Source organism: Coregonus lavaretus (genome assembly GCF_964263955.1).
Source record: "Coregonus lavaretus genome assembly, chromosome: 9".
Classification (NCBI taxonomy): Eukaryota; Metazoa; Chordata; class Actinopteri; order Salmoniformes; family Salmonidae; genus Coregonus; species Coregonus lavaretus.
The window spans coordinates 20,602,221-20,674,309 of NC_139996.1; the positions used below are offsets into that span (position 1 = coordinate 20,602,221).

General features: G+C 45.9%; 1 protein-coding gene and 1 pseudogene across 2 annotated transcripts; both read right to left on the minus strand.

Moving 5' to 3' along the window:
• Positions 1 to 3,426: 3,426 nt before the first annotated feature.
• LOC311135289 (ammonium transporter Rh type C 1-like) lies at positions 3,427 to 43,649 on the minus strand (annotated as a pseudogene). Its single transcript has 7 exons — positions 43,455 to 43,649; positions 43,190 to 43,356; positions 13,799 to 13,936; positions 13,479 to 13,615; positions 13,114 to 13,218; positions 12,835 to 12,982; positions 3,427 to 3,492 (listed from the first exon to the last, which is right to left on the minus strand). The product of its transcript is annotated as an ammonium transporter Rh type C 1-like (transcript).
• Positions 43,650 to 49,853: 6,204 nt separating this feature from the next.
• On the minus strand, positions 49,854 to 71,067 carry LOC311135035 (ammonium transporter Rh type C 1-like; the record flags this gene model as incomplete). Its single annotated transcript, XM_084168894.1, has 11 exons — positions 49,854 to 50,588; positions 51,235 to 51,302; positions 51,712 to 51,785; positions 51,987 to 52,111; positions 52,373 to 52,509; positions 52,693 to 52,830; positions 52,992 to 53,158; positions 53,251 to 53,398; positions 54,730 to 54,880; positions 63,782 to 63,974; positions 70,845 to 71,067. 11 exons carry the CDS (start codon positions 71,065 to 71,067, stop codon positions 50,543 to 50,545), a joined length of 1,470 nt encoding a protein of 489 aa, XP_084025020.1. The 3' UTR covers positions 49,854 to 50,542.
• Between the last annotated feature and the right edge of the window lie 1,022 nt (positions 71,068 to 72,089).

A 72,089-nucleotide genomic window follows, 5' to 3' on the forward strand; every position in this document is an offset into this window, starting at 1 on the left:
CAGGTGTATACTTCAACAGCAAAGTTTGATAAGACAGAAGTTTATGAAGTAGGACCTTGTAAAAAAAAAAAAAGGAGTAATGTAGAGATCTACGGTCTTTAGCGAAGTCCAGCCAACCTTTTGATACAGGATGTAGTGATGAGTATCAAAACTGTCACCTGTAACAAAACAAAGGGCACTAAGGTAGATGGCATCCAAAGGTTTAAGAGTAATAGCAGCTGCACTTTAATAAATAATATCACCGTAATCAAGAACAGATTAAAAGGTTGACTGAATAATTTGCTTCCTACTGCTTAGAGAAAGGCACAATCTGTTTCTGTAGAAAAAGCCAACTTTAATCTTAGCTTCTTAACCAGCTCATCTATATGTTTTTTAAACGTCAAATTTATATCAATCCAAATGCCGTAGCATTTACACTACCGGTCAAAAGTTTTAGAACACCTACTCATTCAAGGGATTTTCTTTATTTTTACTATTTTCTACATTGTAGAATAATAGTGAAGACATCAAAACTATGAAATAACACATATGGAATCATGTAGTAACCAAAAACGTGTTAAACAAATCAAAATATATTTTATATTTGAGATTCTTCAAATAGCCACCCATGATATGTGTTATTTCATAGTTTTGATATCTTCACTATTATTACACAATGTTGAAAATAGTACAAATAAAGAAAAACCCTTGAATGAGTAGGTGTTCTAAAACTTTTGACTGGTAGTGTACATGCGGGAACATTTATTGTAGAACCATCTAATGAGTGAACATGTAGTTCATCTGAAACATTCTTTAGAGAGTTTGAAAACTACATGTACAGTGAGGGAAAAAAGTATTTGATCCCTTGCTGATTTTGTACGTTTGCCCACTGACAAAGACACTCCTCTTTGCAGATCTTCTCCAAGTCATTAAGGTTTCGAGGCTGACGTTTGGCAACTTGAACCTTCAGCTCCCTCCACAGATTTTCTATGGGATTAAGGTCTGGAGACTGGCTAGGCCACTCCAGGACCTTAATGTGCTTCTTCTTGAGCCACTCATTTGTTGCCTTGGCTGTGTGTTTTGGGTCATTGTCATGCTGGAATACACATCCACGACCCATTTTCAATGCCCTGGCTGAGGGAAGGAGGTTCTCACCCAAGATTTGACGGTACATGGCCCCGTCCATCGTCCCTTTGATGCGGTGAAGTTGTACTGTCCTCTTAGCAGAAAAACACCCCCAAAGCATAATGTTTCCACCTCCATGTTTGACGGTGGGGATGGTGTTCTTGGGGTCATAAGCAGCATTCCTCCTCCTCCAAACACGGTGAGTTGAGTTGATGCCAAAGAGCTCGATTTTGGTCTCATCTGACCACAACACTTTCACCCAGTTCTCCTCTGAATCATTCAGATGTTCATTGGCAAACTTCAGACGACCCTGTATATGTGCTTTCTTGAGCAGGGGGACCTTGCGGGCGCTGCAGGATTTCAGTCCTTCACGGCGTAGTGTGTTACCAATTGTTTTCTTTGTGACTATGGTCCCAGCTGCCTTGAGATCATTGACAAGATTCTCCCGTGTAGTTCTGGGCTGATTCCTCACCGTTCTCATGATCATTACAATTCCACGAGGTGAGATCTTGCATGGAGCCCCAGGCCGAGGGAGATTGACAGTTATTTTGTGTTTCTTCCATTTGCGAATAATCGCACCAACTGTTGTCACCTTCTCACCAAGCTGCTTGGCTATGGTCTTGTAGCCCATTCCAGCCTTGTGAAGGTCTACAATCTTGTCCCTGACATCCTTGGAGAGCTCTTTGGTCTTGGCCATGGTGGAGAGTTTGGAATCTGATTGATTGATTGCTTCTGTGGACAGGTGTCTTTTATACAGGTAACAAGCTGAGATTAGGAGCACTCCCTTTAAGAGTGTGCTCCTAATCTCAGCTCGTTACCTGTATAAAAGACACCTGGGAGCCAGAAATCTTTCTGATTGAGAGGGGGTCAAATACTTATTTCCCTCATTAAAATGCAAATCATTTTATAACATTTTTGACATGCGTTTTTCTGGATTGTTTTGTTGTTATTCTGTCTCTCACTGTTCAAATAAACCTACCATTAAAATTATAGACTGATAATTTCTTTGTCAGTGGGCAAACATACAAAATCAGCAGGGGATCAAATACTTTTTTCCCTCACTGTATTTCGTTTTGCCAATATTAAGCACGTTTTAAATCAGCAAGGGATTCCTGCATAGCTATAAAATCCAGTTTACGTGTGGTTACAGTGTGATTTCATTAAAGCAAGTAGTAAAAATGTACTATTAACTCCATGAACAGAACAGTATACAGAGTGGTGAGGAGGAGAGGACTGGTTTCAGTCCAGCAGGAGTCAGTGTAGGATAGGACCATCAGTTGAAAGTGTAGGTGGGAGATGACATCAGGCTCTAGCGTCAGTTCTGACTCTGTTCCAAAGAGAAATTTGATTCCATTCTGTGAAAGACAAAGGTTGTAACCTTAATGTAACCTTCATGTGTGAAACTGATACAGCCCCTAAACACATATTTACAGTGCTGAACGTCAACCATTTAAAATTATTTAAACGTCAACCATCGAATTCAAGTAAATATATAGGCTACACAGCCTCTCCAATGTGGTTTCATCATATCAAGGCCTGACCCAGCCAGCCAGTTTATTCATAAATTCTGACCAGTACACTCTTTCTATTTTCTAATTGCTTCACTTAAATGGAATTGAAAGTTGGTTCCTGTTCTTTTTTAAATATTGTTTTACATCAAATAGATTGATACCTCCTAAATAGGCAAAATCCTTCTCTCACACACAGCAAATGCTTTATGTTTTCAGGCCAAGCGCAACAGCTACTGTATTTCAAGGTCACTTTCAGAAAGCTCCCGTCCAGAGCTATGGAACACCGCTATAAACACAGAACAGATGACCTTAAAGAGAGAGCACATAGCCTATCCAATACACACACACACACACACATTTGGTATACCATACACCCACACAGTTCGGGGGGGGGGCCACAAGCTTGTGTAGAATTGCAGGAAATGAGCTGTTTTCCTAAAAAAGGGCCTTGCTGGGACCTTGAGGGGGGGCCTCACGAAAATGTGGTAAGTCACTGCACACACACGCACACATACACGCCTTTCCAATTCAGCATTTCAAAAACTCGGAAAGAACAAGGCAAGGGTGATGGTGCCATGCTGTCTCCACTCATTTGAGGCAATCGTTACCGTATTGTGTAGGCCCAAACATGGATTGTTTGCACTAGCGGAGGGCATACACTGCATATAGCACAGTGGTCTGCTACCATCTTGAGGATACTTGATATAACACATCTTATGAGTACAAAGGCATTTCTCATGTCTTACCATGAGGTGTAAGAAATGAAAGCCTTACAATCCAATCTCCATGATCACACTGTTGCACAAATCTGCTACTTACACGGCATGTGGTTGATGTACTCCACGGTAGGTGGATTGTTCTCTTCATCCTCAGGTAACTGAGGGCAGAAATCATCATCATCATCATCATCATAGAAACATTTTTATTACAACTTCCAATAGCATGTAAAAGAAGAGGTAAACAGTTTCCACTGCCATACCCTTCCTCAGCCACTTCAAACCAAAGACCATTTAGACATAACAATAAGTAACCCTTCTTGGACTGGAAACAAGCTAATAGCTACTGTAATTACTGGTGATGACCATTCCATGTAGGACGTGACAGTATGAGGGAAACACTTGTTTCTCAGTGACAGGGGTGACAAAAACATACACTTCCCTTTAACAATGACACAAATCAATAAAAACAAAAGGTGTACAATTATCTTTATTCAAAGTTTCTCAACTAAAAAAAGCTAAGAAATCACCTTCAGAAAATGTGTTCCAAAATGACTTCACTGTCTTCATGATATTATTGCATTTAGTTTTTAATGGTTTAGTACAGTATCTCACATCCCGGTAGATCTCATCATCGAAGCAGATGTCATCAGGAGCATCCCCCCAGATAGGTAACTAGTCGGTTCCGTAACAGTTAGTTTTGGTTGTGAATCTTTAGTTGGGCATGCCTGTTTGTAGTTTCCTTTTTGTATATATTTGTTTCCTTCACCACCTGAACATAATAATCCGCTTGGGCTCGCCGACCCAAAGTCAAGACAGAGCTGACCCTGGACCTAAGGTTATGTTGCTATCTCCCTGGGCACATTTACATCAACACCTGGTCGCCTACGCTTACTTCTCACGTTTATGCACAAATTCATTCAGGTTACAGAACCATTAGGCAAGCCTAGAGCCCCTAGACTTAGCGAGTAGAGTGTTAACAGTAGGCTGTCTAGTCGGTTCCGTAACAGTACAAATATCCATATTTGTGGTATATAACTTAAATTCTTTAAAACAAATCACAGTTTTTTAAACATAAAGATACTTCAAATACACAACTGAGTGACATACAGTTGCCTTCACATTCTCAATGTAAAAGTTCTCAATGTTTTCAACAAAGCAGAAGACATGCTAAATGAAATCATAGATAGAATAACTTTATTTTTCCTGTGAGGGAACTTCTTGTTTGGAGTGGTTCAAAAAACATAAACATAGTATCCAACAGACAAACACACACACAATAGCAGATTATTGTAGACCTACTAGACGACAATAATAGTCTCATTAAACACTTCTAGTGATGAGGTTGTACAAATGGGTATATTTAATAAAATGCTTTATTACATTTACATTTTAGTCATTTAGCAGACGCTCTTATCCAGAGCGACTTACAGTTAGTGAGTGCATACATTATTTTTTTATTTTTTTCACATAACGTACATATTAGAATCTACCAGAAATAAAATAAAGTATTTTAAACAAACAGCTTACATGTGGTTACAATGTGATTTCATTAAACAAAGATAACAAGTATCAGTATTTCTTGGGAGTTCTTGTTGTGATTCCATCTAAAGTGGTACAAATTACTATAAATTCCATGAACAGAACAGTATAGAGTGGTGAGGAGGAGATGACTGGTTTCTGTCCAGCAGGAGTAAGTGTAGGATGGGACCATCAGTTGGGAGTGTAGGAAGGATATGACATCAGGCACTAGCGTCAGTTCTACCTATTCCAAAGAGAAATTTGATTCCGTTCTGTGAATGACAAAGATTACCTTAAGGTTACAACCTTTATGAGTGAAACTGATACAGCCACTAAACACATATTTAAACGTCAACCATCGAATTCAAGTAAATATATAGGCTACACAGCTTCTCCAACATGGTTTCATTATGTCAAGGCCTGACTATTCATAAATTCAGACCAGTACACTCTTTCTATTTTTAAAATTACTTCACTTAAACGGAATTGAAAGTTGGTTCCTGTTCTTTTTCTATATTGTTTTACATCAAATAGACAGATACCTCCTAAATTGTCAAAACCCTCCTCTCACACACAGCAAATTCTTTTAATTTTCAGGCCAAGCACAACAACTACGGTATAACTTCAAGGTCGCTTTCAGAAAGCACCCGTCCAGAGCTATGGACCATCCATATCAACACAGAAAAAATACATTTAGAGAGAGCACATAGCCTATCCAACACACACATACACACTCACACACACACACTGGCGTACCACACACCCTGCAGCCTCCCCCCAAAAAATATAGCATATGAACACGTCATAAGCCATGGCTGAATGTTTAGAATTACAGGAAATTTGCTTTGAAACAGCAACATTTTATCTCAGCCTCATGGCAAAATGTGTAGAATTGCAGGAAACAGCAACATAGTTTTGAAAAAAAAATTTGGTTGGGGAGGTGATATGGAATGGATTAGGTAGTCTCAGGAGCATACAGTAAGTAGACACAACATACTACACTTCCACACTCCATCCCCAGGGTGGCAGCAGCAACAACCAGGTCCAGGTGCCGTGCTGCCAAGCCTTGATAGCGACAGGTGCTGCCAATTAAGGGGATCAGGGAGTGTTGGCGCCGGTTCTATGGAAACATAGGCAGGACCACTCCTGTGGGAGAGGTATGGGGGATGATTAAGAGGATGAGTGGGGTCAGAAGAGGTTGGGATCTCCTTGTGCTGAAAAGTGGGGAGATTGTTGCAGTGAGAGATATGGAGAAGGCAGCGATGTTAGCCCAGGCATTTGTGAAGCTGCACAGCTCAAATAATCTGACAGAAGAGGGACAGCGTGGGAGAGAGCGTGTCAGAGAAGAACATCCGGGGGTCCTGGATCAGAGCGAGATGGTGTGGGATGCATTGAATGCACCTTTTACGTTGACTGAGATGAAGAGAGCATTAGCTAAAGCTGGGGTAGCATCTCCTGGGAAGGATGAGATGTGTTACATCATGATGGCTCACCTCAGAAATGATTGGGCCTTTACAATAAGGTGTGGCAGGAAGGGAAACTGCCTGGAAGTTGGAAGCAGGCTGTAGTGGTGTCGATACAGAAACCAGGGAAAGACCCTACTAGTCCTTCAAGCTATAGTCCGATAGCACTGACATATCATGCATGTATTTTTACTTTAGTTTATTTAGTAAATATTTTCTTAACCAACATTGCAGTTTTAAGAAAATAGAGTTAAGGGCTTGTAAGTAAGCATTTCACGGTAAGGTCTACACCTGTTGTATTCGGAAACATCCGACTGGGAGGTGTGATCATTGTCAGGAGGAGATGGAGACAATGGAACGCATTCTATTTCAGTGCCAGAAATATGGTTGGGAAAGGGAGCGATTGTTATTATATTTGAGGAGCTGACGGAATCTTCTGGGGGTGTAGTATTTAATTATGTATTTTGTTTGCTTAGGGAGACGAGAATATTGGGTAGGATTTAGACCTTCCCTGACTCTGGTCCACACTCCAGTCCAGTTGGTGGCGGTAATGCACCTTAAAGTTGGTTGCCAACCGCCATAAAAAATCCACAGAATAATTAATTAAGGGGACCATCAGTCAAAATACCAGCTTGCAGAGCCATGAGGCTGCTGGTTTGGTTAGTGGCTATGTGTAGCAGGTGATTCGGACGGACTCAGGCGCAGGAGGTGTGAATCACAGAGTATGGTTTATTCGTCCAATACAGCAGTTAGCAGCAATGCGTAAACCAAATACAGTGCGTACTGGGAAAATAAAAACACACGGGTGAATATCCCGACGATAAAAGTACATAATGCTCAACCGAGCCAGCGACACCTCCACATGGAAACAATAACACACAAAGACATGAGGAGCAGAGGGAATACTTATACAGAGACTGATGAGGGGATATGAATCAGGTGTGTGTGAAAAACAAGACAAAACAAATGGAATGATGAAAAGAGGAGCGGCAGTGGCTAGAAGGCCGGTGACGACGAACGCCGAAGCCTGCCCGAACAAGGAGAGGAGGCAGCTTCGGAGGAAGTCGTGACAGTACCCCCCCCTTGAAGCGCAGCTCCAGCAGCGCGCCGACACCGGCCTCGGGAACAGCCAGGAGGACGTGGAGCAGGGCGATCCGGAATGGCGACGGTGGAAATCCCGCAACAGGGAGGGATCGAGGACATCCTTCGCCGGGACCCAGCACTGCTCCTCCGGACCGTACCCCTCCCACTCCACGAGGTACTGAAGGCCCCCCACCCGACACCTCAAATCCAGAATGGAACGGACAGAGTACGCCAGGGCCCCCTTGATGTCCAGAGGGGGCGGAGGGACCTCCCGCACCTCAGACTCCTGGAGCGGACCAGCCACCACCGGCCTGAGGAGAGACACGTGAAACGAGGGGTTAATACGGTAATCAGGAGGGAGCAGCAACCTATACGTAACCTTGTTCACTCTCCTCAGGACTTTGAACGGCCCCACAAACCGTGGCCTCAGCTTCCGGCAGGGCAGGTGGAGGGGCAGGTTTCGGGTCTAGAGCCAGACCCGATGACCCGGTACAAAGAGCGGGGCCTCACTGCGGTGGCGGTCAGCATTGGCCTTCTGGTGACGCACGGCGCGCTGGAGGTGGACGTGGGCGACATTCCACGTCTCCTCCGTGTGCCGAAACCAGTCGGCCACCGCAGGAGCTTCAGTCTGGCTCTAATGCCACGGTGCCAGGACCGGCTAATACCCTAAAACACATTGAAATGGTGACAGGTTAGTGGAGGAGTGGGGGAGAGAGTTCTGAGCATATTCGGCCCATGGCAAGAACACCGACCACTCCCACGGCCAGTACTGGCAATAGGACTGCAGGAACCTACCCACATCCTGATTCACCTGTTCTACCTGCCCATTAGATTCGGGGTGAAACCCAGAGGTAAGGCTGACCGAGACCCCCAGATGTTCCATGAACGCCTTCCAGACCCTAGACGTAAACTGGGGACCCCGGTCAGACACTATGTCCTCTGGCACCGCGTAGTGTCAGAAGACATGAGTAAACAGGGCTTCTGCAGTTTGCAGGGCCGTGGGGAGACCGGGCAGAAGAAGGAGGCGGCAGGCTTTAGAGAAGCGATCCACAACGACCAGGATGGTGGTGTTACCCTGAGAGAGGGGAAGATCAGTTAGGAAAATCGATCGATAAATGGGACCATGGCCGTTGTGGAACTGGTAAGGGATGTAACTTACCCGCTGGAAGGTGCCTAGGTGCCTTACTCTGGGCGCACACCGAGCAGGAGGAGACATACACCCTCACGTCCTTAGCCAAGGCAGGCCACCAGTACTTCCCGGTCAGGCAGCGCACTGTACGGACGATGCCTGGGTGAAGAGAGGAGGGAGACGTGTGTGCCCAATAGATAAGATGATCACAGACACTAGACTGCATGTACCAAAGCCCAGCTGGGCACTGAGGTGGAGATGGCTCTGTGCGTAACGCCCGCTCTATGTCCGCGTCCACCGTCCATGTGCCTCAATGTGTTGTCAATGTGCCTCTCCTCTGTGTCGTACAGCCATGACAGTGCGTCTGCCTTCACGTTCTTAATGTACGCTAAAAAAAGTATTTGATCCCTTGCTGATTTTGTACGTTTTCCCACTGACAAAGAAATGATCAGTCTATAATTTTAATGGTAGGTTTATTTAAACAGTGAGAGACAGAATAACAACAAAACAATCCAGAAAAACGCATGTCAAAAATGTTATAAATTGATTTGCATTTTAATGAGGGAAATAAGTATTTGACCCCCTCTCAATCAGAAAGATTTCTGGCTCCCAGGTGTCTTTTATACAGGTAACGAGCTGAGATTAGGAGCACACTCTTAAAGGGAGTGCTCCTAATCTCAGCTTGTTACCTGTATAAAAGACACCTGTCCACAGAAGCAATCAATCAATCAGATTCCAAACTCTCCACCATGTCCAAGACCAAAGAGCTCTCCAAGGATGTCAGGGACAAGATTGTAGACCTACACAAGGCTGGAATGGGCTACAAGACCATCGCCAAGCAGCTTGGTGAGAAAGTGACAACAGTTGGTGCGATTATTCGCAAATGGAAGAAACACAAAAGAACAGTCAATCTCCCTCGGCCTGGGGTTCCATGCAAGATCTCACCTCGTGGAGTTGCAATGATCATGAGAACGGTGAGGAATCAGCCCAGAACTACACGGGAGGATCTTGTCAATGATCTCAAGGTAGCTGGGACCATAGTCACCAAGAAAATAATTGGTAACACACCACGCCGTGAAGGACTGAAATCATGCAGCACCCGCAAGGTCCCCCTGCTCAAGAAAGCACATATACAGGGCCGTCTGAAGTTTGCCAATGAACATCTGAATGATTCAGAGGAGAACTAGGTGAAAGTGTTGTGGTCAGATGAAACCGAAATCGAGCTCTTTGGCATCAACTCAACTCGCCGTGTTTGGAGGAGGAGGAATGCTGCCTATGACCCCAAGAACACCATCCCCACCGTCAAACATGGAGGTGGAAACATTATGCTTTGGGGTGTTTTTCTGCTAAGGGGACAGGACAACTTCACTGCATCAAAGGGACGATGGACGGGGCCATGTACCGTCAAATCTTGGGTGATGGCCTCCTTCCCTCAGCCAGGGAATTGAAAATGGGTCGTGGATGGGTATTCCAGCATGACAATGACCCAAAACACACGGCCAAGGCAACAAAGGAGTGGCTTAAGAAGAAGCACATTAAGGTCCTGGAGTGGCCTAGCCAGTCTCTAGACCTTAATCCCATAGAAAATCTGTGGAGGGAGCTGAAGGTTCAAGTTGCCAAACCTCAGCCTCGAAACCTTAATGATTTGGAGAAGATCTGCAAAGAGGAGTGGAACAAAAATCCCTCCTGAGATGTGTGCAAATCTGGTGGCCAACTACAAGAAACGTCTGACCTCTGTGATTGCCAACAAGGGTTTTGCCACCAAGTACTAAGTCATGTTTTGCAGAGGGGTCAAATACTTATTTCCCTCATTAAAATGCAAATCAATTTATAACATTTTTGACATGCGTTTTTCTAGATTTTTCTCTCACTGTTCAAATAAACCTACCATTAAAAGTATAGACTGATCATGTTTTTGTCAGTGGGCAAACGTACAAAATCAGCAGGGGATCAAATACTTTTTTCCCTCACTGTACATGACTCCTGGGAGGCACAGCGTCTAACCGGAGGTATATCGCGCAATCCCATCGCCCGATGGGGTGATAATTTGGTCGCCTGCATTCTGGAAAAAGTGTGCGCCAAATCAAGGTATTCGGGGGGGATGCGCACGGTGGAAACATTGTCTAGACTTTCCACTGTGGTCGCACCAACGGAAACAGCTAGACACCAACCCTGACACTCTCGCGACCACCCCGTGAGAACCCTCTGCGGCCATTAAAAGGTGGGGTCGTGTAGTGCTAGCCAGGGAAGGCCCAACACAACAGGGAAATCAGGGGACTCAAGAATATGAAAGGTGATTTGCTCCTTAAGGGTCTCCTGTGTAATCATAGTGACTGGTGCTGTAACCTCCCTAACAAAACCTTACCCTAATGGTCGACTGTCAAGTGCTTTGATGGGCAATGGAATGGACAGGGGAACCAATGTAATATGTAGACTAAGAGCTAAATACCTGTCCATAAAGTTCCCAGCTTCGCCTGAATCTACTAGCGCCTTACACTGGTGACCTACCGTGTAATCAGGGAAGTGGACGTGGATGGTTAACTGTGCAGCAGAGGGCTCTGAACGAATGTGGATTTGTACTCCCTGGGGTGACGTGAGAGTGCCCTGTCTGCCGCCTCCAGAACCAGAAGAACTCTGACGACATCGTGCAGCAGAATGTCCTCTTCTGCGACAAGAGTGACACTGGATCTGTCGTCCTCTGTTCTTCTGGACCGCTGCACCACCCAGCTCCATCGGAACGTGAGCCGGGGTGAGGGAGGGGGGGGGGGGGGTGAAACGGGCAGGCCCCTTCCAGGACGTCCTCTCGAAGCCAGCAGGTTGTCCAACCAGTTGGTCGAAGGTCAGAGTGGTATCCCCGCAGGCTAGCTTCCTTCGGACATCCTCATGCAGGCTGCATCGGAATTGGTCGATGAGGCACCGCTCGTTCCATCCGGTCCCAGCCGCTAGAGTTCTAAACTCCAGGGCAAAGTCTTGCGTGGTCCTTGTCCCCTGCCTCAGATGGTACAGACGCTCGCCCGCCTCTCTTCCTTCGGGGGGATGATCAAAGACTGCCCGGAAGAGGCTAGCGAACTCTCTGTAGTTGTCCAACACATCTCCTCCTTCACTCCAGACCGCGTTGACCCACTCCAGGGCTTTCCCCGAGAGGCAGGAGACGAGGGCGGACACCTTCTCCCGATCCGATGGAGCAGGGTTGATGGTGTTGAAATAGAGGTCCAGCTGCAGGAGGAAACCCTGGCAGCGGGCAGCTGTCCCATCGTATTCCCTCGGTCGAGAAAGGTGAATACCACTGGGTGCTGGTATGTGGATGGCTGGATCCGGTCGCTCAGCTGGTTCCGCAGGGTCGGGTCCTCTCCTCTCCAGGCGCTGGAAGGCCTGGAGAACCCAATCCATCGCTTCGCCCAAGCTGGCTAATATATTGGAATGCTCCCAGACCCGCTCAAAGACTCCAGGCATATTCCCCGCTCCTGCTGATGTGTTATTCTGTAGCGGGTGATTCGGACGGAGTCAGGCGCTGGAGGTGTGAATCACAGAATATGGTTTATTCGTCCAATACAGCAGTTAGCAGCAATGCGTAAACCAAATACAGTGCGCCTTCAATGCGTACTGGGAAAACAAAAACACACAGGTGAATATCCCGGCGATAAAAGTACATCATGCTCAACCAAGCTAGCGACACCTCCACATGGAATCAATAACACACAAAGACATGGGGAGCAGAGGGAATACTTATACAGAGACTGATGAGGGGATATGAACCAGGTGTGTGTGAAAAACAAGACAAAACGAAAAGAGGAGCGGCAGTGGCTAGAAGGCCGGTGACAAATGCCGAAGCCTGCCCGAACAAGGAGAGGAGGCAGCTTCGGAGGAAGTCGTGACACTATGAGGCCTTTCGTTTTGTATCTTTAGCTTGGTAATGCCTGTTTGTAGTTTTGTATATATTTGTTTCAGTCACCATCTGAACATAACTTCCAACAGCATGTAAAAGAAGAGGTAAACATAGTTTCCACTGCCATATCCTTCCTCAGCCTCTTCAAACCAAAGACCATTTAGACATAACAATATCAACCCTCCTTGGACTGGATACAAGTTAATAACTAAATACTGGTATTGACCATTCCATGTAGGACGTGACAGTACGAGGGAAACACTGTTTTTTAGGTGACAGGGGTGACAAAAACATACAAATCCCTTTAACAATGACACAAATCAATTAAAACAAAAGGTGTACAATTATTTTGATTAAAATTCTCTCAACTAAAAAAAGCTAAGAAATCACCTTCAGAAAGATAGTTCCAAAATGACTTCACAGTCTTCATGATATTAATGCATTTAGTCTTTAATGGTTTAGTACAGTATCTCAAATCCCAGTAGATCTCATCTTGAAAGCAAATGTCATCAGGAGCATCCCCCCAGATAGGTAACCTCAGGATACAGCCTAGGTACAAACACAACATCCTCTTCTCACCAACATTGAGTACACGATTGAGTACATGTAGCAATTATTCAAAAACACCACCACAGCCACACAATACTACAATATAACAGTAACTTGGCAGCTATCTTGTAACCTGTTCTCATTAAAACACGCATGCACGCACACACACACACAGAGCCCTGCTGCCTGGTGTCCTCCCTGCCGGGTCGGCACCATGTCTTTCCATTCCCCCGTAAAGTCAAACGTGTTTATCAACCTATTTAAAAACAAGATTGTTACTCTATATCAGTAAGTCAAAGGAAAATATCACATTTGGAAGCGGCAACAACTGAGCAGACTTTCTTTTTATTGCCGCAGTATTCTTGTTGCCCAGCTGCTGTGCCACTACTGCATGTGCATAATAATGACATTAGATGAGTTCATCACGTTAAAGCTGCCAATTAGGCCTAAAACTGGTGCAGATTGAAATAATAACAGGCCATTGGTTGGGCATACGGTTGTAACGTGTGAACTCACCCCTCCTTGCCATAGACCACTTCACTGGCGGCTGTAGCAGTGATGGCGCCCACGATGCCCCCTATGACCCCAGGCATGGCGTGGAGGTTGTGGATGCCACACGTGTCATGGATCTTCAGATACTTCTCCATGAACGGCTGAGGGGACAGAGACACATAGCTAGCTACATGCCCACTAATCAAATAGGAGTTGCCTAGTCATAAGCAACTTACTTGTCACTACTGTACTAGCCTTCACTGCATTCAGTAAGCACATTTTGTGAAATGTTGCAGATCAAAAACTCATGAATAAAACTGATGTGACTCCATATTCTACATTACCGTGATGTAGATATAGCCCAGGGTGGAGATGATGCCACAGCAGAACCCTACGATCTGAGACCCATAAGGCATTAGCATGAACTCTGCTGCCATTCCCACGGCAACGCCCCCAGCCAGTGTGGCGTTCTGGATGTGAACCTGGAACACAGGAACAGAAATTGGCCAGTGGCTTGAGTGGAGATAATGAGGAAGTGGGTATGACCATACTCCAATGACCATAGGAGTTGGCAGGACAGCACAAACAGATCTGGAACCAGGCTAATGTACAGTACCAGTGAAAAGTTTGGACACACCTACTCATTCCAGGGGTTCTTTATTTTTTACTATTTTCTACATTGTAGAATAATAGTGAAGACATCAAAACTATGAAATAACACATATGGAATCATGTACATTTTTACATTTACATTTTGGTCATTTAGCAGACGCTCTTAACCAGAGCGACTTACAGGAGCAATTAGGGTTAAGTGCCTTGCTCAAGGGCACATTTACGTCATTTAGCAGACACTCTTATCCAGAGCGACTCACAAATTGGTGCATTTGCCCTATAGCCAGTGGGATAACCACTTTACAATTTTTTTTTGGGGGGGGGGGTAGAAGGATTACTTTATCCTATCCCAGGTATTCCTTAAAGAGGTGGGGTTTCAAATGTCTCCGGAAGGTGGTGAGTGACTCCGCTGTCCTGGCGTCGTGAGGGAGCTTGTTCCACCATTGGGGTGCCAGAGCAGCGAACAGTTTTGACTGGGCTGAGCGGGAACTATGCTTCCGCAGAGGAAGGGGAGCCAGCAGGCCAGAGGTGGATGAACGCAATGCCCTCGTTTGGGTGTAGGGACTGATCAGAGCCCGAAGGTACAGAGGTGCCGTTCCCCTCGCTGCTCCATAGGCAAGCACCATGGTCTTGTAACGGATGCGAGCTTCAACTGGAAGCCAGTGGAGTGTGCGGAGGAGGGGGGTGACGTGAGAGAACTTGGGAAGGTTGAACACCAGACGGGCTGCGGCATTCTGGATGAGTTGTAGGGGTTTAATGGCACAGGCAGGGAGGCCAGCCAACAGCGAGTTGCAGTAATCCAGACGGGAGATGACAAGTGCCTGGATTAGGACCTGTGCCGCTTCCTGTGTAAGGCAGGGTCGTACTCTCCGAATGTTGTAGAGCATGAACCTGCAGGAGCGGGTCACCGCCTTGATGTTAGCGGAGAACGACAGGGTGTTGTCCAGGGTCACGCCAAGGCTCTTCGCACTCTGGGAGGAGGACACAACGGAGTTGTCAACCGTGATGGCGAGATCATGGAACGGGCAGTCCTTCCCCGGGAGGAAGAGCAGCTCCGTCTTGCCAGGGTTCAGCTTGAGGTGGTGATCCGTCATCCATACTGATATGTCTGCCAGACATGCAGAGATGCGATTCGCCACCTGGTTATCAGAAGGGGGAAAGGAGAAGATTAGTTGTGTATCGTCAGCGTAGCAATGATAGGAGAGGCCATGTGAGGATATGACAGAGCCAAGTGACTTGGTGTATAGGGAGAAAAGGAGAGGGCCTAGAACTGAGCCCTGGGGAACACCAGTGGTGAGAGCACGTGGTGCGGAGACAGCTTCTCGCCACGCCACTTGGTAGGAGCGACCGGTCAGGTAGGACGCAATCCAGGAGTGAGCCGCGCCGGAGATGCCCAGCTCGGAGAGGGTGGAGAGGAGGATCTGATGGTTCACAGTATCAAAGGCAGCAGACAGGTCTAGAAGGACAAGAGCAGAGGAGAGAGAGTTAGCTTTAGCAGTGCGGAGAGCCTCCGTGACACAGAGAAGAGCAGTCTCAGTTGAATGACCAGTCCTGAAACCTGACTGGTTTGGATCAAGAAGGTCATTCTGAGAGAGATAGCAAGAGAGTTGGCCAAAGACGGCACGCTCAATAGTTTTGGAAAGAAAAGAAAGAAGGGATACTGGTCTGTAGTTGTTGACATCAGTGGGATCGAGTGTTGGTTTTTTGAGAAGGGGAGCAACTCTCGCTCTCTTGAAGACGGAAGGGACATGGCCAGCGGTCAAGGATGAGTTGATCAGCGAGGTGAGGTAGGGGAGAAGGTCACCGGAGATGGTCTGGAGAAGAGAGGAGGGGATGGGGTCAAGCGGGCAGGTTGTTGGGCGGCCTGCAGTCACAAGTCGCAGGATTTTATCTGGAGAGAGAGGGGAGAAAGAAGTCAAAGCATAGGGTAGGGCAGTGTGAGTAGGACCAGCAGTGTCATTAGACTTAACAAACGAGGATCGGATGTCGTCAACCTTCTTTTCAAAGTGGTTGACGAAGTCATCCACAGAGAGAGAGGAGGGGGGGGGGGGGGGGGGGAGGATTCAGGAGGGAGGAAAATGTGGCAAAGATCTTCCTAGGGTTAGAGGCAGATGCTTGGAATTTAGAGTGGTAGAAAGTGGCCTTAGCAGCAGAAACAGATGAAGAAAATGTAGAGAGGAGGGAGTGAAAAGATGCCAGGTCGGCAGGGAGTTTAGTTTTCTTCCATTTCCGCTCCGCTGCCCGGAGCTCTGTTCTGTGAGCTCGCAATGAGTCATCAAGCGACGGAGCTGGAGGGGAGGACCGAGCCGGCCGGGAGGATAGGGGACACAGAGAGTCAAAGGATGCAGAAAGGGAGGAGAGGAGGGTTGAGGAGGCAGAATCAGGAGATTGGAGGGAGAAGGATTGAGCAGAGGGAAGAGATGATAGGATGGAAGAGGAGAGAGCAGTGGGAGAGAGAGAGCGAAGGTTGCGGCGGCGCATTACCATCTGTGTAGGGGCAGAGTGAGTAGTGTTGGAGGAGAGCGAGAGAGAAAAGGAAACAAAGTAGTGGTCGGAGACATGGAGGGGAGTTGAAGTGAGATTAGTAGAAGAGCAGCATCTAGTAAAGATGAGGTCAAGCGTATTGCCTGCCTTGTGAGTAGGGGGGGACGGTGAGAGGGTCAGGTCAAAAGAGGAGAGGAGTGGAAAGAAGGAGGCAGAGAGAAATGAGTCAAATGTGGACATAGGGAGGTTGAAATCCCCCAAAACTGTGAGGGGTGAGCCATCCTCAGGAAAGGAACTTATCAAGGCGTCAAGCTCATTGATGAACTCTCCAAGGGAACCTGGAGGGCGATAGATGACAAGGATATTAAGCTTAAATGGGCTAGTGACTGTGACAGCATGGAATTCAAATGAGGAGATAGACAGGTGGGTTAGGGGAAAAATTGAGAATGTCCACTTGGGAGAGATGAGGATTCCTGTACCACCACCCCTCTGACCAGATGCTCTCGGGGTATGCGAGAACACATGGTCAGACGAGGAGAGAGCAGTAGGAGTAGCAGTGTTTTCAGTGGTAATCCATGTTTCCGTCAGCGCCAGGAAGTCGAGGGACTGGAGGTTAGCATAGGCGGGGATGAAGTCAGCTTTGTTGGCAGCAGAACGGCAGTTCCAGAGGCTGCCTGAGACCTGGAACTCCAGGTGTGGGGTGCGTGCAGGGACCACCAGGTTAGAGAGGCAGCAGCCACGCGGTGTGAGGCGTTTGTGTAGCCTGTGCAGAGAGGAGAGAACAGGGATAGGCAGAGGCATAGTTGACAGGCTGTAGCAAATGGCTACAATAATGCAGAGGAGATCGGAATGAAATGAACTAAACATCTGGGAGAGGAGAGAGCAGGGCCTCCCTCACCAAAACTTCCACCTCAGAAACTATAATTGTTTCACTGAACCACCCGAACAAAAACTCTCCCAACTTCCACCTTTAGAAATCAGAATTGTTGTGAACCACAGCGGTCCAATGTTTAAAGGAATAGACTCAACCCACTTTATTCAGCTAGCTAACTATGACACCATAGCTAACTAGCATGCTAGCATCCAATAACACACAGTTTAGCACCAACACTTGGTCACAACAAACCACCAATAGTGTGTTAACACACTAAGCAGATAATTCGTGTCCGTGTCTAGTTCCTTTCATAACGCAGCAATAATTAAACGATGGCTAGCTTAGCACAAATATATTGTATTTAGCTGCCACAGTACAGCACACAATGGCTACTGTGTTGACTCTGTTCGAAAAACAGCTAGCTAGCTACCTTCGTGCTACACCCGGCACCGCCGAAGACAATGCCAACCTACAGTAACTACCCACAACAGCCCACGATGCCTAACTATGACACCATAGCTAACTAGCATGCTAGCATCCAATAACACACAGTTTAGCACCAATACTTGGTTACAACAAACTACCAATAGTGTGTTAACACACTAAACAGATCATTCGTGTCCGTGTCTAGTTCCTTTCATAACGCAGCAATAATTAGACGTTGGCTAGCTAGCACAAGTATATTGTATTTAGCTACTACAGTACAGTTAGCTGGTCGTGTTGGCTAGCTAGCAATGGCTACTGTGTTGACTTTGTTTGAAGAACGGCTAGCTAGCTAGCTTCGTGCTACACCCGGCACTGCCGAAAAACAATGCTAACCTACAGTAACTACTCACAACAGCCCACGATGCCTAACTATGACGCCATAGCTAACTAGCATGCTAGCATCCAATAACACACAGTTTAGCACCAATACTTGGTTACAACAAACTACCAGTAGTGTGTTAACACACTAAACAGATAATTCGTGTCCGTGTCTAGTTCCTTTCATAACGCAGCAAAAATTAAACGTTGGCTAGCTGGCACATTAACATTGGAAACAACTCTCCACCGTTGCTAAACGTTACCGGTAGCTACCCGCTAGCTAGCTAGCCTCGTGCTTCGCCGGGCTCCGCCGTAAACAATACTTACCTACAATAATTACCTACGGAAACCTACAATAACTACCTAAATAACTACCTAAATAAACTACCTACAATACCTAACTACAACTACCTACCTACGATCTAAATACATGGTTTAAGCTTTACTCAACACCATAAGAGAAGCCAAGCTTACCTCCTGCTTAGAGGACTGTCTGGGACAAAGAAGTGTAAAACAAATCTAAATATATTTTAGAAGTTAGATTCTTCACAGTAGCCACCCATTGCCTTAATTACAGCTTTGCACACTCTTGGCATTCTCTCAATCAGCTTCATGAGGTAGTCACCTGAAATGCATTTCAATTAACAGGTGTGCCTTGTTAAAAGTTAATTTGTGGAATTTCTTTCCTTCTTAATGAGTTTGAGCCAATCAGTTGTGTTGTGACAAGGTAGGGGTGGTATACAGAAGATAGCCCTATTTGGTAAAAGACCAAGTCCATATTATGGCAAGAACAGCTCAAATAAGCAAAGAGAAATGACAGTCCATCATTACTTGAACGTTTCTTCAAATGCAGTCGCAAAAACCATCAAGCGCTATGATGAAACTGGCTCTCATGAGGACCGCCACAGGAAAGGAAGACCCAGAGTTACCTCCGCTGCAGAGGATAAATTACCTCAGATTGCAGCCCAAATAAATGCTTCACAGAGTTCAAGTAACAGACAAATCTCAACATCAACTGTTCAGAGGAGACTGCGTGAATCAGGCCTTCATGGTCGAATTACTGCAAAGAAACCACTACTAAAGGACACCAATAATAAGAAGAGACTTGCTTGGGCCAAGAAACCCGAGCAATGGACATTAGACCAGTGGAAATATGTCCTTTGGTCTGATGAGTCCAAATTGGAGATTTTTGGTTCCAACCACCGTGTCTTTGTGAGACGCAGAGCAGGTGAACGGATGATATCCGCATGTGTGGTTTCCACCATGAAACATGGAGGAGGAGGTGCGATGGTGTGGGGGTGCTTTACTGGTGACACTGTCTGTGATTTATTTAGAATTCAAGGCACACTTAACCAGCATGGCTACCACATCATTCTGCAGCAATATGCCATCCCATCTAGTTTGCGCTTAGTGGGACTATCATTTGATTTTCAACAGGACAATGACCCAAAACAAACCTCCAGGATGTGTAAAGGCTATTTGACCAAGCAGGAGAGTGATGGAGTGCTGCATCAGATGACTTGGCCTCCACAATCACCCGACCTCAACCCAATTGAGATGGTTTGGGATGAGATGGACCACAGAGTGTGTCACGGATTCTGCCGAGGCTGCTCCTCCTCCTTGCTCGGGCAGGCTTCGGCGTTCGTCGTCCCCGGAGTACTAGCTACCACCGTTAGATATTTCGATGTTTGATTGGTTTGGTCTGTCTGTTGCACCTGTGTCCGTTTGTGTCTGATTATGTGTCCTATAAGTTTCCGGCTTTGTGTTTGTGAGTTTGTGTGTTATTTTCCGCCTGTCCGTTGGTGTCACCTGTGCAGTACTCTGGACTTTGTTTATTGTGACGCACTGTGTTTGCGTTGTCGCTCGCCTCCTTGTTTGAGGTCCTTTATTTTGTTTTGTTTATACAGTTCAGTAAAGTCTTGTTTGACTGAGCCCATGCGTCCTGCGTCTGACTCCTCAACCACATCCACATCAACACTGACAGAATAACACACCTTATGGAGTCAGCAGGAGCAGCGGCGGCACCCAAGTCGCTGGAGGAACGGATCAGCGATCAAGACACCATGATCCGGCAACTTGGGGTCGCCATGAACGAGGTGTCCAACACTCTGCGCCGTTTGGTCACCGGAGAGGTGCCCACACCTTCGCACACCTTACCATCACCATCGGCCAGTCCTCCTCTCCCAGCACCGGAACCCAGTGGCATTCGGCTCTCGCTCCCGAGGGCATATGATGGTTCCGCAGCCGGGTGTCAGGGGTTCCTCCTGCAGGTGGAACTCTACCTGGCCACCATACACCCGGCGCCCTCGGGATACGAAAGCGTCTCCGCCCTCATCTACTGTCTCTCCGGCAAGGCGTTGGAGTGGGCCAACGCCGAATGGAGGGGAATAGACGCCGCCACCATCACCTACGCGGAGTTCTCCCGCCGCTTCAGGACAGTGTTCGATCATCCACCTGAGGGGAAGGCGGCGGGGGAGCGTCTGTTCCACCTCCGACAGGGGAAGAGGAGTGCACAGGAGTTCGCCCTGGAGTTCGGAGGTGCTGGCGCTAGGGAGAGGAGGAGAGAGAACCCGAGGGGGGCCGTCCCCTGCACCAACTGTGGCCGTGGAGGGCACACTGCGGCTAGGTGCTGGGGAGGGTCTTCTGGGAGAGGGGACAACAGGTCACGCACTGGGGAGTCATTTCAGGTGAGTAGGCGCCCCACTTACCCAGAGCTCTCTGTTGGTCACCTGTTTATACCTGTGAGATTTCCACAGGTGGCACCTCATTCCCAGCATAAGGCGCTAGTCGATTCAGGCGCAGCTGGGAATTTTGTTGATCGTGAGTTTTGTTCTAGGTTAGGAATTCCCCTTCGGCCGGTGGAAGCCCCCTTCCCTGTCCATGCCCTAGACAGCCGGCCGCTGGGGTCGGGGTTGATTAGAGAAGTCACAGCACCACTTAAGATGACGACGCAGGGGGGTCATGAGGAGATCATTCAGTTTTATCTGATCGACTCTCCTGCGTATCCCGTGGTGCTGGGGCTTCCCTGGTTAAGCGCCCATGATCCTACCATTGCGTGGCAACAGAGGGCTCTTATGGAGTGGTCTGCCCAGTGTGTAGGGAGATGTCTAGATGTTTCCTTAGGGGCGACCTCGGTGGAGAGTCCGAACCAAGTGCCCGCAATGCGCATTCCCCCTGAATATGAGGATTTAGCACTTGTGTTCAGCAAGACTAGGGCAACACGGTTGCCACCTCATAGATAGATCTCCAAACAGGAGCGGCACTTCCGCGGAGCCGTGTGTATCCCCTGTCTCAAGAGGAGACAGCGGCTATGGAGACTTACATAGCCGAGTCCTTGGAACAGGGATACATACGGTCCTCCACTTCCCCGGTTTCCTCGAGTTTCTTCTTTGTGAAGAAGAAGGACGGGGGTTTGCGCCCGTGTATTGATTACCGTAGTCTCAATCAGATCACGGTTAAGTACAGTTATCCTCTTCCTCTGATTGCGACAATGACTGAATCGTTACGCGGAGCGCGGTTCTTCACAAAGTTGGATCTCAGGAGCGCGTACAATCTGGTGCGCATTAGGGAGGGGGATGAATGGAAAACAGCATTTAGCACCACCTCGGGTCATTACGAGTATCTCGTCATGCCATACGGGTTAATGAATGCTCCTTCAGTCTTCCAATCCTTTGTGGACGAGATTTTCAGGGACATGCATGGGCAGGGTGTGGTAGTGTACATCGACGACATCCTAGTGTACTCTTCTACACGAGCCGAGCATGTAGCCCTGGTGCGCCGAGTGTTGAGGAGGCTGTTGGAGCATGACCTGTATGTCAAGGCAGAGAAATGCTTGTTTTTCCAGGAGTCCATCTCCTTTTTGGGTTATCGATTGTCCGCGTCTGGTGTGAAGATAGAGGTTGACCGTGTGTCTGCCGTGCGTAATTGGCAAACTCCAACCACTGTAAAAGAGGTGCAGCAGTTTTTGGGTTTTGCTAATTACTACCGGAGGTTTATCCGGGGCTTTAGACAGGTGGCAGCTCCCATTACGTCCCTGCTGAAGGGGGGCCGGTGCGTTTGCAGTGGTCAGCTGAAGCGAACAGGGCATTTGTTAAACTGAAGAACCTGTTCACTTCGGCCCCGGTGCTGGCGCATCCGGACCCCGCTTTACCATTCCAAGTTGAGGTAGACGCGTCAGAGGCCGGTATTGGGGCAGTTCTGTCGCAACGGTCCGGCACGCCACCTAAACTCCGCCCCTGTGCGTTCTATTCTAAGAAGCTCAGCCCGGCAGAGCATAATTATGACGTAGGGGACAGGGAGCTGTTAGCCGTGGTCCAGGCCCTAAAGGTGTGGAGGCATTGGCTTGAGGGGGCTCAACACCCTTTCCTCATTCTGACTGACCACCGTAACCTGGAGTACATCCGGGCAGCTAGGAGATTAAACCCTCGTCAGGCTAGGTGGAACATGTTCCTGACCCGGTTTGTTTTTAAGATCACGTACATCCCAGGGTCCCAGAACGGTAAGGCAGACGCCCTGTCCCGGTGGTATGACACAGAGGAGAGGTCCATTGAGCCTACTCCCATACTGCCGGAGTCTTGTCTGTTGGCTCCGGTGGTGTGGGAGGTCGATGCGGAGATCGAGCGGGCGTTACGTACCGACCCTACTCCCCCAGAGTGTCCTGTGGGGCGGACGTACGTTCCGCTCGAGGTTCGTGATCGCCTTATTTATTGGGCTCATACATCACCCTCCTCTGGACATCCAGGTATTGGCCGGACAGTGCACTGCCTTAGCGTGAAATACTGGTGGCCAACGTTAGCTAGGGATGTGAGGGTTTATGTCTCCTCCTGCTCGGTGTGCGCCCAGTGTAAGGCGCCTAGACACCTGCCCAGGGGAAAGTTACATCCCCTGCCCGTTCCACAATGACCATGGTCCCACCTCTCGGTGGATTTTGTGACCGACCTTCCCCCCTCCCAAGGGAATACCACCATTTTGGTCGTTGTGGATCGGTTTTCCAAGGCCTGTCGTCTCCTCCCAATGCCGGGTCTCCCTACTGCCCTACAGACTGCTGAGGCCCTATTTACCCACGTTTTCCGGCACTATGGGGTTCCCGAGGATATAGTGTCTGACCGAGGTCCCCAGTTCACCTCCAGAGTCTGGGGGGCGTTCATGGAACGCTTGGGGGTCTCGTGAGCCTTACCTCGGGTTACCACCCAGAGAGCAATGGGCAGGTAGAACGAGTCAACCAGGATGTGGGTAGGTTTCTGAGGTCCTACTGCCAGGGCCGGCCGGAGGAGTGGTCAAGGTATATCCCCTGGGCAGAGATGGCACAGAACTCTCTCCGCCAGTCCTCCACCAATCTAACCCCTTTCCAGTGTGTGTTAGGGTATCAGCCGGTTCTGGCACCATGGCACCAGAGCCAGATCGAGGCTCCTGCGGTGGATGAGTGGATTCGGAGCTCGGAGGAGACGTGGGACGCTGCACATGTCCATCTGCAGCGGGCCATCCGTCGACAGAAGGCGAGCGCCGATCGCCACCGCAGTGAGGGACCGGTGTACGCACCGGGAGATCGAGTCTGGCTCTCGACTCGAAACCTGCCCCTCCGCCTGCCCTGCCGGAAGCTGGGTCGGCGGTTTGTGGGGCCTTTTAAAGTTCTGAGGAGATTGAACGAGGTGTGTTACAGGTTACAACTGCCTATTGAGTATGAGAATATTAACCCCTCGTTCCATGTGTCTCTTCTCAGGACGGTGGTAGCTGGTCCACTCCAGGAAGGTGAGATACGGGAGACTCCTCCGCCCCCACTGGACATCGAGGGAGCTCCGGCGTACACGGTCAGGACCATCTTGGACTCGAGACGTCGGATGGGGGGTCTCCAGTATCTAGTGGAGTGGGAGGGGTACGGCCCGGAGGAACGGTGCTGGGTGCCTAGGAGGGATATCCTAGATCCATCCCTCCTGACTGAGTTCCACCGTGGTCATCCCACGCGCCCGGCTCCGCGTCCTCCTGGTCGTCCCCGAGGCCGGGGTCGGCGCACGGCTGGAGCCACGCGTCAAGGGGGGGGGGTACTGTCACGGATTCTGCCGAGGCTGCTCCTCCTCCTTGCTCGGGCAGGCTTCGGCGTTCGTCGTCCCCGGAGTACTAGCTACCACCGTTAGATATTTCGATGTTTGATTGGTTTGGTCTGTCTGTTGCACCTGTGTCCGTTTGTGCCTTATGTGTCCTATAAGTTTCCGGCTTTGTGTTTGTGAGTTTGTGTGTTATTTTCCGCCTGTCCGTTGGTGTCACCCGTGCAGTACTCTGGACTTTGTTTATTGTGACGCACTGTGTTTGCGTTGTCGCTCGCCTCCTTGTTTGAGGTCCTTTATTTTGTTTTGTTTATACAGTTCAGTAAAGTCTTGTTTGACTGAGCCCATGCGTCCTGCGTCTGACTCCTCAACCACATCCACATCAACACTGACAGAGTGAAGGATGCTCAGCATATGTGGGACCTCCTTCAAGACTGTTGGAAAAGCATTCCTCATGACGCTGGTTGAGAGAATACCAAGCGTGTGCAAAGCTGTCATCAAGGCAATGGGTGGCTACTTTGAAGAATCTAAAATCTAAAATATATTTTGATTTGTTTAACACTTTTTTGGTTACTACATGATTCCATATGTGTTATTTCATAGTTGTGACGTCTTCACTATTATTCTACAATGTGGAAAATAGTAAAAATAAAGAAAAACCCTTGAATGAGTAGGTGTGTCCAAACTTTTGACTGGTACTGTATGTAATGCACACCCTGTGGGTCCATTACATTACCATGTCCAGCTTGTCGGTCTTCTGGGAGAGACTGGAGATGGCTATTGTGGTGAGGACAGTGGTAGCAAGGGACAGGTAGGTGTTGATCCCTGGCCTGTAACAGATAATGATACAGTGCCTTGCAAAAGTATTCATCCCCCTTGCCGTTTTTCCTATTTTGTTGCATTGTAACCTGTAATTTAAATTGAGTTTTATTTGGATTTCATGTAATGGACATACACAAAATAGTCAAAATTGGTGAAGTGAAATGAAAAAAATTACTTGTTTCAAAAAATTATATAAAATAAATAACGGAAAAGTGATGCGTGCATATGTATTCACCCCCTTTGCTATGAAGCCCCTAAATAAGATCTGGTGCAACCAATTGCCTTCAGAAGTCACATAATTAGTTAAACAAAGTCCAGCTGTGTGCAATCTAAGTGTCACATGATCTGTTACATGATCTCAGTATATATACACCTGTTCTGAAAGGCCCCAGAGTCTGCAACACCACTAAGCAAGGGGCACCACCAAGCAAGCGGCATCATGAAGACCAAGGAGCTCTCCAAACAGGTCAGGGACAAAGTTGTGAAGTATAGATCAGGGTTGGGTTATAAAAAAATATCAGAAACTTTGAACATCCCACGGAGCACCATTAAATCCATTATTAAGAAATTGAAAGAATATGGCACTACAACAAACCTGCCAAGAGAGGGCCGCCCACCAAAACTCATGGACCAGGCAAGGAGGGCATTAATCAGAGAGGAGCTACAAAGTTCCACAGCAGAGATTGGAGTATCTGTCCATAGGACCACTTTAAGCCGTACACTCCACAGAGCTGAGCTTTACGGAAGAGTGGCCAGAAAAAAGCCATTGCTTAAAGAAAAAAATAAGCAAAGTTTGTTGTTCGCCAAAAGGCATGTGGGAGACTCCCCAAACATATGGAAGAAGATACTATGGTCAGATGAGACTAAAATAGATTTTTTTGGCCATCAAGGAAAACGTTATGTCTGGCGCAAACCCAACACCTCTCATCACCCCGAGAACACCATCCCCACAGTGAAGCATCATGCTGTCGGGATGTTTTTCATCGGCAGGGACTGGGAAACTGGTCAGAATTGAAGGAATGAAGTATGGCGCTAAATACATGGAAATTCTTGAGGGAAACCTGTTTCAGTCTTCCAGAGATTTGAGACTGGGACGGAGGTTCACCTTCCAGCAGGACAATGACCCTAAGCATACTGCTAAAGCAACACTTGAGTGGTTTAAGGGAAAACATTGAAATGTCTTGGAATGGCCTAGTCAAAGCCCAGAACTCAATCCAATTGAGAATATATGGTATGACTTAAAGATTGCTGTACACCAGCAGAACCCATCCAACCTGAAGGAGCTGGAGCAGTTTTGCCTTGAAGAATGGGCAAAAATCCCAGTGGCTAGATGTGCCAGGTTTATAGAGATATACCCCAAGAGACTTGGTAGGTGGCTCTACAAAGTATTGACTTTGGGGGGGGGGGGGGTGAATAGTTATGCATGCTCAAGTTTTCAGTTTTTTGTCTTATTTCTTGTTTTTTCAAAGTGGAAGGCATGTTGTGTAAATCAAATGATACAAACCCCCCAAAAATCAATTTTAATTCCAGGTTGTAAGGCAACAAAATAGGAAAAATGCCAAGGGGGGTGAATACTTTTGCAAGCCACTGTATACAGTAAACCAGCCACCTCATTCATATGTGTTATGATGAGTTTCTCGGGTATCAAGTAATTCATGATGCAAGAAGATATTTAACACTTAGCTGGGGAGTTCATATAAATATTTAATAGGTACCATGGTTCGCATAACAAACAGACAGTGCTTTGCCTCTAGCTTTTCCGAACTAACTAGACAAAGAGAGACCCTCTCACTTATATTGTCATGCCCTGACTCAGGGGACGTTTATTTGTTGAGTCAGGGTGTGTATATTCCGTGTTGTGTTGTTTTATGGTGTAGTATATGGTATGTCTATTTCTATGTTGGCCGGGGTGGTTCCCAATCAGAGGCAGCTGTCGCTCGTTGTCTCTGATTGGGAACCATACTTAGGCAGCCTTTTGGCACCTGTTAGTTGTGGGATCTTGTTCCGTATAGGTTTGTTGTGTGTACCTTAAGACTTCACGTATCGTTTGTTTGTTGTTTTGTCGTATGTTTATTCGTTTAATAAACATGTACGCTTATCACGCTGCGCCTTGATTCGACTAGTCTTTAAACGATCGTGACAGAAGATCCCATCAAATGAGGACCAAGCAGCGTGTCCAGGAGCAGACAGCCTGGACCTGGGAGGAGATCCTGGACGGGAAGGGATCCTGGACTTGGGAGGAGATTCAGGCCGGAATGGATCGCCGTCCTTGGGAGGAGACAGTGGAGGCGTGCTATAGAGAGGAGCAGCGGCAACGCAGAAGGTGCCGGCCGAGGAGGAAGCCCGAGAGACAGCCCCAATAATTTTTTTTGGGGGGGCTAAAAGGGTGGTTGGCGGAGCCTAGTGTTAGAGCAGAGCCAACTCCCCGTACTCATGCAAGGAAGCGTGTGACTGGGCAGGCTCCGTGTTATGCGGAGCTACGTACTGTGCCGCGAGTGTTCCGGCACAGTCCTGTACGTCCTGTGCTGGCACCACGCACGTGTCGTGCGAAGATGGGCATTCAGCCAGGACGGGGTGTGCCGGCTCAACGCTCGTGGTCTCCAGTACGCCTCCTCGGTCCCGTATATCCTGCGCCGGTGCTACGTACTGTATCGCCAGTACGCGTGCACAGCCCCGTACGTCCTGTGCTAATGCCTCACACATATTGTGTGGAAGTAGGCATCCAGCCAGGACGGGTTGTGTCAGCTCTCCGCTCCAGACCTCCAGTCCGCCTCCACAGTCCGGTACGGCCCGTTCCTGCTCCCCGCACCAAGCCAGTGGTGCGTGTTCCCAGTCCGGCCCGGCCCGTTCCTGCTCCCCGCACCAAGCCAGTGGTGCGTGTTCCCAGTCCGGCCCGGCCCGTTCCTGCTCCCCGCACCAAGCCAGTGGTGCGTGTTCCCAGTCCTGCCCGGCCTGTTCCTTTCCCTCGCACCAAGCCAGTGGTGCGCGTCTCCAGCCCGGTCCGGCCTGTTCCTGTCCCTCGCACCAAGCCAGTGGTGCGCGTCGCCAGCCCGGACTGTTCCTGCCCCTCGCACCAAGCCAGTGGTGTGCGTCGCCAGCCCGGCCTGTTCCTGCCCCTCGCACCAAGCCAGTGGTGCGCGTCGCCAGCCCGGTTCGGCCTGTTCCTGTCCCTCGCTCCAAGCCAGTGGTGCGCGTCGCCAGCCCGGCCCGGCCTGTTCCTGCCCCTCGCACCAAGCCAGTGGTGCGCGTCGCCAGCCCGGTCCGGCCTGTTCCTGCTCCTCGCACCAAGCCAGTGGTGCGTGTGTCCAGTCCGGCACGGCCCGTGCCTGTCCCACTGGTGCCTGGTCCGGCACCGGTCAGCTGCTCCACTCCGGAGCCAGAGCAGTCCGCTCCACCGGTGCCTGATCCAGCTCTGGTTAGCTGCTCCACTCCGGAGCCAGAGCAATCCTCTCCACCGGTGCCCAGTCCATCTCCGGTCAGCGGCTCCAGTCCGGAGCATGTGCAGTTCGATCCACCGTCGTCGGGTCCAGCTCCAGTCAGCGGTTCCAGTCCAGACCCAGACGTCAGCCCCTCTCCAGGTTTGGGGTCTCCCACACCAGGGTCCAGACAGGGCTTGGTACTTCGTGGGAGGAAGGAGAGGGGAAGCAGCGCGCCGAGGTCCAGACCAAACCAAGGGCGCAACAGGGAGGTGGAGAGAAAGTGGTGGTCACGCCCGGAGCCGGATCTGCCTCCGAGGCGGAATGCCCACCCGGCCCCTACCCTGTTATGTTTATGTGGCGCGGTCGGAGTCCGCACCTTTGGGGGGGGGGGGGGTACTGTCACGCCCTGACTCAGGGGACGTTTATTTGTTGAGTCAGGGTGTGTATATTCCGTGCTGTGTTGTTTCTATGGTGTAGTATCTGGTATGTCTATTTCTATGTTGGCCGGTGTGGTTCCCAATCAGAGGCAGCTGTCGCTCGTTGTCTCTGATTGGGGACCATACTTAGGCAGCCTTTTGGCACCTGTTAGTTGTGGGATCTTGTTCCGTATAGGTTTGTTGTGTGTACCTTAAGACTTCACGTATCGTTTGTTTGTTGTTTTGTCGTGTGTTTATTTGTTTAATAAACATGTACGGTTATCACGCTGCGCCTTGGTTCGACCAGTCTTTAAACGATTGTGACATATATACCCTCTGTTACACGTTTCTTCAACCACATCTGGTAACCATCAGTGGGCACTCCCTTCTCTGATGTTATTCCCCTGTACCCAAGTCAGTATATCATATCCATCAATCATTCCAATATAAACATCAGTAATCTCCCTTGACATAATGGAATGCAGACTCTGTGGCACCAAGAATAATTTATCTACTAACTTTAACCTGGTTCACACAACACTATGACCTAACCTCATAACAATATGTAAATATCCACATCTATTCCATAAAGTCTTATTGTAACGGTAAATGCATTCATAAATCAATCAATCAACCACGCACAGACATTGACACTTTGGGCCATTCGTAAGAACCAGTTATGCAGGTTTTATGCAGGACTTAATATTAAAGCCTTTATTATTTACTAAAGACTTACATGTATGAGGCTGAGGATGATATACTCCTCCACAGCATACAGAGTGACTCCGAACAGCGTCTTCACCATCAGCTGGACTGGGCTCACCTTGCCTAGCACCGCCCCGTACGCTATCAGGCAGCTGGCTATACAGAAGTCTGCATTGATCATGCTGATAAGGACAGAATCAGGGTAGGATTATAATGTATACTGAGACGGTGTCAGCCTGGTACCAGATATGTTTGTGGTGTCTTGCCAACTCATTTGGTCATTGTCACAGAACAAAAACAGATCTGGGACCAGGCTAGGTTGGTGTATGTTTGAAGTGGGATTGTCTTTGTTCTAAAAGTGTAGCGTGCCCATACCATTATCCCTTGAAAATGGTCACAGAAAAAGAATGACAATGACAGATCAATAGTTGATGTTATCGTGAACCTAATAATAATTTAAGAACCTTGTTATTTAATGACCAGTCCAACATTATGTCTAACATGATGATACAGTATATTGACTTGGTACATTTGTATCCTTCAGTAATGTTTGTTACAAATTAAACCACACACAAAATACAGAGCATTTATATTTATATGATCTCACATAACCATAACTCTGTATACCTCACAACACTGATTTAATTGACATCCTACTTTATATTGGGCCCTTCTGCTAGGATACCAAACTGCTATTATGGTATTAGCGTACACACACGCACACACACACACACGCACACATACAGGCACACACACACACACAGGCACGTTTGCTTACATGCACACGCGTCACACAGACATTCACCCACACATACAGTCTCATATCTGTTAATACAATACTTCAGCAGTATCATAAATGCGTGATTGTAGTGCTGTGTTTTTGTTTGCCCTCCCATTATTGTGTCCACAGACAGTAAATCTCAGAAGCCAGGATGATCAACAGTAACAAGTGATACATATGAGGGATTTTCCCATCAGACCGGTTCCTCCACTTCTCCTGCATCACGATAGGCTCTCTCTGGCACTCCTACCATGCACGCATGCAGGATCCGTTTCCATCCACACATGTTCTTCTATAGATTGATTTCAATGACGTAGGCTTACAGAGCCTTCAGAAAGTATTCAGACCCCTTGATCTTTTCCACATTTTGTTACGTTACAGCCTTATTCTAAAATGTATTAAATAAATACACATCCGGAAATATCACATTTACAAAAGTATTCAGACCCTTTGCTATGAGACTCGAAATTGAGCTCAGGTGCATCTTGTTCCACTGATCATCCTTGAGATGTTTCTACAACTTGATTGGAGTCCATATGTGGTAGATTCAATTGATTGGACATGATTTGGAAAGGCACACACCTGTATATATAAGGTCCCAGAGTTGACAATGCATGTCAGAGAAAAAACCAAGCCATGAGGTCGAAGGAAATGTCCGTAGAGCTCCGAGACAGGATTGTGTCAAGGCACAGATCTAGGGAAGGGTACCAAAACATGTCTGCAGCATTGAAGGTCCCCAAGAACACAGTGGCCTCCATCATTCTTAAATGGGAGAAGTTTGGAACCACCAAGACTCTTCCTAGCGCTGGCCGCCCGGCCAAACTAAGCAATCGGGAGAGAAGGGCCTTGGTCAGGGAGGTGACCATGAACCCGATGGTCACTGACAGGTCCTCTGTGAAGATGGGAGAACCTTCCAGAAGGACAACCATCTCTGCAGCACTCCACCAATCAGGTCTTTATGGTAGAGTGGACAGACGGAAGCCACTGCTCAGTAAAAATCACATGACAGCCCACTTGGAGTTTTCCAAAAGGCAACTAAAGGCTCTCAGACCTCTCTCTGGTCTGATGAAACCAAGATTCAACTCTTTGGCCTGAATGCCAAGCGTCACGTCTGAAGGAAACCTGGCACCATCCCTACGGTGAAGTATGGTGGTGGTAGCATCATGCTGTGAGGGTGTTTTTCAGCTGCAGGGACTGGGAGACTAGTCAGGATTGAGGGAAAGTTGAACTGAGCAAAGTACAGAGAGATCCTTGATGAAAACCTGCTCCAGAGCGCTCAGGACCTCAGACTGGGGTGAAGGTTCACCTTCCAACAGGACAACGACCCTAAGCACACAACCAAGACAATGCAGGAGTGGCTTCGGGACAAGTCTCTGAATGTCCTTGAGTGGCCCAGCAGAGCCCGGACTTGAACATCTCTGGAGAGACCTGAAAATAGCTGTGCAGCAACGCTTCCCATCCAACCTGACAGAGCTTGAGAGGATCTGCAGAGAAGAATGGGAGAAACTCCCCAAATACAGGTGTGCCAAGCTTGTAGCATCATACCCAAGAAGACTCAAGGCTGTAATTGCTGCCAAAGGTGCTTCAACAATGTACTGAGTAAAGGGTCTGAATACTTATGTAAATGTGATATTACTGTTTTTTTATTTTTAATAAATGAGCAGAAATGTCTAAAAACCTGTTTTTGCTTTTTCATTATGGGGTATGTTGTGTAGATTGATGAGTGAAAAAAACAATTTGATCAATTTTAGAATAAGGCTGTAAAGTCAAGGGGTCTGAATACTTTCCGAAGGCACTGTATGTTCTGCATGACTGACTCATTCATACTAAAGCAATTGTATACAAGGGGGCGTGCTAAACATTTTTTTTATTAGCACAGCTGTGCCTTGGTCATAGGTACGAGGTGGAGACGAGCTCAGTAGATCAGCACAGCCGTGCTAAATAAGTTGTTTTGCACAACCTCGAGTGTACAATTGCTTTTCTACAATGGGTTACCAATTAAATAAATACAAATATTTTGCTGAATGTATTCATAGGGTACTATTTCATATCTCAACGCAAATATAGGCCTAGTCCGGACACAACTATGGTTGCTAGCCAAGCCGGGTGGATGTTCATTCTATCGGTTAGGTTGCCAGAGACGCGACCCAGTCGTTCATTCTAACTGTTCCGTTGCCATGCTGGCTGTCAACACTCTTATCCCTTGCTTGCTAGCTAGCCAACTATGGCTAACACAGTCACGTCAAACCGTGCAGAGCTAGAATAACAGTAAAGTAGCTGCATTTCATTTCGTTTTACCTGTTTTTCTATTGACATTTCTTTGTATATACTGTATCCATAAAAATTATGCTGATTCATGGTTTCGACTGTCTAAGAAAAGATGTCGGTCTCGTCCTGATACATTAATTCTAGCAAGTGTCATCACTGACATTTTCAACCTCTCCCTGACCGAGTCTGTAATACCTACATGTTTCAAACAGACCACCACAGACCACCCTGTGCCCAAGAAAGCGAAGGTAACCTGCCTAAATGATTACCGCCTCGTAGCCCTCACGTCGGTAGCCATGAAGTGCTTTGAAAGGCTGGTCATGGCTCACATCAACACAATCATGCCGGAAACTCTAGACCCACTCCAATTCGCATACTGCCCCAACAGATCCACAGATGATACAATGTCAATCGCACTCCACACTGCCCTTTCCCACCTGGACAAAAGGAACACTTAGGTTGGAATCATTAAAACTCATTTTTCAACCACTCCACAAATTTCTTGTTAGCAAACTATAGTTTTGGCAAGTCGGTTAGGACATCTACTTTGTGCATGACACAAGTAATTTTTCCAACAACTGCTTACAGACAGATTATTTCACTTATTATTGACTGTATCACAATTCCAGTGGGTCAGAACTTTACATACACTAAGTTGACTGTGCCTTTAAACAGCTTGGAAAATTCCAGGAAATGATGTCATGGCTTTAGAAGCTTCTGATAGGCTAATTGACATCATTCTAGTCAATTGCAGGTGTACCTGTGGATGTATTTCAAGGCATACCTTCAAACTCAGTGCCTCTTTGCTTGACATCATGGGAAAATCTAAAGAAATCAGCCAAGACCTCAGAAAAATAATTGAAGACCTCCACAAGTCTGGTTCATCCTTGGGAGCAATTTCCAAATGCCTGAAGGTACCACGTTCATCTGTACAAACAATAGTACGCAAGTATAAACACCATGGGACCATGCAGCCGTCATACCGCTCAGGAAGGAGACGCGTTCTGTCTCCTAGAGATGAATGTACTTTGGTGCGAAAAGTGCAAATCAATCCCAGAACAACAGCAAATGACCTTGTGAAGATGCTGGAGGAAACAGGTACAAAAGTATCTATATCCACAGTAAAACGAGTCCTATATCGACATAACCTGAAAGGGCGCTCAGCAAGGAAGAAGCCACTGCTCCAAAACCGCCATAAAAAAGCCACTACGGTTTGCAACTGCACAGTTTTGGAGAAATGTCCTCTGGTCTGATGAAACAAAAATATAACTGTTTGGCAATAATGACCATCGTTATGTTTGGAGGAAAAAGGGCGAGGCTTGCAAGCCGAAGAACACCATCCCAACCGTGAAGCATTGGGGTGGCAGCATCATGCTGTGTGGGGGTGCTTTGCTGCAGGAGGGACTGGTGCACTTCACAAAATAGATGGCATATTGAAGCAACATCTCAAGACAGTCAGGAAGTTAAAGCATGGTCGTAAATGCGTCTTCCAAATGGATAATGACCCCAAGCATACTTCCAAAGTTGTGGCAAAATGGCTTAAGGACAACAAAGTAAAGGTATTGGAGTGGCCATCACAAAGCCCTGACCTCAATCCTATAGAACATTTGTGGGCAGAACTGAAAAGGCGTGTGCGAGCAAAGAGGCCTACAAACCTGACTCAGTTACACCAGCTCTGTCAGGAGGAATGGGCCAAAATTCACCCAACTTATTGTGGGAAGCTTGTGGTAGGCTACCCGAAACGTTTGACCCAAGTTAAACAATTTAAAGGCAATGCTACCAAATACTAATTGAGTGTATGTAAACTTCTGACCCACTGGGAATGTGATGAAAGAAATAAAAGCTGAAATAAATAATTCTCTTTACTATTATTCTGACATTAAACATTCTTAAAATAAAGTGGTGATCCTAACTGACCTAAGACAGAGAATTTATACTAGGATTAAATGTCAGGAATTGTGAAAAACTGAGTTTAAATGTATTTGGCTACGGTGTATGTAAACTTCCGACTTCAACTGTATGTGAGAATGCTGTTCATTGACTACAGCTCAGCGTTCAACACCATAGTGCCCACAAAGCTCATCACTAAGCTAAGGACCCTGGGACTAAACACCTCCCTCTGCAACTGGATCCTGGACTTCCTGATGGGCCACCCCCAGGTGGTAAGGGTAGGCAACAACACATCTGCTACGCTGATCCTCAACACTGGGGCCCCTCAGGGGTGCGTGCTTAGTCCCCTCCTGTACTCCCTGTTCACCCATGACTGCGTGGCCAAGCACGACTCCAACACCATCATTAAGTTTGCTGACGACACAACAGTGGTAGGTCTGATCACCGACAACGATGCCTATAGGGAGGTGGTCAGAGACATGGCAGTGTGGTGCCAGGACAACAACCTCTCCCTTAATGTGAGCAAGACAAATGAGCTGATCGTGGACTATAGGAAAAGGAGGGCCGAACAGGCCCCCATATAGTCGACGGGGCTGAAGTGGAGCAGATCGAGAGTTTCAAGTTCCTTGGTGTCCACATCACCAACAAACTATCATGCTCCAAACACACCAAGACAGTTGTGAAGAGGGCACGACAACACCTTTTCCGCCTCAGGAGACTGAAAAGATTTGGCATGGGTCCCTAGATCAGCAAAAGATTATACAGCTGCACCATCGAGAGCGTCCTGACCGGTTGCATTACCACCTGGTATGGCAACTGCTCGGTATCTGACCGTAAGGCGCTACAGAGGGTAATGCGTGCGGCCCAGTACATCACTGGGGCCAAGCTTCCTGACATCCATGACCTATATACTAGGAGGTGTCAGAGGAAGGCTCTAAAAATTGTCAGACTCCAGTCTCCCAAGTCATAGACTGTTCTCTCTGCTACCGCACGGCAAGATGTACCGGAGCGCCAAGGCTAGGACCAAAAGGCTCCTTAACAGCTTCTACCCCCAAGCCATAAGACTGCTGAACAATTAATCAAATGGCCACCCGGACTATTTACATTGACCCCCACCCCCTTTGTTTTTACACTGCTGCTACTCGCTGTTTATTATCTATACAGTCACTTTACAAATTACCTCGACTAACCTGTACCCCCGCACATTGACTTAGTACCGGTACCCCCTGTATATGTTTTTGTTATGTACTTTTCTTCTGTTACTTTTTGATTGTATTTAATTTTTTGACTTTAGTTTATTTCGTAAATGTTTTCTTAACTCTATTTCTTGAACTGCATTGTTTTTTGTTTTTGTTTTGTTTTTTGGGGGGTAGATCAGCTTTAATATTGCAGATAGATTGTAACTTCCATCAATGTAATTGTCTGCATCACTTCCATTCCCCCATATGGGTTTTTTTCTCGCAATTATATATATATATATATATATATATATATATGTATGTATATACACACATACATATACACATACATACATATAAATACATATACATACATATATATACATATCCTTTTTTAAAATATATTTCCCTTTATTACTTTCCAACCCCACCACCCCTTCCCTAATTGGAACTGCATTGTTGGTTAAGGGCTTGTAAGTAAGCATTTCACGGTAAGGTCTACACCTGTAGTATTCGGCGCATGTGACAAATACAATTTCATTTGGATTTGATTTGAATTACTGACTGGTTTTCTGATCCACGCCCCTACCTTTTTTTTAAAGGTATCTATGATGCATATCTTTGTTCCCAGTCATGTGAAATCCATAGATTTGGGCCTAATGCATTTATTTAAATTGACTGATTTCCTTATATGAACTGTAACTCAGTAAAATATTTGAAATTGGTGCATGTTATATTTATATTTTTGTTCAGTATAGTTTAACACTGTTAGACCAAAGTGGTATTAGCGGGCTGGCTTAGGACCATGCGGATGCCTTAGAGCAGGCTTGAAAGCTGTTTGCTTGGCTAGCTGGCTTTAGGACTACGGAGAGTGGATCGAATAGCTGCAGTGAACAGTGCAACTTCCCTCTCATGGCCGTGATCCACAATACCATGATAATTCAGCTTGCCACGCTAGCTTCGCCCTCATTTGGGTGCTAGCAAACATGCTAGGTAGTGCTAGGTATCAACAGCCAATCCAGTAGTGGCTGGAAGCTAAACTGAGCTTTGATTGGTCAATCACGCCTCGATATCGCAGAGTATTTGCATAAAGTTAAACTTTCCCCACCCTGTTCACGCTCCCTCGCCCATGCATGCTTGCATCGCCCAACAATCCATCTGTCCACTTTGCTCTCCTCTGTGGAAAATGAATGGGGCTTCTGTTGTTTCATCACACCCATCGTGGATAGTGGATTCGGGCTGTCAGTTGAACGAAGGGCAGAGGTGGAAGATGGCTAGGTTTAAAAAAATATTATAATTATAAAGTAATTATCAGCAAATTCAGTGCTAGTTGAAAAAGACAAGTAAAGTTTTTTTTGTTAATTATTGTTTAATTTATTTAAATAGATTAGGGCAGACAAAATTACAATTTGAAACAGTTATTCAATACATCACAGTTTAAGCCAATTTTCAACACTATTTGTGATACAATTTGCTGATTTCCCATTGCCACTCATGAACGGTTCTTGGTCCCCCCTTGGCCCCCCTATGAAACGCCCCAGCAACTGGACCTAAAAAACATCAACAAACAAACAAAACATGGCATACAGTATACCTGCCAGAAACGACGGAATCTCCACAAATTCTAATTACTACAATAATTATTCTAGCACCAGCATCATTGCAGGTGTGGGCTGTGTAAAGACATTGTGTACAGTCACATATAGTAGCCTATTTTACAGTTCATATGAATGATTAAGCGTCTGCTTGTGATTCGACATATGCCTGACTGGTGATAAAACATGCCACCATTTATTTGTATTTTATTATTTTCCAATGTGATTTCATTAAAGATAACAAGTATCAGTGTTTCTTAGGAAGTTCTTGTTGTGATTCCATCTAAAGTAGTACAAATGTACTATTAATTCCATGAACAGGACAGTATACAGAATGGTGAAGAGGAGATGACTGGTTTCTGTCCAGCAGGAGTCAGTGTAGGATAGGACCATCAGTTGAAAGTGTAGGGGGGAGATGACATCAGGCCCTAGCGTCAGTTCTGACTCCGTTCCAAAGATACATTTGATTCTGTTCTGTAAATGACAAAGGTTACATTAAGGTTACAACCTTTGTGTGAAACTGATACAGCCCCTAAACACATATTTAATCAGCAATCATCAAATTAAAGTAAATATATAGGCTACACAGCTTCTCCAACATGGTTTCATCATGTCAAGGCCTCAGCCAGCCAGTTTATTCATAAATTCTGACCAGTACACTCTTTCTATTTTCAAATTGCTTCACTTAAATGGAATTAAAAGTTGTTTCCTGTTCTTTTTCTATATTGTTTTACATCAAATAGACAGATACCTCCTAAATAGAAAAAGAATCCCTCATTCTAAAAACAGTATAATTTTCAGGCCAAGCACAACAGCTACTGTATAACTTCAAGGTCACCTTCAAAGAGGTAACTTTCAGAAAGCACCTGTCAAGAGCAATGGAACACCCCTATCAACACAGAACAGATGAACCTGAAGAGAGAGCACATAGCCTATACAACACACACTCACATTGGCGTACCACACACCTCAGCAGCTCTTACCATGAGGTGTAACAAAAGAAAACCTTACAATCCAATTTCCAAAATCACAACGTTGCACAAATCTGCTACTTACACGGCTTTGTTCCGCATGTGGTTGTTGTACTCCACGATAGGTGGATTGTTCTCTTCATCCTCAGGTAACTGGTGGCAGAAATCATCATCATCATCGAAACATTTTTATTAGAGCTTCCAACAGCATGTAAAAGAAGAGGTAAACATAGTTTCCACTGCCATATCCTTCTTCTGTCACGCCCTGGCTCTGGGACTCTTATGTTGAGCCAGGGTGTGTAGATTCTATGTGTTTGTGTTTCTATGTTAGGATCTAGTTCATGTGTATCTATGTTGGCCGGGGTGGTTCTCAATCAGAGGCAACGAGAATCAGCTGTTGCTTGTTGTCTCTGATTGGGAACCATACTTAGGCAGCCTGTTTGGCACAGTGTATTGTGGGATCTTGTTCCGTGTTGGTTTGTGTTTGTTACCAAGGACTTCACGTATCTTTTGTTGTTTTGTTAGTTGTGTAAGTACTCTAATAAAGTATGTTCGCATTCCACGCTGCGCATTGGTCCAATCCTTTTGACGATCGTGACAGAAGATCCCACCAATACTGGACCAAGCAGCGTGTTTCGGAGCTAACGCCGGTTAAGGAGATGGAGAAGTTGGCGATGGCCCAGGTGGGCCAATGGTGGTCCTGGGAGGACATGTTCGAGGACAGAGGACCATGGGCAAAGGTTAAAGCCTTGGCGAGAGAGGAGGTACGGCGCCAACAGTGTCGTCGTCGGACAGGCGAGAGGCAACCCCAATACATTTTTAGGGGGGGGCACATGGCATGTACGACGGGGCTGCTGGAGGCAGATAAGGGGCGAGTTTGTGGACGAGGAGAGAACGCCACCGGGTTACGGGAGCCATTGGTGATTAGAGGGAGGGAAAGTGTAGAGGCACGGCGAGAGGTACTGAAGTGTGTTGCCAGTCTGGTCCGGCCCGTTCCTGATCCCCGTATAAGGCCAGTGGTGTGTGTTCCCAGTGCGGTCCGGCCTGTTCCTGTCCCTCGCACCAAGCCTGTGATGCGCGTCGCCAGCCCGGTCCGGCCTGTTCCTGCCCCTCGCACCAAGCCTATGGTGCGCGTCGCCAGCCCGACCCGGCCTGTTCCTGCCCCTCGCACCAAGCCAATGGTGCGTGTCGCCAGCCCGGCCCGGCCTGTTCCTGCACCTCGCACCAAGCCAATGGTGCGCGTCGCCAGCCCGGCCCGGCCTGTTCCTGCTTCCCGCACCAAGCCAATGGTGCGCGTCGCCAGCCCGGCCCGGCCTGTTCCTGCTCCCCGCACCAAGCCTATGGTGCGCGGCGCCAGCCCGGCCCGGCCTGTTCCTGCTCCCCGCACCAAGCCAATGGTGCGCGTCGCCAGCCCGGCCCAGCCTGTTCCTGCTCCCCGCACCAAGCCTGTGGTGCGCGTCGCCAGCCCGGCCCGGCCTGTTCCTGCTCCCCGCACCAAGCCAATGGTGCGCGTCGCCAGCCCGGCCCGGCCTGTTCCTGCTCCCCGCACCAAGCCTATGGTGCGCGTCGCCGGCCCGGCCTGTTCCTGCTCCCCGCACCAAGCCTATGGTGCGCGTCGCCAGCCCGGCCCGGCCCGTTCCTGCTCCCCGCACCAAGCCAGGAGTGTGCGTCGTCAGCCCGGTCCGGCCCATTCCTGCTCCCCGCACCAAGCCTGTGGTGCGCGTCGTCAGCCCGGTCCGGCCCGTTCCTGCTCCCCGCACCAAGCCAGGGGTGCGCGTCGTCAGCCCGGTCCGGCCCATTCCTGCTCCCCGCACCAAGCCTGTGGTGCGCATCGTCAGCCCGGTCCGGCCCATTCCTGCTCCCCGCACCAAGCCAGAGGTGCGCATCGTCAGCCCGGTCCGGCCCATTCCTGCTTCCCGCACCAAGCCTGGGGTGCGTGTCGTCAGTCCGGCACAGCCCGTGCCCGGTTCACCGGTGCCTGGTCAGGTACCGGTCAGCTGCTCCACACCGGAGCCTAAGCAATCCGCTCAACCGATGTCCAGTCCAGCTCCAGCCAGCGGGGCCAGACTAGACCAGGGGCACTACGGGGGGGTTATTAGAGGGTGGTGGTCACGCCCGGAGCCGGATCCGCCTCCGAGGAGGAATGCCCACCCGGCCCTCCCCTGTTCGGTTTATGTTTGGCGCGGTCGCAGTCCGCGCCTTTGAGGGGGGGTACTGTCACGCACTGGCTCTGGGACTCTTATGTTGAGCCAGGGTGTGTAGATTCTATGTGTTTGTGTTTCTATGTTAGGATCTAGTTCATGTGTATCTATGTTGGCCGGGGTGGTTCTCAATCAGAGGCAACGAGAATCAGCTGTTGCTTGTTGTCTCTGATTGGGAACCATACTTAGGCAGCCTGTTTGGCACAGTGTATTGTGGGATCTTGTTCCGTGTTGGTTTGTGTTTGTTACCAAGGACTTCACGTATCGTTTTGTTGTTTTTGTTCGTGTGGTGAATATATAATAAAGTATGTTCGCATTCCACGCTGCGCATTGGTCCAATCCTTTTGACGATCGTGACATCTTCAGCCACTTCAAACCAAAGACCATTTAGACATAACAATATCAACCCTCCTTGGACTGGATACAAGTTAATAACTAAACACTGGTATTGACCATTCCATGTAGGACTTGACAGTATGAGGGAAACACTGTTTTTTAGCTGACAGGGGTGACAAAAACATACACCTCCCTTTAACAATGACACAAATCAATTAAAACCAAAGGTGTACAATTATTTTGATAAAAATTCTCTCAACTAAAAAAAGCTAAGAAATCACCTTCAGAAAGATAGTTCCAAAATGACTTCACAGTCTTCATGATATTAATGCATTTAGTCTTTAATGGTTTAGTACAGTATCTCAAATCCCAGTAGATCTCATCTTGAAAGCAAATGTCATCAGGAGCATCCCCCCAGATAGGTAACCTCAGGATACAGCCTGGGTACAAACACAACATCCTCATTTCACCAACATTGAGTACATGATTGAGTACATGTAGCAATTGTTCAAATACACCACCACAGCCACACAATACTACAATACCACAGTAACTTGGCAGCTATCTTGTAACCTGTTCTCATGAAAACACGCATGCGCGCACACACACACACAGAGCCCTGCTGCCTGGTGTCCTCCCTGCCGGGTCGGCACCATGTCTTTCCATTCCCCCGTAAAGTCAAACGTGTTTATCAACCTATTTAAAAACAAGATTGTTACTCTACATCAGTAAGTCAAAGGAAAATATCACATTTGGAAGCGGCAACAACTGAGCAGACTTTCTTTTTATTGCCGCAGTATTCTTGTTGCCCAGCTGCTGTGCCACTACTGCATGTGCATAATAATGACATTAGATGAGTTCATCACGTTAAAGCTGCCAAATAGGCCTAAAACTGGTGCAGATTGAAATAATAACAGGCCATTGGGTGGGCATATGGTTGTAACCTGTGAACTCACCCCTCCTTGCCATAGACCCCTTCACTGGCGGCTGCAGCAGTGATGGCGCCCACGATGCCCCCTATGACCCCAGGCATGGCGTGGAGGTTGTGGATGCCACACGTGTCATGGATCTTCAGATACTTCTCCATGAACGGCTGAGGGGACAGAGACACATAGCTAGCTACATGCCCACTAATCAAATAGGAGTCGCCTAGTCATAAGCAACTTACTTGTCACTACCGTACTAGTCTTCACTGCGCCCCCGGCCAGCGTGACGTAATGGATGTGAACCTGGAACACAGGAACAGAAGTTGACCAGTGGCTTGAGTAGAGATAATAAGGAAGTGGGTATGACCATACTCCAATGACCATAGGAATTGGCAAGACAGCACAAACAGATCTGGAACCAGGCAAGAGTTAACTGCACCTCAGATTGCAGCCCAAATAAATGCTTCACAGAGTTCAAGTAACAGACAAATCTCAACATCAACTGTTCAGAGGAGACTGCGTGAAATCAGGCCTTCATGGTTGAATTGCTGCAAAGAAACCACTACTAAAGTACAGCAATAATAAGAAGAGACTTGCTTGGGCCAAGAAACCCGAGCAATGGACATTAGACCGGTGGAAATCTGTCCTTTGGTCTGATGTGTCCAAATTGGAGATTTTTGGTTCCAACCACCGTGTCTTTGTGAGACGCAGAGCAGGTGAACAGATGATCTCCGCATGTGTGGTTCCCACCATGAAGCATGGAAGAGGAGGTGTGATGGTGTGGGGGTGCTTTGCTGGTGACACTGTCAGTGATTTATTTAGAATTCAAGGCACACTTAACCAGCATGGCTACCACAGCATTCTGCAGCAATACGCCATCCCATCTGGTTTGAGCTTAGTGGGACTATCATTGGATTTTCAACAGGACAAAACATACCTCCAGGATGTTTAAGGGCTATTTGACCAAGAAGGAGAGTGATGGAGTGTTGCATCAGATGACCTGGCCTCCACAATCACCTGACCTCAACCCAATTGAGATGGTTTGGGATGAGATGGACCGCAGAGTGATGGAAAAGCATCCAACAAGTGCTCAGCATATGTGGGAACTCCTGCAAATCTGTTGGAAAAGCATTCCTCATGAAGCTGGTTGAGAGAATGCCAATAGTGTGCAAAGTTGTCATCAAGGCAAAGGGTGGCTACTTTGAAGAATCTAAAATACATTTTGTTTTGTTTAACACTTTTTTGGTTACTACATGAATCCATATGTGTTATTTCATAGTTATGATGTCTTCACTATTATTCTACAATGTAGAAAATAGTAAAAATAAAGAAAAACCCTTGAATGAGTAGGTGTGTTCAAACTTTTGACTGGTACTGTATGTAATGCACACCCTGTGGGTCAATTACATTACCATGTCCAGCTTGCCGGTCTTCTGGGAGAGACTGGAGATGGCTATTGTGGTGAGGACAGTGGTGGCCAGGGACAGGTAGGTGTTGATGGCCGCTCGATGCTGCCCATCCCTGTGGTCCGAGATGGCCTGGTTAAAACTAGGCCAGAACATCCACAGGAACAGGGTTCCTATGGGTCAAGAATGGATCCATGGTAGTACAGTTTCATCAATACGAGTATGGAAAATGTGAAAAGTGTCAACCATTGTGGCTCAGACTCAGACTCACCGAACATGGCAAAGATGTCGGATTGGGAGACAGAGCCAATCAGATCCTTGCTCTGGTCCAGGTTGTCCCGGTACAGCATCCACGAGCTGGACAGACCATATTAAGCCCCACTGTGTGGATCACCATGGAGCTGCCAGCATCCCTGGCCTTGCAAAAGTATTCATCCCCCTTGGCGTTTTTCCTATTTTGTTCCATTACAACCTGTTATTTAAATTGATTTTTATTTCGATTTCATGTAATGGACATACACAAAATATTCCAAATTGGTGAAGTGAAATGAAAAAAATTCTAATAGATAAATAATGGAAAAGTGGTGCCTGCATATGTATTCACCCCCTTTGCTATGAATCCACTAAATAAAATCTGGTGCAACCAATTACCTCCAGAAGTCACATAATTAGTTAAATAAAGTCCACCTGTGTGGAATCTAAGTGTCACATGATCTGTCACATGATCTCAGTATATATACACCTGTTCTGAAAGGCCCCAGAGTCTGCAACACCACTAAGCAAGGGGCACCACCAAGCAAGCGGCACCATGAAGACCAAGGAGCTCTCCAAACAGGTCAGGGACAAAGTTGTGGAGAAGTACAGATCAGGGTTTGGTTATAAACAAATATCAGAAACTTTGAACATCCCATGGAGCACCATTAAATCTATTATTAAAAAATTGAAAGAATATGGCAGCACAACAAACCTGCCAAGAGAGGGCCACCCAACAAAACTCACGGACCAGGCAAGGAGGGCATTAATTAGAGAGGAAACAAAGAGACCAAAGATAACCCTGAAGGAGCTGCAAAGCTCCACAGTGGAGATTGGAGTATCTGTCCATAGGACCACTTTAAGCCGTACACTCCACGGAGCTGGGATTTATGGAAAAGTGGCCAGAAAAAAGCCATTGTTTAAAGAAAGAAATAAGCAAACACGTTTGGTGTTCGCCAAAAGGCATGTGGGAGACTTCCCAAACATATGGAAGAAGATACTCTGGTCAGATGAGACTAAAATTGGGTGAAGCAAAATTGAGTGAAGCATGGTGGTGACAGCATCATGCTGTGGGGATGTTTTTCATCGGCAGGGACTGGGAAACTGGTCAGAATTGAAGGAATGATGGATGGCGTTAAATAAAGGGAAATCCTTGAGGGAAACCTGTTTCAGTCTTCCAGAGATTTGAGACTGGGACGGAGGTTCACCTTCCAGCAGGACAATGACCCTAAGCATACTGCTAAAGCATAACTCGAGTGTTTAAGGGGAAACATTGAAATGTCTTGGAATGGCCTAGTCAAAGCCCAGACCTCAATCCAATTGAGAATCTGTGGTATGACTTAAAGATTGCTGTACACCAGCGGAACCCATCCAACTTGAAGGAGCTGGAGCAGTTTTGCCTTGAAGAATGGGCAAAAATCCCAGTGGCTAGATGTGCCAGGTTTATAGAGACATACCCCAAGAGACTTGCAGCTGTAATTTCTGCAAAAGGTGGCTCTACAAAGTATTGACTTTGGGGGGGTGAATAGTTATGCACACTCAAGTTTTTTATTTCTTGTTTTCAGGGAGGTGACCAAGAACCCGATTGTCACTGACAGAGATCTAGAGTTTCTCTGTGAAGATGGGAGAACCTTCCAGAAGGACAACCATCTCTGCAGCACTCCACCAATCAGGTCTTTATGGTAGAGTGGCCAGACGGAAGCCACTGCTCTGTAAAAAGCACATGACAGCCCGCTTGGAGTTTGCCAAAAGGCAACTAAAGACTCTCAGACCATGAGAAACGCGACCCAGTCGTGAAGTCTTTTTGTTCTATATCTATGGACGCAACCCAGTCTTTCATTCTAAATGTTCCGTTGCCATGCTGGCTGTCAACACTCTTATCCCTTGCTTGCTAGCTAGCCAACTATGGCTAACACAGTCACGTCAAACCGTGCAAAGTTAGAATAACAGTAAAGTAGCTGCATTTCATTTCGTTTTACCTGTTTTTCTATTGACATTTCTTTGTATATACTGTATCCATAAAAATTATGCTGATTCATGGCTTCGACTGGCTAAGAAAAGATGTCGGTCTCGTCCTGATACATTAATTCTGGCAAGTGTCATCACTGACATTTTCAACCTCTCCCTGACCGAGTCTGTAATACCTACATGTTTCAAACAGACCATCATAGTCCCTGTGCCCAAGAAAGCAAAGGTAACCTGCCTAAATGATTTCCACCCCGTAGCCCTCACGTCGGTAGATATGAAGTGCTTTGAAAGGCTGGTCATGGCTCACATCTACACAATCATGCCGGAAACTCTAGACCCACTCCAATTCGCATACCGCCCCAACAGATCCACAGATCATGCAATCTCAATCGCACTCCACACTGCCCTTTCCCACCTGGACAAAAAGAACACCTATGTGAGAATGCTGTTCATTGACTACAGCTCAGCGTTCAACACCATAATGCCCACAAAGCTCATCACTAAGGTAAGGACCCTGGGACTAAACACCTCCCTCTGCAACTGGATCCTGGACTTCCTGATGGGCCACCCCCAGGTGGTAAGGGTAGGCAACAACACATCTGCTACGCTGATCCTCAACACTGGGGCCCCTCAGGGGTGCATGCTTAGTCCCCTCCTGTACTCCCTGTTCACCCATGACTGCATGGCCAAGGACGACTCCAACACCATCATTAAGTTTGCTGACGACACAACAGTGGTAGGCCTGATCACCGACAACGATGAGTCAGCCTATAGGTAGGTGGTTAGAGACCTGGCAGTGTGGTGCCAGGACAACAACCTCTCCCTCAATGTGAGCAAGACAAATGAGCTGATCGTGGACTATAGGAAAAGGAGGAGGGCCGAACAGTCCCCCATTTACATCAATGGGGCTGAAGTGGAGCGTATCGAGAGTTTCAAGTTCCTTGGTGTCCACATCACCAACAAACTATCATGGTCCAAACACACCAAGACAGTTGTGAAGAGGGCACAAAAACACCTTTTCCGCCTCAGGAGATTGAAAAGATTTGGCATAGGTCCCCAGATCCTCAAAAGGTTATACAGCTGCACCATCGAGAGCATCCTGACCGGTTGCATCACTGCCTGGTATGGCAACTGCTCGGCATCTGACCGTAAGGTGCTACAGAGGGTAATGCGTGCGGCCCAGTACATCACTGGGGCCAAGCTTCCTGACATCCATGACCTATGTACTAGGCGATGTCTGAGGAAGGCCCTAAAAATTGTCAAAGACTCCAGTCACCCAATTCATAGACTGTTCTCTCTGCTACCGCACTGCAAGAGGTACCGGAGCGTCAAGTCTAGGACCAAAAGGCTCCTTAACAGTTTCTACCCCCAAGCCATAAGAATGCTGGACATTTAATCAAATGGCCACCCGGACTATTTACATTGAACCCCCCCCCCCCCCCCCCCCCTTTGTTTTTACACTGCTGCTACTCACTGTTTATTATCTATGCAGTCACTTTACAAATTACCTCGATAACCTGTACCCCCGCACATTGACTCGGTACCGGTACCCCCTGTATATAACCACGTTATTGTTATGTAATTTTCTTGTATAACTTTTTCATAGTATTTTTTTTTTTTACTTTCGTTTATATCGTAAATGTTTTCTTAACTCTATTTCTTGAACTGCATTGTTTGGTTTTATACGTTTTTTGGGGGGGGGGGCTAGATCAGCTTTAATATTGCAGATAGATTGTAACTTCCATCAATGTAATTGTCTGTATCACTTCCAATCCCCCATATGTTTTTTTTTCTTCTCGCAATTATATATATATATATATATATATATATATACACTGCTCAAAAAAATAAAGGGAACACTAAAATAACACATCCTAGATCTGAATGAATGAAACAATCTTATTAAATACTTTTTTCTTTACATAGTTGAATGTGCTGACAACAAAATCACACAAAAATTATCAATGGAAATCAAATTTATCAACCCATGGAGGTCTGGATTTGGAGTCACCCTCAAAATTAAAGTGGAAAACCACACTACAGGCTGATCCAACTTTGATGTAATGTCCTTAAAACAAGTCAAAATGAGGCTCAGTAGTGTGTGTGGCCTCCACGTGCCTGTATGACCTCCCTACAACGCCTGGGCATGCTCTTGATGAGGTGGCGGATGGTCTCCTGAGGGATCTCCTCCCAGACCTGGACTAAAGCATCCGCCAACTCCTGGACAGTCTGTGGTGCAACGTGGCGTTGGTGGATGGAGCGAGACATGATGTCCCAGATGTGCTCAATTGGATTCAGGTCTGGGGAACGGGCGGGCCAGTCCATAGCATCAATGCCTTCCTCTTGCAGGAACTGCTGACACACTCCAGCCACATGAGGTCTAGCATTGTCTTGCATTAGGAGGAACCCAGGGCCAACCGCACCAGCAAATGGTCTCACAAGGGGTCTGAGGATCTCATCTCGGTACCTAATGGCAGTCAGGCTACCTCTGGCGAGCACATGGAGGGCTGTGCGGCCCCCCAAAGAAATGCCACCCCACACCATGACTGACCCATCGCCAAACCGGTCATGCTGGAGGATGTTGCAGGCAGCAGAACGTTCTCCACGGCGTCTCCAGACTCTGTCACGTCTGTCACGTGCTCAGTGTGAACCTGCTTTCATCTGTGAAGAGCACAGGGCGCCAGTGGCGAATTTGCCAATCTTGGTGTTCTCTGGCAAATGCCAAACGTCCTGCACGGTGTTGGGCTGTAAGCACAACCCCCACCTGTGGACGTCGGGCCCTCATACCACCCTCATGGAGTCTGTTTCTGACCGTTTGAGCAGACACATGCACATTTGTGGCCTGCTGGAGGTCATTTTGCAGGGCTCTGGCAGTGCTCCTCCTGCTCCTCCTTGCACAAAGGCGGAGGTAGCAGTCCTGCTGCTTGGTTGTTGCCCTCCTACGGCCTCCTCCACGTCTCCTGATGTACTGGCCTGTCTCCTGGTAGCGCCTCCATGCTCTGGACACTACGCTGACAGACACAGCAAACCTTCTTGCCACAGCTCGCATTGATGTGCCATCCTGGATGAGTTGCACTACCTGAGCCACTTGTGTGGGTTGTAGACTCCGTCTCATGCTACCACTAGAGTGAAAGCACCGCCAGCATTCAAAAGTGACCAAAACATCAGCCAGGAAGCATAGGAACTGAGAAGTGGTCTGTGGTCACCATCTGCAAAACCAGTCCTTTATTGGGGGTGTCTTGCTAATTGCCTATAATTTCCACCTGTTGTCTATTCCATTTGCACAACAGCATGTGAAATGTATTGTCAATCAGTGTTGCTTCCTAAGTGGACAGTTTGATTTCACAGAAGTGTGATTGACTTGGAGTTACATTGTGTTGTTTAAGTGTTCCCTTTATTTTTTTGAGCAGTGTATATATATATACATACATATACATACATACATACACACATACAAACATATAAATACATATACATACATATCCTTTTTTTATAATATATTTCCCTTCATTACTTTCCAACCCCACCACCCCTTCCCTAATTGGAACTGCATTGTTGGTTAAGGGCTTGTAAGTAAGCATTTCACAGTAAGGTCTACATCTGTAGTATTCGGCGCATGTGACAAATAAAATTTCATTCGGATTTGATTTGAGATCCTGACTGGTTTTCTGATCCACGCCCCTACCTTTTTTTAAGGTATCTGTGATGCATATCTTTATTCCCAGTCATGTGAAATCCCTAGATTCGGGCCTAATGCATTTATTTAAATTGACTGATTTCCTTATATGAACTGTAACTCAGTAAAATATTTGAAATTGGTGCATTTTATATTTATATTTTTGTTCATTATATTTTAACACTGTTAGACCAAAGTGGTATTAGCGGGCTGGCTTAGGACCATGCGGATGCCTTAGAGCAGGCTTGAAAGCTGTTTGCTTGGCTAGCTGGCTTTAGGACTACGGAGAATGGATCGAATAGCTGCAGTGAACAGTGCGACTTCCCTCTCATGGCCGTGATCCACAATACCATGATAATTCAGCTTGCCACGCTAGCTTCGCCCTCATTTGGGTGCTAGCAAACATGCTAGGTAGTGCTAGGTATCAACAGCCAATCCAGTAGTGGCTGGAAGCTATACTGAGCTTTGATTGGTCAATCACGCCTCGATATCGCAGAGTATTTGCATAAAGTTAAACTTTCCCCACCCTGTTCACGCTCCCTCGCCCATGCATGCTCGCATCGCCCAATAATCCATCTGTCCACTTTGCTCTCCTCTGTGGAAAATTAATGGGGCTTCTGTTGTTTCATCACACCCATCGTGGATAGTGGATTCGGGCTGTCAGTTGAACGAAGGGCAGAGGTGGAAGATGGCTAGGTTTAAAAAAATATTATAATTATAAAGTAATTATCAGCAAATTCAGTGCTAGTTGAAAAAGACAAGTAAAGTTTTTTTGTTAATTATTGTTTAATTTATTTAAATAGATTAGGGCAGACAAAAATTACAATTTGAAACAGTTATTCAATACATCACAGTTTAAGCCAATTTTCAACACTATTTGTGATACAATTTGCTGATTTCCCATTGCCACTCATGAACGGTTCTTGGTCCCCCCTTGGCCCCCCAATGAAACGCCCCAGCAACTGGACCTAAAAAAACATAAACAAACAAACAAAACATGGCATACAGTATACCTGCCAGAAACGACAGAATCTCCACAAATTCTGATTACTACAATAATTATTCTAGCACCAGCATCATTGGAGGTGTGGGCTGTGTAAAGACATTGTGTACAGTCACATACAGTAGCCTATTTTACAGTTCATATGAATGATTAAGCGTCTGCTTGTGATTCGACATATGCCTGACTGGTGATAAAACATGCCACCATTATTTTTAAAACATGCCACCATTTATTTGTATTTTATTATTTTCCAATGTGATTTCATTAAAGATAACAAGTATCAGTGTTTCTTAGGAAGTTGTTGTTGTGATTCCATCTAAAGTAGTACAAATGTACTATTAATTCCATGAACAGGACAGTATACAGAATGGTGAAGAGGAGATGACTGATTTCTGTCTAGCAGGAGTCAGTGTAGGATAGACCATCAGTTGAAAGTGTAGGGGGGAGATGACATCAGGCCCTAGTGTAAGTTCTGACTCCGTTCCAAAGATAAATTTGATTCTGTTCTGTAAATGACAAAGGTTACATTAAGGTTACAATCTTTGTGTGAAACTGATACAGCCCCTAAACACATATTTAAACAGCAACCATCAAATTCAAGTAAATATATAGGCTACACAGCTTCTCCAACATGGTTTCATCATGTCAAGGCCTCAGCCAGCCAGTTTATTCATAAATTCTGACCAGTACACTCTTTTTATTTTCAAATTGCTTCACTTAAATGGAATTAAAAGTAGTTTCCTGTTCTTTTTCTATATTGTTTTACATCAAATAGACAGATACCTCCTAAATTGAAAATTTACAGGAAAAAATTACAGGAATGTATCTTTAAAACATCAAAACAAATTATCTTTCCCATGGCAAAATGTGTAGAATTGCTCGGACCTGGGCAAGGGGGTGATGGTGCAATGCTATCTCCACTCATTTGAGGCAATCGTCTCCGTATTGTGTAGACCCAAACATGGATTGTTTGCACTAGTGGAGGGCATACACTGCATATAGCACAGTGGTCTGCTACCATCTTGAGGATATTTGACATAACACATCTTATGAGAACCAAAGCAGTTCTCATGTCTTACCATGAGTTGTAAGATATGAAAGCCTTACAATCCAATCTCCATGATCACACTGTTGCACAAATCTGATACTTACACGGCCTTGTTCCGCATGTGGTTGTTGTACTCCACGGTAGGTGGATTGTTCTCTTCATCCTCAGGTAACTGGTGGCAGAAATCATCATCATCATAGAAACATTTTTATTAGAGCTTCCAACAGCATGTAAAAGAAGAGTTAATCATAGTTTCCACTGCCATATCCTTCCTCAGCCACTTCAAACCAAAGACCATTTAGACATAACAATATCAACCCTCCTTGGACTGGATACAAGTTAATAACTAAACACTGGTATTGACCATTCCATGTAGGACGTGACAGTATGAGGGAAACACTGTTTTTTAGTTGACAGGGGTGACAAAAACATACACTTCCCTTTAACAATGACACAAATCAATAAAAATAAAAGGAGTAAAATATTACTGAAAAAAAAGAAATCACCTTCAGAAAAATAGCTCCAAAATGGCTTCACTGTCTTCATGCTAGTTAGACTAATGGTTTAGTTCAGTATCTCACCTCCCAGTAGATCTCATCATCAAAGCAGTTGTTATCAGGAGCATCCCCCCAGATAGGTAACCTCAGGATACAGCCTGGGGACAAACACAACATCCTCATCTCACCAACATTGAGTACATGTAGCAATTATTCAAATACACCACCACAGCCAAAAAATACTACAATACCACAATAACTTGGCAGCTATCTTGTAACCTCTTCTCATGAAAACATGCATGCAAACACAGACACACTCAACCTAATCGGGACACCATTAAGTTGTGTCCAACTCTCACCAACAATGATTCCTCCTCCGATTCCAAAGCAGAGGGCAACACAGAGCCCTGCTGCCTGGTGTCCTCCCTGCCGGGTCGGCACCATGTCTTTCCATTCCCCCGTAAAGTCAAACGTGTTTATCAACCTATTTAAAAAACAAGATTGTTACTCTACATCAGTAAGTCAAAGGAAAATATCACATTTGGAAGCGGCAACAACTGAGCAGACTTTCTTTTTATTGCCGCAGTATTCTTGTTGCCCAGCTGCTGTGCCACTACTACATGTGCATAATAATGACATTAGATGAGTTCATCACGTTAAAGCTGCCAATTAGGCCTAAAACTGGTGCAGATTGAAATAATAACAGGCCATTGGTTGGGCATACGGTTGTAACCTGTGAACTCACCCCTCCTTGCCATAGACCCCTTCACTGGCGGCTGCAGCAGTGATGGCGCCCACGATGCCCCCTATGACCCCAGGCATGGCGTGGAGGTTGTGGATGCCACACGTGTCATGGATCTTCAGATACTTCTCCATGAACGGCTGAGGGGACAGAGACACATAGCTAGCTACATGCCCACTAATCAAATAGGAGTCGCCTAGTCATAAGCAACTTACTTGTCACTACTGTACTAGCCTTCACTGCATTCAGTAAGCACATTTTGTGAAATGTTGCAGATCGAAAACTCATGAATAAAACTGATGTGACTCCATATTCTACATTACCGTGATATAAATATAGCCAAGGGTGGAGATTATGCCACAGCAGAACCCTACGATCAGAGACCCATAAGGCATTAGCATGAACTCTGCTGCCGTTCCCACGGCAACGCCCCCGGCCAGCGTGGAATTCTGGATGTGAACCTGAAACACAGGAACAAAAGAGTTGGCCAATAGCTTGAGTGGAGATACAGTACATGATAAAAAGTTAGTGGGTATGACCATAGGAGTTGGCAGGACAGCACAATCAGATCTTGGACCAGGCTAATATATCTAATGCACATCATGTGTGTCCATTACATTACCATGTCCAGCTTGCCGGTCTTCTGGGAGAGACTGGAGATGGCTATGGTGGTGAGGACAGTGGCGGCCAGGGACAGGTATGTGTTTATGGCCGCTCGGTGCTGCCCATCCCCGTGGTCCGAGATGGCCGAGTTAAAACTAGGCCAGAACATCCACAGGAACAGGGTTCCTATGGGGCAGGAATGGATCCATGGTAGTACAGTTTCATCAATACGAGTATGGCAATTGTGAAAAGTGTCAACCATTGTGGCTCAGCCTCACCGATCATGGCAAAGATGTCGGATTGGTAGACAGAGCCAATCCGATGCTTGCTCTGGTCCAGGTTGGGCCGGTACAGCATCCACGAGATGGACAGACCATAATAAGCCCCGAATGTGTGGATCACCATGGAGCCACCAGCATCCCTGGCCTGTAACGTAGAATGATATACAGTAAACCAGCCACCTTATTCGTATGTACACTGAACAAAAATATAAATGCAACATGTAAAGTGTTGGTCCCATGTTTCATAAGCTGAAATAAAAGATCCTAGAAAATGTTCATGGTCACAAAAAGCGTATTTATCTCAGATTTTGTGCACAAATTTGTTTAGATCCCTGTTAGTGAGCATTTTTCCTTTGCCAAGATAATCCATCCACCTGACAGGTGTGGCACATCAAAAATCTAATTAAACAGCATGATCATTACACAGGTGCACCATTCCTGCAGTTAGCATGACTGCAGGAATGTCCACCAGTGCTGTTGCCAGACATTGGGTGACGATGTCAGCGTTGTGAACAGAGTGCCCCATGGTGGCAGTGGGGTTATGGTATGGACAGGCATAAGCTATGGACAATGAACACAATTACATTTTATCGATGCCAATTTGAATGCACAGAGATACCGTGACGAGATCCCGAGGCCCATTGTCGTGCCATTCATCTGCCGCCATCACCTCATGTTTCAGCATGATAATGCACTGCCCCATATCACAAGGATCTGTACACAATTTCTGGAAGCTGAAAAGGTCCCAGTTCTTCCATGCCCTACATACTCAACAGACATGTCACCCATTGAGCATGTTTGGGATGCTCTGGATCGACGTGTACGACAGCGTGTTCCAGTTCCCACCAATATCCAGCAACTTCGCACAGCCATTAAAGAGGAGTGGGACAACATTCCACAGGCCACAATCAATAGCCTGATGAACTCTATGCAAAGGAGATGCATCCCACTGCACGAGGCAAATGATAGTCACACCAGATACTGACTGGTTTTCTGATCCACACCCCTACTTAATTACGCCGCCAGGGACTCAAATCCTGCAGTGCCAGACGTGTCCCCCTGCTTAAGCCAGTACATGTCCAGGCCCGTCTGAAGTTTGCTAGAGTGCATTTGGATGATCCAGAAGAGGATTGGGAGAATGTCATATTTTTAAGGTATCTGTGACCAACAGATGCATATCTGTATTCACGATCCATAGATTAGGGCCTAATGAATTTATTTCAATTGACTGATTTCCTTATATGAACTGTAACTCAATAAAATCTTTGAAATTGTTGCATATTGCATTTATATTTTTGTTCAGTATAGATATCTGCATCTATTCCATAAAATCTTATTGTAAAGGTAAATGCATTCTATCAATCAAACAAGCACGTACCATGACACAGCATCACTGTGGGCCATTCTTGAGAACCATGTTTGCAGGTTTTATGCAAGACTTAATATTAAAGCCTTTATTATTTACTAAAGACTTACATGTATGAGGCTGAGGATGATATACTCCTCCACAGCATACAGAGTGACTCCGAACAGCGTCATCACCATCAGCTGGACTGGGCTCACCTTGCCTAGCACCGCCCCGTACGCTATCAGGCAGCTGGCTACACAGAAGTCTGCATTGATCATGCTGAGAAGGACAGAACCAGGGTAGGATTAGAATGTATACTGGGTCGGTGTCAGCCTGGTACCAGATACGTTTGTGCTGTCTTTTGTCAATTGGTCATTGACTACATTTATATGTGCACAGTGTTCCGGATAGTAGCTAATTTCCCGCTTAAGGGATTATTTGGGATAAGCTGTTAACATGCACCTTTGATATCCCGCTCACGAGTATCCCTGTATCCAGAAATAAACAGAATATTCCTAATTTCAGTGCATATGGGCTAAATCGAATAGTATCTGAAATCTGGACACTGACTGTAGGCCTATAACCTCTCACATGTAGCCTAATATAATATTAACTCCTGCAGAATTATGCATTTAAAGTATGCAACAATTATTAATTTTGTCTTGGGAACAGGAGTGGTGAAATATGATTTATTTCTTTCAAGAATCTCTTGAGAAAATGCAAATGCACATGTAACGTGTTAATCTTTGTCACTGTTATGCAAGCAGACAGTCTTTCAACCACATAAAATATGCACCCAGTCTTATCAGAAACGTGTTTTAGAGTTTTCTCAGCTTTTAATTTCCTTAAAACCGGTTAAACTGATGACATTTGGACATTTTGCATGGGAACAATCTTTCCAATCTTTCTCCCCGGTCCCTAAACGAAACACAACTTTACCAGTGTTAATTAACTTGATTACTAATGCATTCCTTCTATCAATGTAAGACATTATTCTGGTGGAGCACTACTTTATTTAGTCTTCTAGGCAACAAGTTATGACAGAAGAGAAGCTGCATGTATCTAACTGTAGTTGACAAATGGCCTAAATTAAAATATGGCCTACCAAATGTTGGAAATTATAAGCAGAAACGTATCTAAATTAGGGGTGAAAGTAGCCTGAGCCAGTAGGCTATATGGTCCAGTACGGAGTATCAGCAAAATACATTATTATGGAAATATTATGGTGGATCGAACTGCGCAGGTATAGCGCACTTTTTAAAGTGATTAGTTTGACAATCAGATGAAAACATCATGACACAACACGCATTACATGCTAAACTGAGCCTTCACAGACCACGGAAAACAACATTAAAGGGGATAAAGTGTTGACATGCCAGTGTATCCTGTCTAAGATCAGCATATACCAGGCATCTTATCCGGGTTTCTCATAACCGGGATACAAGCCTTTTCTGGTTATTGTAAACAGGATATGATGTTTATATGCATCAACTCAAAAACATAATAATACAGTATCCCAAATAATAACGGGATATTGGTGTGTCTATGTTCTAAAAGTGTAGCATGCCCATATCATTGTCCCTAGAAAATGGTCACAGAAAATAATGACAATGACTTCATCCTCAAAGGCCAATAGTTGAATAATAATTTAAGAACCTTGTTATTAAAAGGCCCTTCCAACATTATGATATAGTATATTGACTTGGTCAATTTGTATCCTTCAGTAGTTTGTTACAAATAAAACCACACACAAAATACAGAGCTGCGTCCCGTCTATGCACAGTATTTCTATGATCTCACATAACCATAACTCTGTTTACCTCACAACACTGATTTAATTGACATCCTACTTTACAGTGGGGAAAAAAAGTATTTAGTCAGCCACCAATTGTGCAAGTTCTCCCACTTAAAAAGATGAGAGAGGCCTGTAATTTTCATAATGGGTACACGTCAACTATGACAGACAAAATGAGAAGAAAAAAAATCAGAAAATCACATTGTAGGATTTTTATGAATTTATTTGCAAATGATGGTGGAAAATAAGTATTTGGTCAATAACAAAAGTTTTTCAATACTTTGTTATATACCCTTTGTTGGCAATGACACAGGTCAAACGTTTTCTGTAAGTCTTCACAAGGTTTTCACACACTGTTGCTGGTATTTTGGCCCATTCCTCCATGCAGATCTCCTCTAGAGCAGTGATGTTTTGGGGCTGTCGCTGGGCAACACGGACTTTCAACTCCCTCCAAAGATTTTCTATGGGGTTGAGATCTGGAGACTGGCTAGGCCACTCCAGGACCATGAAATGCTTCTTACGAAGCCACTCCTTCGTTGCCCGGGCGGTGTGTTTGGGATCATTGTCATGCTGAAAGACCCAGCCACGTTTCATCTTCAATGCCCTTGCTGATGGAAGGAGGTTTTCACTCAAAATCTCACGATACATGGCCCCATTCATTCTTTCCTTTACACGGATCAGTCGTCCTGGTCCCTTTGCAGAAAAACAGCCCCAAAGCATGATGTTTCCACCCCCATGCTTCACAGTAGGTATGGTGTTCTTTGGATGCAACTCAGCATTCTTTGTCCTCCAAACACGACGAGTTGAGTTTTTACCAAAAAGTTCTATTTTGGTTTCATCTGACCATATGACATTCTCCCAATCCTCTTCTGGATCATCCAAATGCACTCTAGCAAACTTCAGACGGGCCTGGACATGTACTGGCTTAAGCAGGGGGACACGTCTGGCACTGCAGGATTTGAGTCCCTGGCGGCGTAGTGTGTTACTGATGGTAGGCTTTGTTACTTTGGTCCCAGCTCTCTGCAGGTCATTCACTAGGTCCCCCCGTGTGGTTCTGGGATTTTTGCTCACCGTTCTTGTGATCATTTTGACCCCACGGGGTGAGATCTTGCGTGGAGCACCAGATCGAGGGAGATTATCAGTGGTCTTGTATGTCTTCCATTTCCTAATAATTGCTCCCACAGTTGATTTCTTCAAACCAAGCTGCTTACCTATTGCAGATTCAGTCTTCCCAGCCTGGTGCAGGTCTACACTTTTGTTTCTGGTGTCCTTTGACAGCTCTTTGGTCTTGGCCATATTGGAGTTTGGAGTGTGACTGTTTGAGGTTGTGGACAGGTGTCTTTTATACTGATAACAAGTTCAAACAGGTGCCATTAATACAGGTAACGAGTGGAGGACAGAGGAGCCTCTTAAAGAAGAAGTTACAGGTCTGTGAGAGCCAGAAATCTTGCTTGTTTGTAGGTGACCAAATACTTATTTTCCACCATAATTTGCAAATAAATTCATAAAAAATCCTACAATGTGATTTTCTGGAGAAAGAAAATCTCAATTTGTCTGTCATAGTTGACGTGTACCTATGCTGAAAATTACAGGCCTCTCTCATCTTTTTAAGTGGTGGCTGACAAAATACTTTTTTTCCCCACTGTATATTGGGCCCTTCTGCTAGGATACCAAACTGCTATTATGGTATTTACATTTACATTTATGTCATTTAGCAGACGCTCATATCCAGAGCGACTTACAAATTGGTGCATTCACCTTATAGCTAGTGGGATAACCACTTTACAATATGTTAATTTTTTATTTTTGTATTTATTTTTTATTTTGGGGGGGTGGGGTAAGGGGGGGGGTAGAAGGATGACTTTATCCTATCCCAGGTATTCCTTAAAGAGGTGGGGTTTCAAGTGTCTCCGGAAGGTGGTGAGTGACTCCGCCGTCCTGGCGTCGTGAGGGAGCTTGTTCCCTCCCTATTAGCGTACACATACAAACACGTACACACACATTTGCTTACAATCACACACGTCACACAGACATGCACACACACGTATCATCTGTTTATACAATACTTCAGCAGTATCATAAATGTGTGATTACATGTAGTGCTGTGTTTTTGTTTGCCCTCCCATTAGTGTCCACAGACAGTAAATCTCACAAGACAAGAGGATCAACAGTAACAGGTGATACATATGAGGGATTTTCACATGCAGACCGGTTCCTCAACTTGCGTCACGATAGGCTCTCTCTGGCACTCCCACCATGCATGCATGCAGGATTCATTTCCATCCACACATGTTCTTCTATAGATTGATTTCAATGATGTAGGTATATGTTCTGCATGACTGACTCATTCACATAGGACTCATTCATAAGGTTATACATAATACAGTGGGGAGAACAAGTATTTGATACACAGCCGATTTTGCAGGTTTTCCTACTTACAAAGCATGTAGAGGTCTGTAATTTTTTACTTCAACTGTGAGAGACGGAATCTAAAACAAAAATCCAGAAATTCACATTGTATGATTTTTAAGTAATTAATTTGCATTTTATTGCATGACATATGTATTTGATCACCTACCAACCAGTAAGAATTCTGGCTCTCACAGACCTGTTCGTTTTTCTTTAAGAAGCCCTCCTGTTCTCCACTCATTACCTGTATTAACTGCACCTGTTTGAACTCGTTACCTGCATAAAAGACACCTGTCCACACACTCAATTAAACAGACTCCAACCTCTCCACAATGGCCAAGACCAAAGAGCTGTGTAAGGACATCAGGGATAAAATTGTAGACCTGCACAAGGCTGGGATGGGCTACAGGACAATTGGCAAGCAGCTTGGTGAGAAGGGAACAACTGTTGGCGCAATTATTAGACAATGGAAGAAGTTCAAGATGACGGTCAATCACCCTCGGTCTGGGGCTCCATGCAAGATCTCACCTCGTGGGGCATCAATGATCATGAGAAAGGTGAGGGATAAGCCCAGAACTACACGGCAGGACCTGGTCAATGACCTGAAGAGAGCTGGGACCACAGTCTCAAAGAAAACCATTAGTAACACACTACACCGCCATGGATTAAAATCCTGCAGCGCACGCAAGGTCCCCCTTCTCATGTCCAGGCCCGTCTGAAGTTTGCCAATGACCATCTGGATGATCCAGAGGAGGAATGGGAGAAGGTCATGTGGTCTGATGAGACAAAAATAGAGCTTTTTGGTCTAAACTCCACTCGCCGTGTTTGGAGGAAGAAGAAGGATGAGTACAACCCTAAGAACACCATCCCAACTGTGAAGAATGGAGGTGGAAACATCATTCTTTGGGGATGCTTTTCTGCAAAGGGGACAGGACGACTGCACCGTATTGAGGGGAGGATGGATGGGGCCATGTATCGCGAGATCTTGGCCAACAACCTCCTTCCCTCAGTAAGAGCATTGAAGATGGGTCGTGGCTGGGTTTTCCAGCATGACAACGACCTGAAACACACAGCCAGGGCAACTAAGGAGTGGCTCCGTAAGAAGCATCTCAAGGTCCTGGAGTGGCCTAGCCAGTCTCCAGACCTGAACCCAATAGAAAATATTTGGAGGGAGCTGAAAGTCCGTATTGCCCAGCGACAGCCCGAAACCTGAAGGATCTGGAGAAGGTCTGTATGGAGGAGTGGGCCAAAATCCCTGCTGCAGTGTGTGCAAACCTGGTCAAGACCTACAGGAAACGTATGATCTCTGTAATTGCAAACAAAGGTTTCTGTACCAAATATTAAGTTCTGCTTTTCTGATGTATCAAATACTTATGTCATGCAATAAAATGCAAATGAATTACTTAAAAATCATACAATGTGATTTTCTGGATTTTTGTTTTAGATTCCGTCTCTCACAGTTGAAGTGTACCTATGATAAAAATTACAGACCTCTACATGCTTTGTAAGTAGGAAAACCTGCAAAATCGGCAGTGTATCAAATACTTGTTCTCCCCACTGTATGTAAAGAATGTGTTCCGGGATTCTTTCAATGGCATTGAGGAGTACACCATATCAGTCACTGGCTTCATCAATAAGTGCATCGATGATGTCGTCCCCACAGTGACCGTACATACATACCCCAACCAGAAGCCATGGATTACAGGCAACATCCGCACTGAGCTAAAGGGTAGAGCTGCCGCTTTCAAGGAGCGGGACTCTAACCCGGACGCTTATAAGAAATCCCGCTATGCCCTCCGACGAACCATCAAACAGGCAAAGAGTCAATACAGGACTAAGATTGAATCGTACTACACCGGCTCCGACACTCGTCGGATGTGGCTTGCAAACTATTACTGACTACAAAGGGAAGCACAGCCGCGAGCTGCCCAGTGACACGAGCCTACCAGACGAGCTAAATCACTTCTATGCTCGCTTCGAGGCAAGCAACACTGAAGCATGCATGAGAGTATCAGCTGTTCCTTTTTTATTTGTTACTTATCTATTTTTTACTTAACACTTTTTTTCTTAAAACTGCATTGTTGGTTAAGGGCTTGTAAGTAACCATTTCACTGGAAGGTCTACACATGTTGTATTCGGCGCATGTGGCAAATAAAATTTGCCACAATTTGCCTCTGTTGCTCAATTGGTAGAGCATGGTGCTTGTAACGCCAGGGTAGTGCGTTCGATCCCCGGGACCACCCATACGTAAAAAATGTATGCACACATGACTGTAAGTCGCTTTGGATAAAAGCGTCTGCTAAATGGCATATTATTATATTATTATTTGATCTGTCCTAATTATAGTCAGTGAATGGTCAGCCAGAAGGGCTCTATACTGTCACATCCTGGCCTTAGTTATCTTTGTTTCATTTATATTTTAGTTAGGTCAGGGTGTGACATGGTGAAGTATGTGTTTTGGTTTGTCTAGGGGTTTGTAAGTTTATGGGGTAGTGTCTTGTCTAGGTGTTTGTATGTTGATGGCTGCCTAGATTGGTTCTCAATTGGAGACAGCTGTGGTTTATTGTCTCTAATTGGGAGCCATATTTAAGGCAGCCATGGGCATCATATGTTTGTGGGTAATTGTCTATGTTGAACGTTTGTTGCTTGTCTGTGCACTTACGTTATTTAGCTTCACGGTCGTTTGTTGTTTTGTAAGTTTTGGATAGTGTTCGGTTTCGTGTTTTTCTCTCTTCCAATATAAAGAGATGTATTTTGCAAACGCTGCGCCTTGGTCCGCTTCCTTGGACGATCGTGACAGAATTACCCACCACCAAAGGACCAAGCAGCGGGTTCAGGAATCGGCAGCCTGGATGTGGGAGCAGCGTCGGAGGGACGAGAGGCACCCCCAATAATTTTTTAGGGGGGGGCACAGGGCATGGACGACGGGGCTGACGGAGGCAGAGAAGGGGCGAATTCAAAAGGCCACCAGGTTACGGGGGCTACTGGTCAAAGTAGGGAAAGGAGGTTTGGAGGCACGGCGAGAGGTACTGGGGTGTGTTGCCAGTCCGGTCCGGCCCGTTCCAGTTCCCGGGGTAGAGCCAGTGGTGTGTGTCCCCAGTACGGTCCGGCCTGGTACGGCCCCTCGCACCAAATGGACGGTGCGCGTCTCCAGCCCGGTCCGACCTGTTCCTGCCTCTCGCACAAGGCCTACGGTGTGCTTCGCCAGCCCAGCCCGGCCTGTTCCTGCTCCCCGCACTAGCCCTGAGATGCGTGTCCTCAGCCCGGGACCACCAGTTCCGGCACCACGCACTAGGCCTTATGTGCGTCCCCAGGGTCCAGCATGCCCTGTTCCTGCTCCCCGCACTAGCCCTGAGATGCGTGTCCTCAGCCCGGGACCACCAGTTCCGGCACCACGCACTAGGCCTTATGTGCGTCCCCAGGGTCCAGCATGCCCTGTTCCTTCTCCCCGCACTAGACCTGAGATGCGTGTCCTCAGCCCGGTACCTCCAGTTCCGGCACCACGCACTAGGCCTTATGTGCGTCTCGGCCGGCCAGAGTCTGCCGTCTGCCTAACGGCGCCTGCACTGCCCGTCTGTACTGAGCCTGCTAAGCCGCCCGTCTGCCATGAGCCTTTAGAGCCGTCCGCCAGACAGGAGCCGCTAGAGCCTTCCGCCAGACAGGATCAGCCAGAGCCTTCCGCCAGACAGGATCAGCCAGAGCCTTCCGCCAGACAGGATCAGCCAGAGCGTTCAGCCAGCCATGAGCAGCCAGATCCGTCGGCCAGCCATGAGCAGCCAGATCCGTCAGCCAGCCATGAGCAGCCAGATCCGTCAGCCAGCCATGAGCAGCCAGATCCGTCAGCCAGCCATGAGCCGTCCAGCCAGGATCCGCCAGAGCCGTCCAGCCAGGATCCGCCAGAGCCGTCCAGCCAGGATCCGCCATTGAGTCCGGTGCTGCCCCTTAGTCCGGTGCTGCCCCTTAGTCCGGTGCTGCCCCTTATCCTGGTGCTGCCCCTTATCCTGGTGCTGCCCCTTAGTCCGGTGCTGCCCCTTAGTCCGGTGCTGCCTCTTAGTCCGGTGCTGCCCCTTAATCCAGGTGGGTTAAGTTGGAGGGTGGTCATTTGGAGGAGGCTACGTAAGCGGGTAGTGACTATGGTGGGGTGGGGACCACGACCAGTGCCAGAGCCGCCACCGTGGACAGACGCCCACCCAGACCCTCCCCTAGACTTTATGCTGGTGCGCCCGGAGTTCGCACCTTAAGGGGGGGGTTATGTCACATCCTGGCCTTAGTTATCTTTGTTTCATTTATATTTTAGTTAGGTCAGGGTGTGACATGGTGAAGTATGTGTTTTGGTTTGTCTAGGGGTTTGTAAGTTTATGGGGTAGTGTCTTGTCTAGGTGTTTGTATGTTGATGGCTGCCTAGATTGGTTCTCAATTGGAGACAGCTGTGGTTTATTGTCTCTAATTGGGAGCCATATTTAAGGCAGCCATGGGCATCATATGTTTGTGGGTAATTGTCTATGTTGAACGTTTGTTGCTTGTCTGTGCACTTATGTTATTTAGCTTCACGGTCGTTTGTTGTTTTGTAAGTTTTGGATAGTGTTCGGTTTCGTGTTTTTCTCTCTTCCAATATAAAGAGATGTATTTTGCAAACGCTGCGCCTTGGTCCTCCTCTATGCTTGACGATCGTGACATATACATTGTTGGATGGGGTGAGTTTGTTTATGTTATTTACATTACAATGTAAAGTGCTTTGAGTCCTAGTGAAAATCCTTTTATAAATCCATACAATATTCACTATCGTCTTTCCAGGTGACCACGGTGGTGAAAGGAGGGGATGCTTTAACTAGGACTATATAACTTTTTTTAAACCCACATCACTTTCACCTATCAAATACGACACCAGCATATTCACTGATCTCATTAGTCACAAAAGACAGAAGATCCAAGGGAACAAGTTTAACGCTGTTAGACCAAAACCGATGGACTCTAACCTCTCCACGCCGATCTTGATCTTGCCGTCCATGGGGTCCAGAGAGTGGAACCAGCCCTGCATCAGAAGTGCCCACTGAAGGCCGAAGCCGGCGATGAGGAAGTTGAAGCCCACAGCACCGAAACTGTAGCGCTTCAGGAAGGTCATGAGGAAACCGAAGCCCACAAAGATCATCACATGGACATCCTGGAAACCTGGGGGAGAAAGAGGGCGAGGGGTAGTGGGTGGGGGGAGAGGTAGGGAAGGGTAAAAGGTGCAGATAAATACTGTTAGGGAAATGAGAGGGTCAGTTGGAGTCAGTTCCATATTACTCCAAGTTCTACCAAGGCAATGAACTTGACATGAAAATGACTTTGATGTGTTTTTGATCAAACATAGCTATCCATCCCCTGTGGAAACTATATAGCAAAATGTCTGATGAGTAACTTTACACTCTCATATGATTTCCCTTCTTCAGCTCCTGATTAAATGTAGTGCAACAAGACCACTCATGGTCTGAAAAGTTCTCTACTTTTGATATATTTAAACAAACATTATTGATATCACCATGGTCACAACCATAAGCTGTCAACGCCATCTCCTTCATAGAGTAAGATAGAATAAGATTTTTGGTTCAAATATGTTCATTTCAATTAGGTTTTAGAGTCATAAAGCAACTGAGGAAAAACAAAATTATGTAGTATACCACTTGAATAAAAAAGAAAAAGATGCATTTGTCAACTCTATAAAACATACACTCCGTCAGATTTTTGTCTAATGTCAACTCCGTCAGAGTGCTGAAAGATCGGGTAGAATGGTTGTGTTCATTCTTGGGGACAGTTAAATGAATAATTTTCCATGTTTTACAAATGTTTGTATTGAACCTTTATTTTTAGAGACAAGAATATGTCTGTTTTGAGTATCTATTGTTGTCAACTCCATCAGTGGATGGTCAACTCTGTCACTGATTGCTAACCCCCTTAAGATCGATTTTTATATTCAAAAGAAAATGTTAATCATTGTCCTGCAATATATGCTTAAACTATTGAAGTATTTGCTGTACTAGACATAAAGGATCACATTTGCTTAATAAATCTTGTTCTACGGTGGGGAAAAAAAGTATTTTGTCAGCCACCAATTGTGCAAGTTCTCCCACTTAAAAAGACGAGAGAGGCCTGTAATTTTCATCATAGGTACACGTCAACTATGACAGACAAAATGAGAAATAAAAATCCAGAAAATCACATTGTAGGATTTTTAATGAATTTATTTGCAAATGATGGTGGAAAATAAGTATTTGGTCAATAACAAAAGTTTCTCAATACTTTGTTATATACCCTTTGTTGGCAATGACACAGGTCAAACGTTTTCTGTAAGTCTTCACAAGGTTTTCACACACTGTTGCTGGTATTTTGGCCTATTCCTGCATGCAGATCTCTTCTAGAGCAGTGATGTTATGGGGCTGTCACTGGGTAACACGGACTTTCAACTCCCTCCAAAGATTTTCTATGGGGTTGTGATCTGGAGACTGGCTAGGCCACTCCAGGACCTTGAAATGCTTCTTACGAAGCCACTCCTTCGTTGCCCGGGCGGTGTGTTTGGGATCATTGTCATGCTGAAAGACCCAGCCACGTTTCATCTTCAATGCCCTTGCTGATGGAAGGAGGTTTTCACTCAAAATCTCACGATACATGGCCCCATTCATTCTTTCCTTTACACGGATCAGTCGTCCTGGTCCCTTTGCAGAAGGACAGCCCCAAAGCATGATGTTTCCACCCCCATGCTTCACAGTAGGTATGGTGTTCTTTGGATGCAACTCAGCATTCTTTGTCCTCCAAACACGACGAGTTGAGTTTTTACCAAAAAGTTATATTTTGGTTTCATCTGACCATATGACATTCTCCCAATCATCTTCTGGATCATCCAAATGCACTCTATCAAACTTCAGATGGGCCTGAACATGTACTGGCTTAAGCAGGGGGACACGTCTGGCACTGCAGGATTTGAGTCCCTGGCGGCGTAGTGTGTTACTGATGGTAGGCTTTGTTACTTTGGTCCCAGCTCTCTGCAGGTCATTCACTAGGTCCCCCCGTGTGGTTCTGGGATTTTTGCTCACCGTTCTTGTGATTATTTTGACCCCACAGGGTGAGATCTTGCGTGGAGCCCCAGATCAAGGGAGATTATCAGTGGTCTTGTATGTCTTCCATTTCCTAATAATTGCTCCCACAGTTGATTTCTTCAAACCAAGCTGCTTACCTATTGCAGATTCAGTCTTCCCAGCCTGGTGCAGGTTTACAATTTTGTTTCTGGTGTCCTTTGACAGCTCTTTGGTCTTGGCCATAGTGGAGTTTGGAGTGTGACTGTTTGAGGTTGTGGACAGGTGTCTTTTATACTGATAACAAGTTCAAACAGGTGCCATTAATACAGGTAACGAGTGGAGGACAGAGGATCCTCTTAAAGAAGAAGTTACAGGTCTGTGAGAGCCAGAAATCTTGCTTGTTTGTAGGTGACAAATACTTATTTTCCACCATAATTTGCAAATAAATTCATTAAAAATCCTACAATGTGATTTTCTGGAGAAAAAAATTCTCAATTTGTCTGTCATAGTTGACGTGTACCTATGATGAAAATTACAGGCCTCTCTCATCTTTTTAAGTGGGAGAACTTGCACAATTGGTGGCTGACTAAATACTTTTTTTCCCCACTGTATGTTCTCAATCTAGAAAAGCATGCCAAAATGCTAATTAAATTAGCCTTGGAGCAATGAAACAAAACAAAAATATTTTTGAATAATCTAATGTTAGAATGAAACAATTAAGGCCTTTAACCACTTGTTGGACAATAAATATAACAATGAAATTCCTCTGACAGAGTTGACATAAATGCAGTGACAGTAGGTGCATTTTATTAAAAAAGGTTTTAAATTAGGAGGTAATTCCTTTACATGGTGTGATAGCTGATACTTTGATCTATATGAATATATATTTCAAATGTTATTATTAAGAATAATATTTCTGAAAGAAAAGTTGGGATTGTCCCGTCTTTCAAGAATCCCTGTTTCACAACATGGCGTGTGAGAGAGTGAGGGTGAACTGGGGGATAGTGGAAAGGTAGAGAGTGAAAATTATGCAAACATGGTTCAAGGACATCTCTGTGTTACTAACTGTGTACAGTAGATACCTACAGTATACATAAATAACCGCATAGATACCGATAGTATGAGTAGAAAGCTGTTGACATGGAAGTTTTGGGTTCTGTCCATGCTGGAAGCCCCATATTTACAGTGTGTACATCCAACCATGCAATATCCTTGAGGGCTCAACTAGAACGTACCATACCGAAACTCAAGATCAAGTTTCTTGAGATACCCACATGACAGTTCTACAATGTTCAAAATGAAAAACATGAGCATTCTCAAGGGCATAGACACAATATACAGACTAAGACATAGAAGGTGATGTACAGAGGCCAATATAAACATATACAGTGGGGGAAAAAGTATTTAGTCAGCCACCAATTGTGCAAGTTCTCCCACTTAAAAAGATGAGAGAGGCCTGTAATTTTCATCATAGGTACACGTCAACTATGACAGACAAATTGAGAGAAAAAAAATCCAGAAAATCACATTGTAGGATTTTTAATGAATTTATTTGCAAATTATGGTGGAAAATAAGTATTTGGTCACCTACAAACAAGCAAGATTTCTGGCTCTCACAGACCTGTAACTTCTTCTTTAAGAGGCTCCAGTGTGTGAAAACCTTGTGAAGACGTACAGAAAACGTTTGACCTGTGTCATTGCCAACAAAGGGTATATAACAAAGTATTGAGAAACTTTTGTTATTGACCAAATACTTATTTGCCACCATAATTTGCAAATAAATTCATTAAAAATCCTACAATGTGATTTTCTGGATTTTATTTTCTCATTTTGTCTGTCATAGTTGACGTGTACCTATGATGAAAATTACAGGCCTCTCTCATCTTTTTAAGTGGGAGAACTTGCACAATTGGTGGCTGACCTCCCTCTGCAACTGGATCCTGGACTTCCTGACGGGCCGCCCCCAGGTGGTAAGGGTAGGTAACAACACATCTGCCACACTGATCCTCAACACGGGGGCCCCTCAGGGGTGCGTGCTCAGTCCCCTCCTGTACTCTCTGTTCACCCATGACTGCATGGCCAGGCACGACTCCAACACCATCATTAAGTTTACCGACGACACAACAGTGGTAGGCCTGATCACCGACAACGATGAGACAGCCTATAGGGAGGAGGTCAGAGACCTGGCCGTGTGGTGCCAGGACAACAACCTCTCCCTCAACGTGACCAAGACAAAGGAGATGATTGTGGACTACTGGGAAAAAAAGAGGACTGAGCACGCCCCCATTCTCATCGACGGGGCTGTAGTGGAACAGGTTGAGAGCTTCAAGTTCCTTGGTGTCCACATCACCAACGAACTATCATGGTCCAAACACACCAAGACAGTCGTGAAGAGGGCACGACAAAGCCTATTCCCCCTCAGGAGACTGAAAAGATTTGGCATGGGTCCTCAGATCCTCAAAACATTCTACAGCTGCACCATCGAGAGCATCCTGACTGGTTGCATCACCGCCTGGTATGGCAACTGCTTGGCCTCCGACCGCAAGGCACTACAGAGGGTAGTGCGTACGGCCCAGTACATCACTGGGGCCAAGCTTCCTGCCATCCAGGACCTCTATACCAGGCGGTGTCAGAGGAAGGCCCTCAAAATTGTCAAAGACTCCAGCCACCCTAGTCATAGACTGTTCTCTCTGCTACCGCACGGCAAGCGGTACCGGAGTGCCAAGTCTAGGTCCAAAAGACTTCTCAACAGCTTCTACCCCCAAGCCATAAGACTCCTGAACAGCTAATCATGGCTACCCGGACTATTTGCACTGCCCCCCCACCCCATCCTTTTTACGCTGCTGCTACTCTGTTAATTATTTATGCATAGTCACTTTAACTCTACCCACATGTACATATTACCTCAACTACCTCAACTAGCCGGTGCCCCCGCACATTGACTCTGCAACGGTACCCCGCTGTATATATATAGCCTCCCTACTGTTATTTTATTTTACTTCTGCTCTTTTTTTTCTCAACACTTTTTTTTAGTTGTTGTTTTATTTTTACTTTTTTTGTTAAAAATAAATGCACTGTTGGTTAAGGGCTGTAAGTAAGCATTTCACTGTAATGTCTGCACCTGTTGTATTCGGCGCATGTGACCAATAAAATTTGATTTGATTTGATTTGACTAAATACTTTTTTTCCCCCACTGTATGTATAAATAATGTACAGGTTAAAAGGGATGCAAAACATTACTGTGAACTTACTGGTAGACGCAAATACTTAATTTTACATTTTTTACAATAAAACAAATTGTCACTAACTTCGAAATTCATCATCCTTTGAAAGTCATCAAAATCATCATATGGCCCCAAGAAATGACTCTTGGCTACATCCACAGGATGAATAAATACTAGCATCAACCTGCCAGTATAATTTTCAAGATGAGCAGCCATGAATGTCTGATGCATTCCAGAGGACAATATGTCGCATTCGCACTGTGAAACATCATAGTTACTCCAAAAAAAAGGTACACACAACAGCCTAATATACTACCACAGATGTAGGATCTTAATTTAAAGCAGTTTACTACAGCAGGAAAATAATCCTGCAGCAACAGGAAAGGTGAATTATGTGGATTATAATTAAATTGACATTTATGTGGTGGTTGATACATTCTTCGTAAGGAAAAATCTAGTCAAAGTTCTATGTGGAAATTACAAGCTTCAGGTGGTTTAGCAGTTAGAGCGGTGGGCTAGTAACCGAAAGGTTGCTGGCTCAAATACCTGAGCCGACAAGGTGAAAAATCAATGTGTACTTGAGCAAGGCATTTAACCCTAATTTGCTCCAGGGGCGCTGTACTACTATGGCTGACCCTGTAAACAACACATTTCACTGCACCTTTCTGGTGTATGTGACAATAAAACATCAATTTTTTTTTCAAATACAGTACAAGTTTTAAATTTCCTGCATTGCAGGAAAGTTCCCCTGCAACAGGGTGATCAAATTAAGATCCTATATCTGTACATGTTACCCACTCTTATATCACATCAGGTTAACAAATACTGCATCTATTTGTACCAGACAAACAATATGGCCCTTGAAGAAAACTCCCTGCCTAGTTCAGATTGTCCCCATACTGACTTCAGAGATCAAATGACCTACTCCTCGATCTCATGCTTGATTGGACAATAGACTGTGAGAGCAAAATCATTTATAACCTGACATCCAACACTCTATAAGAAATGGTCATGCGATAGGACTGACACTCACACCACAGGTAGCTGCTGTACTGAGCTAAATTCAACCACACCCTCATAATTCTATAACAGGTGAAATAAGATTCTATACTAATTGAACTGAAGCTAAACAAGACACACACACGCGTGCACAGGCAACACACACAGGCAACACACACATTCACAGCCTTGATGTTTATGATTAATCTTGTAATTCTCGCCAGATGATGATATAGATTATATAAGCATCAGGGAGTCTGCAGATGCACCTGTTGGGAGAGGGTGGGGGTATGAAGAACTTGAGGAAGGAGGGACAAAGCCCACTGGGAATATACTGTACACCTGTGTATATGTGGCATATCTTTGAAAGTTAGTACGACATTCCTGGAAAATAGGCCTATTATAATCTATATTTTTCACAACTATTACATGACATGTTCTTGCTGAACAAAAGTTTAATTTAATCATTTTATGCAATGTTCAACTATAATGTTCAAGTACGCATATGGAATTGCAAAGCATTCGCGCTCATAGGCCTATGCGTTTAATAATTTTCTTAATATGACAATAAAAAGTGATCATTTGTGGATCAACGTTTCTGAATAAAACAACCAAATTGGCAAAGATTTGTTTAGAATATATAGGATTATTTTATTTCACAAATGTTTGGTTGGTGAAATAAAATCGAAATAATAAACCAATTTAAAAAGAAAACATAAATCAAAATTAAAAAGCAGCAGAGCAGGTCATTTTGGGTCACTTACTTGGATATCTGAAATAGAAGTCGTTCTCAATGTTACTGGATATGTTGTCAGATTTTTTATGCTCTATCCAATGTGCGTCAGATTCCTTGTTATAACGGATAAAAATGCCGAATAAGATGATCATGGCAATTTGCCATACGAAACACACTGCTGGAAGACTAATTCGGACATTTGTGTTTTTCGGCCGGTCACAGCATTGCCTGAAGCTTTGTATACAACCCATTGTGTTATTGTGACAATGGTCCAGTTGCCTTTGGTGCCGTATTGAGAAAGATGGCAAATATTATATACAGTAGTGTGTAAGTGATGACAGGAGTTCTAGGGGGCCCCGGAGGGTGTTGATGGTGGGTGTGTCTGCTTCGCTTGGAATCTTCTGAGTCACCTCCTGCCCTCCCGAAGTAGCATTGAATTAACTTTTTCTCATGTGAACTTGTAGCTTCTTTTCAGGACATCACAATAGACTACATAAAATGTATACATACTAAGAGTCCTGTTCTAGTCTCCTCTCCTACATAATCACTAAGGAAAAGAATGGACAGATTTGAATCATGTTGCCATGACAATACTCTCACCATAGACCATAATATATCTATGAATCTCAACTACACAGTTCTTTCACGTCAGTGATTCTACACAGTTTTGTCAGTTTGTCATACAGTATAAGGAAAAGCAACAAAAGATTATGTAGAATAAAATAAAATAGAGTTCCATTAAACAAAATAGGGCCCAGTGCACACCTCACATTTCCCAGTTGCCCCTGGGTGACCAGGTAATATTTGTTTGCTGTCATTAGAATTTGTTTGCTGTCATTAGAACAAAATGGGGGCAATGACAGCGGGGCAGTCAGGCAGGAGCCTGCACTTCTGCAGGTCTGCACAGCATACAGCCAGCATCAAGGTTGGCATTGGCATTGGCATGTCCTAAATACAAATAAGATAGTCCTGAACTCCCTAACCATAATCTTTTTATTTTAAGTGTTTACAATAACATAAAACAGCTTTAACACTGTCCAATGTTCATAATAATGAGCGAATGGAATGGCATCAAACACATGGAAACCCCCTGAGGTATTCGAAAGATGCAAGACAGGATTTACTTAGTTAATGGTCCTGGAGAAAGGTCACATCCTGTAACAACCTGAGTTGAAAGTCACACAACTCCTCTCAGTCAGTCAAACCGGCAGGACAAGACAAGACAAGACAAGAAAAAGACAAAAATGATTCAACATGTTTTTAATCTCCTGTG